Genomic DNA, 60,948 nt, shown 5'->3' on the forward strand with positions numbered 1-60,948 from the left:
AATAAATAAATGAATAAAATTTAAAATAAATAAGAATAAATTAAAAATTTAAATAAAAGTTTATAGTTGTAAATGTTCTCTGAAGCAGCACACAAGCCCTTGAAGATAGGAGTGAATGTTCAGCGGAGCGCCCCGGGCGTGCCCACCTGCAGCAGCTGTTTGAATAAAGCTTCAACAAAGTTGTGTTTGAGTAAAATGACGGCGCCCATGATGAAGAGCCCATGAGATGCTGCTCGGGGGCTACTCTCCCAAAGTGTCTCCTTTTCCCTGCCTAGTAATCTTTATTAGTACAATATTAGTAAGGATTTATCTATAAACTTGGAGGTGGCGGGGTTTAATTATAATGTGCAGAGATTCGCGCAATGCTGTTACAGCGCCAGCGACCAGGGTTAGAATTTAAATTTTGTAAGTTACAGGAATTTACCCGATTAAAGTGAACTTTACATAATTAAAGACTACAATATCGAGTTTTTTTCCAAATTATATTTACATTTTGCACTGTCTTTTATTCTTAATGCAGGTGTATTAGTTCGGCATTGTAAGAGTAAGTCTCAAGCAACTGGAAAATTTGCATATCCGGCATCTGCAATCCCTGTACCTGCCAGATACTGGGGATTTTACTGTACGTTAGTGCACTCTGATCTTGAATTAAGGAGCTCACGTCCAGGAGAGCTCTGGGTGGCACATTGAAGGTGCAATACAACAAAAAACCGGCAGAGGGAGCAGGGATTCACTCTGAGACAAGAAGGTCCAATTATTGTGACAAAGAATTGCTGGAGGATCTCAGCAGTTCAGAGCGCACCCAGACGATGGTCTGTCAATGCTATGGCATAGGGATTACTTGAAGTAGTATGTGAGTGGAAAGAAAAAAGTTGAGAACCACTGTTGTAGTGCACTCGTTCTATCAGAAGTACATCCTTTCTCAGGTAGTGAGATCAGGCTGGCAAACAATATTCCAAATGTGATCTCAAGACTATCTGGCTCTGGTGAGACCACATTTGGAATATTGTTTGCCAGCTTGAGGCACTTCTGATAGAACAAGTGCACTACAACAGTGGTTCTCAACCTTTTTCTTTCCACTCACGTACCACCTTAAGCAATCTCTTACTAATCCCAGAGCACCTAAGACATAGGGAATTCTTAAGGTGGTATGTGAGTGGAAGGAAAAAGGTTGAGAACCACTGTTTTAATTGTACCTAATTGACTCGTTATGTGCAGTTTCATAACTCCAAAGGAAATGGGCCAATGACAATTTTTCTCAAGCAAAATATTTCAGTAGCAATTGGGTCTAGAGCAGTGATTCTCAACCTTTCCTTCCCACTCACATCCCATCTTAAGCAATCCCTTACTAATCATAGAGCACCAATGGCATAGAGATTACATAAAGAGGTATGTGAGTGGAAAGAAAAAAGTTTGAAAAGCACTGATATAGCTAAATAAATATTGTTTAGTAAATATGAGACTCCTAGAGGGTCAGTTTGAGCAGATCCTTTGGTTGTTCAGCATTTTCACTGCCCGTGGGAAGAAGCTGTTCCTCATCCTGGTGGTGCTGGCTCTGATCCTCCTGGATCTCTTTCCCAACAGGAGTAGCTGAAAGATGCTATGTGCAGGGTGGGAGGGGTCCTCAACGATTTTGCCCGCACTGTTACTCTTATGGTCCTGTGGATTGACCATTTCTCTGCAGCAACCGTACTGAGACAGGGGTGATTGCATGAGAAGAAATTAAACACAATGGACCTGTACTCCCTTGAATTCTGGGAGAAGTGGAACCAGTGGTCACAATCACAGAATAACTGATAGGGTTTTCAAAGCAGATACTTAGGCATACAGCACGGTTTTAGGCCCTTTCTGCCCACGAGTCCATGCCGCCCAATTACACCCAATTAACCTACAAACCCGGTGCATTTCAAATGATGGGAGGAAACTGAAGCCCCTGGGGAAAACCCATGCAGAGACGGGGAGAACGTACAAACTCCTTAAAGAGAGCGCAGGAATCGAACCCTGGTCCCGATCGCTGGCGCTGTAACAGCGTTGCACTAATCGCTAAGCCAACCATAAATCCTTGGAATTCTTCATCCAAGAGGAGTGCAGAGGTGTTGCTGGGTATATTCAAAGCAGATCAATAGATTTCTGGATATTTGGGGATGGCACTGAGGGTTACAAGGATGATTTAGAATTGTTTTGGAAGATTGTCGACAGTTTAAGAGAATGGGCAAGAATGTGGAGTTGTTGATACAAGACTGTTGCATTGACTGTTGCATCGTTTGATTTCAATGGCAGGGAAGTCACGTGATGGAGTAGTGGCCGGACGGTGAACTCCAGCCCTCTCCAGAAAAGTCAACAAAATAAAGGAAAGCACAAAGGCACAAAAATAAAAATTAAAGTAAAGTGAACATAAAGGTGGAAAGAAGATGGCGACAAAAAAAGAAAAATCGAAACCAACGGTAAGAAGAGAGGAAGAGAAGACAACGGAAGAAGAAGGAGAAGGCCTTACCTGTTCGAAGAGGCCCGCGGTGGAGAGAGAAACCCGCTCCCTCAGGTCGGTAGAAAGTGGACTACAAAAATGGCTAGCTGAGCCGAGTAAAAGTGCGCAACCGCGCATGCGCGACTCCTCACGCATGCGCGATGCGCATGCAAAAAAACACACCGACGGGAGGGGCGACCAGCTGAGGAGTCGATCTCCGCAGCCGGCAATGACAGCTGCAGAACACCTGCAGCAAGTGGAGAACATAGAAGACAACGAAAACAAGAAAGAAGAGAAGAAAAAGACAACAAAGAAACAACAGATGGCCAACCCAGAGGAAGAAGAAGAGGAAGAGGAAGAGTACAGTGAAATAGAAGAAGAAGGGAAAGGCAAGACAAAGGATATACTTTTACTTATTAAAGAATACATGGAGTCATTTAAAGAATGGCAAGCGCAAGAATTTAGTGATTTAAGAATAAGAATAAACAGTACAGAAGAGAAAGTGAATAAAATAGATATGACCATATCAGAAATAGGAAAAAGAATGGACAAGGTGGAAGAACGAGAAGCAGCAGTAGAAATGGAGGTAGAGGACTTAAAAAAGAAATTAGAGGAATCTAATTAAAAAGTTAAAGAGACACAAGAGCTGTTAGCTCAGAAAATAGATATAATGGAAAATTATAACAGAAGAAATAACAAAGATAGTGGGCCTTAAGGAAGATGAAGAAGGCAAGAATATGAGAGAGTTTATAAAAGATTGGATCCCCAGGATCTTAGGATGTCCAGAACTACAGCAAGAAATGGAAATAGAAAGGGGACATAGAGCATTAGCCTTTAAACCACAACCACAACAAAAGCCAAGATCTATTTTAGTAAAATTCCTAAGATATACTACAAGAGAAAAGGTACTGGAGAAAACAATGGAGAAAGTAAGAGAGGACAACAAGCCACTGGAGTACAAAGGGCGAAAAATCTTTATTTATCCAGATATAAGTTTTGAACTCCTGAAGAAGAGAAAGGAGTTCAATACAGCAAAGGTGATTTTATGGAAGAAAGGGTATAAATTTATACTAAAGCATCCAGCGGTATTGAAAATACTTATTCCAGGACAGCAAAACAGACTATTCTCGGATCCAGAGGAAGCACGAAAATTTGCAGAACAATTACAAAATAGACTGAGAGATGAAGACGTGTAACGAGAGTACAAAAGACTGCGAACTAAAAAGACACATAAGTTTTGAACTCCTGAAGAAGAGGAAGGAGTTAAATACAGCGAAAACGATCTTATGGAAAAAGACTATTCTCGGATCCAGAGGAAGCAAGGAAATTTGCAGAACAACTACAAAACAAACAGAGAGATGAAGACATGTAATAAGAGTAAAAATGACCACGATCTATATGTATGTGTGTAAAGGGGTATATGTGTGTATATATAGTGTGCATACATGAATGTATCCGTATTTAGAGGAAAATATATAGAGTATAGACAAGAATTAATAAGGGAGGGAAATGGAATAGAGGGAATAAGGAGGGAATTAAAAGAGTGACCTTTGTTACATATGAAAATTGAAATCTTTTCTGGAGGGGGCTGGGTGGGGAGGAGTTACGGTCACTGCAAAATCAGCTGACGTTTGTGAGTGAATTCGCAAACCCAAATGGAGAGGGGAGATGTGGTTGTCCGACAAGGGATAAAGGACAACTCAGGAGGGGAAGGGGAGATTGGGGTTAAAGAAGTTTTAAATAGGAGAATAGGGAAAATGTTTGATGTTTTAGAAATGTTGTCTTATAAAGTGTTCAAAACAAGAAAGCAGAAATGGATAAGAAGGAAAGGTAATGATGGAGAAACGGAAAGGGAAGATAAACAAAGTATAAAATGGCTACGCTGAACTATATGACTTTAAATATTAACAGAATACATAACCAAATCAAAAGGAAGAAACCGCTAAATTTACTGAAAAAATAAAAAAATGATATAGCATTTGTGCAAGAAACACATTTAACTGAATTGGAGCACAAGAAATTAAAGAGAGATTGGGTAGGACACGTAACAGCAGCATCGTATAATTCAAAAGCAAGAGGAGTAGCTATATTAATTAGTAAAAATGTGCCATTTAAAATAGAAGAGGAAATAATAGATCCAGCAGGGAGATATGTAATGATAAAATGTCAGATATATTCGGAGTTTTGGAATCTACTCAATGTATATTCACCTAACGAAGAAGATCAAAAGTTTATGCAAGATATTTTTTTGAAAATAGCAGATACGCAAGGGAACATAGTAATAGGAGGGGAATTCAACCTGAATTTGGATTCAAATATGGACAAAACTGGGAAAAAAATTAACAGAAAGAACAAAGTAACCAAATTTATAATTATATCGATGGAAGAAATGCAACTTTTGGATATATGGAGGAAACAACACCCAAAGGAAAAGGAATATTCATATTACTCGGCTAGACATAAAACATACTCAAGAATAGACTTATTTTTGCTATCAGCTCATATGCAAGATAGAGTAAGAAAAACAGAATATAAAGCTAGAATATTATCGGACCATTAACCCTTAATATTGACAATAAAGTTAGAGGACATCCCTCCAAGAATGTATAGATGGAGATTAAACCTCATGTTACTCAAAAGGCAGGATTTTAGAGAATTTATTGAAAGACAAATTAAAATGTATTTTGAAATAAATACGAAATCAGTGAAAGATAAGTTTATACTATGGGATGCAATGAAAGCATTCATTAGAGCGCAAATAATAAGTTATGTAACCAAGATGAAAAAGGACTATAATCAGGAAACAGAGCCAGTTGGAAAAGGAAATAGTAAATATAGAAAAAGAATTAGCAATGAAGGAAGATACAACTAAAAGAAGAGAATTGGCAGATAAAAAAATAAAATATGAAACACTACAAACATATAAGGTGGAGAAGAATATAATGAAGACAAAACAGAAATATTATGAACTAGGTGAAAAAACGCACAAAATTCTAGCATGGCAGCTTAAGACAGAACAAGCTAAGAAAATGGTATTGGCATCAAGGAAAAAAGACAAACAAATCACATATAATCCAAAGGAGATCAAGGAAAACTTTAGAGAATTCTATGAACAATTATACCAAACTGAAAAGGAAGGGAAAGAAGGGAAAATAGATGAATTTCTAACTAAAATTGAACTACCAAAACTACAAATAGAGGAACAAAATAAATTAACAGAGCCATTTGGAATAGTAGAAATACAAGAGATAATAAAAAAATTACCAAATAATAAGACACCAGGAGAGGATGGATTCCCAATAGAATTCTATAAAACATTTAAAGATTTATTAATTCCGCCCCTCCTGGAAGTAATCAACCAGATTGATAAAACACAAAGCTTACCAGATTCATGTAAAACAGCAATAATTACAGTAATACTAAAGCAAGGGAAAGATCCACTCGCACCAGCATCATATAGACCAATATCTTTACTTAACACAGATTATAAGATAATAGCTAAACTATTAGCAAACAGATTAGCAGAGTATGTACCGAAAATGGTAAATCTAGACCAAACTGGATTTATTAAAAAAAGACGCACAAAAGACAATATTTGTAAATTTATTAACTTAATTCATGCAGTAGAAGGGAGTAAAGCGCCAACAGTAGCAGTTGCTTTAGACGCAGAGAAGGCCTTTGACAGAGTAGAATGGAATTATTTCTTCAAAGTATTGCAAAAATTCAGTTTACCAGAGAAGTATATTAATTGGATTAAAGCATTATATAAGGGACCATTGGCGAAAGTGACAGTAAATGGATATGTATCAAAGCAATTTAACTTAAGCAGGTCAACATGGCAGGGATGCCCACTATCACCTTTATTGTTCGCGTTAGCTATAGAACCACTAGCAGAATTGATAAGAACAGAAAATAATATAAAAGGGATAAAAATAAAAGACAAGGAATATAAAATCAGTTTATTTGCGGATGATTTTATAGTATACTTAACAGAACCAGAACTATCAATAAAAGAATTATATAAGAAATTGAAGGAATATGGAGAAGTGTCGGGTTACAAGATCAACGTAAATAAAAGTGAAGCAATGCCTATGAATAATGTGGATTTCTCAAAATTTAAGAAGGAATCACCATTTAGATGGCAAATGCAAGTAATAAGATACCTAGGTGTACAAATAAATAAAAATCTCGGCCAACTATATAAACTCAATTATTATCCACTAATGAAAAAAATTACAGGACGATTTAGAGCATTGGAAAGATTTACCACTAACACTAATAGGAAGGATAAACTGTATTAAAATGAACATTTTTCCAAGGATATTATACCTATTTCAGGCATTGCCAATACACCTGACAGAGAAATTCTTCAAGGAGTTAAAGAAAATAATAAGGAAATTTTTATGGAAAGGGGGGAAACCGAGGATAGCACTAGATAAATTAACAGAATGATATAAACAAGGAGGCTTACAACTGCCAAACTTTTAAAATTATTATAGAGCCGCACAATTAAGATACTTATCAGATTTTTATCAAACAAGGGAAAAGCCAGATTGGACCAGATTAGAATTAGATAAAATAGGGGAAAAGATACCTGAACACATATTATATAAATGGGACGAAAAATTGGTACAACATAGAAGTTCACCAGTATTACATCATCTACTCAATATTTGGAAGAAGATTCATGTAGAAAGAAATAAAACAAATTATCAATTACCAAAACTAATATTGACGCAAAACAAGTTACTCCCTTTTACAATAGATAACCTTTCCTTTAGAGAATGGGAGAAAAAAGGGATTAAAAGAATAGAAAATTGTTTTTCAGGAAATAGATTATTATCCTTTGAACAAATGAAAGATAAATACAATATAACTCAAGATACAGCGCTGGCATATTACCAATTGAGATCCTACTTGAAGGACAAATTAGGAAGCAGTCTGAGTTTACCAGAGGGAAGTAACTTTGAATATGTGATTACAGATACAATGATAATCAAAAGATTTATAACAAATATGTATATTAAACTGCAAGAAAAGGAGAATGAGGAAACAAATAGTAAAACTAAACAAAAATGGGAACAAGATTTAAATATAAAGATAAAAAAGGAAACATGGGAGAAGTTATGTTCTGGAACGATGAGAAATACAATAAATACGAGGTTACGTATGATACAATATAACTCGATACACAGGCTATACATTACACCTCAAAAGTTAAATAAATGGGACCCAACAGTATCTGATAGATGTTTTCGATGTAAAAAAGAAATGGGAACAACAATTCATGCAATCTGGACATGTGAGAAAGTAGAAAAATTTTGGGAAAATCTAAACCACATATTAAATAAAATTACAGAAAACAATATACCAAAGAATCCAGAGATCTTCCTCCTAAGTAACATAAAAAACAAAGAATTTGGAATTGATTTGGAGGATGCACAAAAAAGATTTGTTAAGATAGCTCTAGCCGTAGCAAAAAAATGTAATATGTCAACCTGGAAATTGGAAGATAATTTGAAAATACAACAATGGTATGTAGAAATGAATAAATGTATTCCATTAGAAAAAATAACATATAGTTTAAGAAATATTATTGAAATATTTGAACAAATATGGGAGCCCTACATGAAACACAATAGCGAAAACCTACTGGGGACATTCACTACCTAAATTAACGAAAGAAGGAAATGAAAAGAATTGACTTAATGGAATTTCTTGTTTATTTTTATTGAATGACAACATTGTTTGACTGGTTTAATGTATCCTAGATTTTGTACTTTAAATGGATGGGAGTGGGGAGGTAGGGAGGGTGGGATGGTGGGGGGGGGTGGGGGGGAGAAAATGGCACTGTATATGTTTGAAAAGGAAAAAGTGTGTATCATGGTTAATGTGGTTTATGGTGTGAAAAATAAAAAATTAAATTTAAAAAAAAGTTTCATTTCAGTGTAGAGGACAACAGGCACATGAGGTCAAATAGCTCACTCCTGCTCCAGTCTTCTCTATGGTCAGGATCCAGGCAAGGATAAGCAAAGTGTCGGTGAGGAAACCCATCTCTACTTTGTTCCAAGTACCTGACCCTCTACTGGGATTGCAGGCAGCGCAGAAAACACCACTCACTGCCAACAAAACCCTCCTCGAGGCCTGCTCACCTGTCGACGGACATTGTTAATTTAGTTGATTCTTGTAAAGGCTTGTAATGGAACCTTGTTCTTCCCCAGACATTTTCAACAGGGTGCGCACAGCCTTCCTCTGGGGTTAACAGCACATTTAATGGGGCCACGGACTGAAATCGTAAAATATTTTATGTGGGTAGGAGTAAACACAGAAGAAACTAACTGAACTTGACTGCTTCACAGGGAAGAGGCCCATAAATTTTGAGCAGTGCGCTAAAGGGTCAAGGCCAATATAAGATTAAGAATGGCTGTTCTATGCAACTGACATTGCCATTCCTGATTCCCCTCCTCTCCCTTTTGCTTTCAGGCCCTTTTGCATTCAGGCCAAATATTCCAGCTAAATTGAGGAGAATGTTATGCTGAAGATCTAAAAAGGCACTTAAATCATACGATGATTTGGTGAAAGGAGAAAGGTTTGGGGGAACATTATGGGGAGCTTTTTCACTCAGAGTGGTGAGAACGTGGAATGAGTTGCTGCCGTCTGATGTGGTACATGCCAGCTCACTTAACTTTTAAAAATAAACTGGATAGATACATGGATTGGAGAGGTCTGGAGGGTTATGGAATGGGTGCAGGTCAGCAGGACTAGAGGTATGATGTTTTTGGTGCAGACTAGAGGGGCCGAATGGCCTGCATTCTATGTTGTAGTGTTCTCTGGTTCTATGATGTCAAATTTGCTGGGACTCAGAATGCAGATGGGATACCTAATGCAGAATATATGTTAATGGGAGGATTCTGAGCAGTGTAGAATAACGGAGAGATCTTGGGATCAGTGCCTATGGGACACGGAAAGCTGCTGCACAGGTTGATAATGTTTTTAAGAAAGCGTGGCCTTCATTAGCCGTGGGATCGAGTTGCTAAGCCATGACATAAAGTGGCAGCTACACAAGGCCTTGGACCCTACTTGGAAAATTGCATTCAATTCTGTGGTGCAGCGGAGGTTTGCAGGGGAGGCTGCCTGGATTGGAGAGCGTCCCTTCTGAGGCTAAGGTTGAGTGAACTTGGTCTTTTCTCCTTGGAGCGACGGAGGATGAGGGGTGACCTAATTAGAGGTGGACAAGATGATGAGAGGCATTGATCGTGTGGACGGCCAGAGGGTTTTTCCCAGGGTTTGATTGGCTAATTGTGTAAGGTTATAAGGAGCTTGGATGCAAGTACATGAATGATAGAAGAGATTCGTTTTTTATGCAGGGAGTGTTGGGTGCAGCAACGGTGATGGTGGCAGATACAACAGGATCTTTTAAGGGACTATTAGATAATTAGATAGGTTAATGGAACTGAGAAAAATGGAGGGTTGAGTCGTAGGGAAATTCTAGGGAGTAGGATGGAGTAAAACATGAAAGTCTGCAGACACCGTGATTGAAGTAAAACACAAAGCTGGAGAAACTCAGCAGCACCCTTATGTAACAAAGATAAAGATACAGAACCAACATTTCAGGCTTGAGCCCTTCATCAAGGTGTGAACAAAATGTGGGAGGTGCCCAAACAAAATGGTGGGGGCTGGTGTGGGGGGGGGGAGAGGCAGGCAGAGGAGGCAGGAGGTAATAGAAACAAAGAAGATAGGAGCAGGAGTAGGTCATTCGACCCTTCGAGCCTGCTCCACCATTCAACGAGATCATGGCTGATCTTAAAGTTCAGTACCCCGTCCCCGCCTTCTCTCCGTAACCTTTAATACCCTTATACTGAAGAAATATATCTAATTCCCTCTTAAATATATTTAATGAACCTGCCTCTACTGCCCTCTGTGGCAATGAATTCCACAGATTCACCACCCTCTGGGTAAAGAAATTCCTCCTCATCTCAGTCCTAAATGGTTTGCCTATTATCCTCAAACCATGGCCCCGGGTTCTGGATTTTCCCATTATTGGAAACATCCCATCTGCATCCATTCTGTCCAGTCCTGCCAGAATTTTATATGTCTCGATGAGATCCCCTCTCAATCTTCTAAACTCCAGGGAGTACAATCCCAATTTGTGCAATCTTTCCTCATAAGTCATTCCTGCCATTCCAGGTATCAGCCTGGTGAATCGCCTCTGCACTCCCTCCATTGCAAGAACATCCTTCCTTAGATAAGGTGACCAAAACTGCACACAATACTCCAGGTGGGGTCTCACCAAGGCCCTGTACAGCTGCAGTAAGGTATCCTTGTTCCTATACTCAAACCCTCTTGATATGAAGGCCAACATACCATTTGCCTTTTTAACCGCCTGCTGTACCTGCATGCTCGCCTTCAGAGACTGATGTACAAGTACCCCTAGGTCTCTCTGCACTTCCCCATCTCTTAATCTATTGCCATTCAAATAGTAATCTGCTCTCCGGTTTGTATTACCAAAGTGGATAACCTCACATTTATCCACATTGTAGTGCATTTGCCATGTATCTGCCCAGTCCCTCAATTTATCCAAATCACACTGGAGCTTCCTGACCCCCTCTTCCGTGCACACAACCCCTCCTAGCTTAGAGTCATCTGCAAATTTAGAGATACTACATCCAATCCCCTCATCCAGATCATTAATGTAAATTGTGAACAGCTGGGGTCCCAGTACAGATCCCTGTGGCACCCCACTGGTCACCGCCTGCCACTCAGAAAACGAGCCATTTATCCCAACTCTCTGTCTTCTACCTGCCAGCCAGTTCTCAATTCACATCAATACTTTTCCCCCAATCCCATGAGCCTTGATTTTGGAAGCCAGTCATTTATGCAGGACCTTATTGAAGGCGTTTTGGAAGTCCAGGTACACCACATCCACTGGCTCTACCCCATCTATTTTACCTGTCACCATCTCAAAGAATTCCAATAGATTTGTCAAGCACGATTTACCTTTTGTAAATCCATGTTGACTCTGTCTGATCCCTTCTCTGCTAGTCATATGCTCCGCTATTACATCCTTAATAATGGATTCCATCATTTTGCCCACTACTGATGTAAGGCTCACTGGCCGATAATTCCCCGCTTTTTCTCTACCCCCCTTTTTAAATAGTGGGGTAACATTAGCTACCCTCAAATCCATGGGTACTGATCCTGAGTCTATCGAGTTCTGGAAAATAATTCTTAAAGCATCTGCTATCTGAATGGCCACTTCCTAGGATGTAGATTATCAGGCCCTTGGGATTTATCTGCCTTCAATCCCATCAATTTCCCCAAGACCATGTCCTTAGAGATACTGATTTCTTTCAGTTCCTCCCTTGCATTAGTCTCTATGTTTCCCAACATCCTTGGGAGGTTATTTGTATCCTCTCTTGTAAAAACAGAACTAAAGTAAGAATTTAATTGGTCTGCAAAGGACCTACTCTGGATTTCACCAATCTTTTCCTCTTGACATATTTATAAAAGCTTTTGCAGTCGGTTTTAATAGGTGGATAAGGGAGGGTAGGCTCACCAGCAAACAAGGGAAGGGGGATGGCTCTGTGAATGGGGAGGGAAGGGGCTGAAGAAGGAATGAAGATGGAGGGGTGGGGTGGTGGGGAAGAGAGAGATAAAATGAAGAGTGGGCAGGCAGAAACCAGAGAAGTCGAGGTTAATGCCATCAGGTTGGAGAGCGGCCAGGTGTTGCTCCTCCAATTTAAGGGTTTGACAGTACACGAGGCCACGGATGGACAGGTCAGAGCAAAAGTGGTGTGCAGAATTGAAATGGTTAGCCACTGGGAGATCCCCGACACTGGTGCGAACAGAACGGAGGCGCACGGCAAAGAGTTAGATTCTCAGGTTGGCACAACACTGTGAGCCACTGTCTATTCTAACCGGAGCCCAACAAGTATCTTAATGGCTGTAAATTTTAAAAAAAGAGAATGTCTTAGAAGAGTCGCAAAAGGCTTTTTAGAATTGGAATTGCTTTCCCAATGGTCAGTCCTTTGAAATTTGGCTGGTTTGGGGTGCAGCCCTTGAATCAGCCACTTGATGGCTCTGTGGCCTGCTTTCCATGCTCAGACGGAGAGTAAAGGTGGTGTGGCAGCGCCACCTGGGTGCACAAACTCACAGCTGCACCAAAGCAGAGAAGTGTCCGAAAATGCCAGGCAGCCCCCTCCACATCTGGAGTACACATGGGGCGAGAGAGCTAACAGCAATTGTTTGCAACAAAGGAACTGTTGTTCAATTTGGAGATAGATTCCCAGGGTTTCTTGGCTCCCTGAAAAACCAAGCAGCAATTCTTTGGTCTCGGTCCCTCCTGCTTCCCGAAAACATTGACTCACGCTGAGGGACAGATAGAAATTTCTCTGTCAAATCTACCTCTTTAAAGCCAGCTTTGGGTCATCTTAATGATCCAGTGGCTGTGTTATTAGTTTATTGCCATTGCCCCGGTAGGTACTGTTTGTGTGTCCAGGTGAGTTCTGGGTTTCAGATCCAGTTCAGCAACTTGAGCTAAGATAGTATCTGACCCTCCCACACTGAGGAGGGCTGTACTGGCAGAGGTGCTCTTCTTCAGGCAGAGAGTTATACCGAAGCCGTCAGGTTGATGAATCAATTATAGAGCTTCCCAACAAAGGATGAGTGTACTGGAGTCACCCTGATCATCCTCTGTACTTTGGGAAAGAGGAAGAAAAAAATTGACAGTGCTCAAAAGGGCAGGAGAAACTCAGCATCTATGGGCTGGAAGGGCCTGTTATTCTCTTGTATCCCTAGGTAAGTAATATATAAGTAATTTGGATTATGGAATAGATGGCTTTGTGCCTAAATTTGCAGGTGATACTTAAATAGGTGGTAGGAGAGGTGGAGTTGAGGATACTGAAAGGCTGCAGAGAGTCTTGGATGGATTAGGAGAATGTATTTCATCTGTCACTTTTACCCAATGTTGGAAAGTGTACAGTCATGCACTTTGGTGGAAGAAATAGATGACTAGAATATTATTTAGATGGAGAGAAAATTCAAAATTCCAAGGTGCAAAGGGACTTGGGAGTCCTCATGCTGAATGCCCTAAAGGTTTGCCTCCAGGTTGAGTTAGTGGTGAAGAAGGCGAATGGAATGCTGGCATTCATTTCTAGAGGGATAGCAGGGATGTAACGTTGAGACTCTGTAAAGCACTGGTGAGACTGTGTACAGTTTTCGGCACCTTATTTGAGAAAAAAAACATGCTGGCATTGGAGAGGGTTCAGAGAAGATTTACTAGAGTGATAGCAGGAATGAAAGGGTAAACATATGAAAATCAATTGTCAGTTCTTGGACTGTACTTGTTGGGAATACAGAAACATGAGGCAGAATCTCATAGAGTCATTTCGAATCCTGAAAGGCTTGGACAGAGTAGATATGGCAACGATGTTTTGCATGGTAGGAGATTCTAGAACAAGAGGGCATTATTTCAGGATAAAATGGGATCAATTTAAAACAGAGAAGTGTAAAAATTTATTTAGTCAGAGTAACTTGTTGCCACAGGTGAATATTTGATTAGTCAGGGCATTAAGGGTTAGAGGAAGAGAGCTGGGGAGTGGGGCTGAGTGGGCAGACTCAATGGGACAATTGGCCTACTTCTGCCCCTATATCTTGTGATTTCGCAAAACAAAGCTCTTACCGTATCTCAGTGCTGTTACAGAGTTCTATGTTGTGTATTGACCTATGTGTTGTGTGGTTTCATGTTTTTAAAAAAAATGACAGTTTGCCTTAGAGAGCCAAGGTGAAGGTGGACTGCTGAGAGAGTGGGAGATGGACTGAGCATGTGCAGAAAATGATCTAAAAATTTCTGGACTTGGACGATAACTTTAAGGAGGATAAAGAAGAGATGAACAGGTAAATTTTGACAGTTATTAACGAAATATTCTTTCACTTAAAAATTAAGGAACAAAAAAAAACATTTTATTCGTTGTTTTCCATGACTTCTGTGCATCTGTGGGGCTTATGCGTGCATGCATGCACAGGAAAAGCTTGCTAAATTTAAAAAGTTGGAGAGTTTTTGAGAAATCCAGATTCCCAAGTGGTCTGGATCTTTGGACCTTTACTGTATTGTGCAGACCGAGCTAAACTGTTAGAAGTATATTTTAAGCTATTTGTTTACTATTGGAAGTACATGCTATGGGTAGTTACCATTGTTTAATGTTTTAACCATCATTAATATTCATGTGGCAGGTTTACAGGAACACACAGTCATGGCTGTTATTCTCTATCTTTTAGTTGAACTTGCTGAGAATGATCCAGTCCGTCAGTAAAGTGGACCATTCCTTGATGAGAAGAATTAACTTCCACTTCCATGGGCAATAGATCTCTTGTGCTCTTACTGCTCCACCTTTGATAATTTCCAGGGATGCATCTGAAGCAGGATATGCGTCCTTGTTTACAATACCTTTATCTCTAAAAAGATGCAGAGAAGACATTAATCAGTGCAAGAATCACCGTTTGTGAAAGGTCCAAAAGCAAAATTCCCCAGATGCTGGAATTTTGAAATAAAACAGAAATTTCTAGGAGTAAAAATCAGGGCGGCACGGTTGGCGCGACAGTCAATGCAATGCTGTTACAGTGCTAGCAATCGGGACCGTGGTTCGAATCCCATGCTGTAAAGAGTTTATACATTCTCCCTGAGTCTGTGTGGATTTCCTCTGGGTGCTCCAGTTCCTCCCACCCTTCAAAATAGGTAGGTCAATTGGGTGTAACTGGGCGGCATGGCCTATTACTGTGCTGTTTGTCTAAATTTAAAACTTTTTTAAAAATTACATTTCAGTCAGTCATTTCTCTATTGACAATGAAACCAGAAAAATAGCAAAAGGGAATCAACTAGTCATGCTGACTCTATGTCTTTCTTCACAGATACTGACCTGCTCGGATACTAAGCATTTTTCATGTCTACGTTTTGTAAAGTATGTCTCTTCTTGGCCTAACAACACAACAGGCCAACAATCGAATTAATGTAGGCCATGTAAAGGCTTCGACGGGGGTGGGGGGGGGGGTTAGTAAATAACTTAACACCTACATTTTTTATTCTTTTCCTCGAGACTGAAATAATATAATGGCTGATCCTTGCTTTTTTCAACTTTCCCTCTGTAAGAAACTGAGCACCTCACACACTTCCAACCATTTTGGGCATGACTTCACTTATACAGAAATGCTGGAGGATCTCAGCCAGTCTCGCAGCATCCATCGGAGGTAAAGATATATTACCGATGTTTTGGGCCTGAGCCCTTCCTCAAGGTCAGTAATATATCGTTCCCTCCAAACGGATGCTGAGAGACTGGCTGAGTTCCTTCAGCATTTCTGTGTTTTGACTAACAATCACAGTGTATCACTGGGTCACTTATACCCCATGTAGTATTCACTTGGCAAAACAGGGGATTTAATTTTGAGGTAAAGCTATTAGCTGTAATTATAACTTTCTTTTTGATCGAACAGTAAGCTTTACATTCCCCTCCGCTCCTTTTGATCAAACAGGGATTTATTTCACTTCCTTTCTTCTGTCCATTTCCCCTGACAGCAGATGTAATTTTAACATCTCAAAAGTCATACTTTTAATTTATTTTCCAGATGTTCAAACACAATTTCAATAGTTGCATTGGGGGTACACATACAGTAGAGTTTCTCTTCAATGGATGTCCAGGTGCAAAGACACATTTGAATGGTTTGCTTGTTCCCAATGGGGGGTTTGCCTTTCAGGCGGGAAAATATAGAGTTCAAAACTTCTCTATTTGTGCCTCTATTGAACCCATTTCAGCCCAAGTTGAAATGAAATGCTGGATATGAACCAATAAGTTAGTGTGTAAACATACAATGGGTCTTCCAATTGCGTACTCCAATAGAGGACTGTCATCCAGATGTGTGCACTTCTAATCTGAAGAAGGCAGCAGGTTTGGAACTAAATTCCAAATATATCAATATAGAATTAAAAACCTTCAACGATAAAGTATTGGATTATTTAAAACCTAGCTGGCTGCCTTAACTCCCTTGAGAAGGCAATCTGATATCCTGGCCTAAGTCTGACTCCAGGTCACCAAACTGGTTGAATTTTAATTGCAATTTGAGATGGATAATACATGCTGAGCCAGTAATCATTAACATTTTTCGGCATACAGTATTGTAAGGTCTCTCTTGGACTACCCACACAATCTCAGTAGTTAAAAAGGCACAGCAACAACTCCATGCCCTGAGGATTCTTAAGAAAGTCAAACTGCTGGTGTCCTTCTATCCCTGCTCCATTGAGAGTGTGCTGGCCTACTGCATTCCGACATGGTTTGCCAGCTGCATGGCAACAAAAAAGGGGGTCCTGCAGAGGATCATCAGTTTGGCCCAGAAGATTATTGGTTGTGCACTACCCTCTCTGGAGGAGTTATACAGATCTCGCTGCCTCAGTAGAGCGGCCAAGATCCTGAAGGACCCTTACCACCCTGGTTTTCATCTGTTTGACAGACATAAAAACAGTTTTTACCCCAGAGCTGTATGTAAATTGACACTGCCAAACATTGAATATTGTATGGTTTCGTTTTATTGTGTTGCTGCTTTTCTATTTTATTGTTTGATGTATAAGTGCACCATTAGGATCTGCACTCAATTTTGTTGTACTTGGGCAATGACAATAAAGGTTATCTATCTAACAGGTCCTTTCAGCCCAATTACACTCAATTGATCTACAACCACGGTACGTTTTTGAACAGTGGGAGAAAACCGCAGCACCCAGAGGAAACCCATGCAGAACCGGGAAGAACATATAAACTCCTGACAGACCGTGCTGGATTTGAACCCCAGTCGCTGGTGCTGTAACAGCGTTGAGCTAACCGCTACACTAAATGTGCAAATTGTCCATATCAATTGCTCTCAAGATTTTTTTTCCTCCAACTCACAAACTACTTGAAGATTCCTTTTGTTATGGGACGACCCATAACAAACCCTTGGATGACTACTGAGGGGATGAGCTGGCTACCTTCAGCTACTTCCTGGCTACCTCCAGCTACTTCCCTGAACACTGATGGGACTTTAGTTTGAAAAGGTTTTTGTTCTTTTGTTGTTAAATTTACAACATCGTTTACAGAATACTTTTTTAAAATAATATCAGTCATATTTGTCTTTGCTGTGTTCCCAACAACCATCTCTAATACAGACAAGCACCTCTTGTGGGCAACCGCTTGGGCAATACTGATCTTTCCCATTCTTTCCCACAGGTTATGTCCAAATGCATTGCCACCCATTCTCTTCAACTAACTATTCTTCTATTGCTTCTCTATCACATATGTATCTAAGGTTCCCTTAACTCCATTGGTGTGTTTTGCCTCAAATATCATAAGCTCTATATCTACTCTCTGAACAGCCTCTGTTGAATTCTTTAATAACTCAACTTATGTTTATGACTTCTGATTCCATAGTTATCTAAAAATATTTTCCTCTATGTCTACCATTTTCACTATTTTTTTTGAGGAGTAAGAAAGTGTATTTATGGGGGCAGTGCAGTAGATGTGGTTATTGTGAACTTCAGTGAGGCCTTCAACAAGGTTCCACATGACAGATTGGTCTGTTGGCAAATTGAATTCAAAACTGGTTTGGCAATAAGAGACAGAAGGTAGGTGATAGAGTGTTATGTTTGTCATGAATGCTGAATCAGTGATGGGACGCTTTAATGCAGTGAATGGTTCGAGATGGGAGTGCCAAGGGAGACGGCAGATCCACCAAAAGTGAATGGACAACCTCTTGAAAAATCACAAGATATAGGAGCAGAAGTAGGCCCATTAGCCATCTAGTATGCTCCACCATTCTAATCATGAGGTGATTCACCCACTCAGCCCCACTCCCTGGCTTTCTCCCCAAAACCCTCTGACTAATCAAATACCTGTTAATTTCTGCCTAAATATACCTAACGACCTCACTTCCATGGCTGCCTGTGGCAACAAATTCCACTGACTCACAACCCTCTGACTGAAGAAATTTTTTCTGCATCTCTGTTTTAAATTAACTCCCTTTTATCCTGAAGATATGCCTCTTGTCCTAGACTCCCCTTGCCACATCTACTTTGTCCAGGCCTTTCAGCATTCAAAATTCCTCTGAGGTCCCCCCCACATCCTCTGTACTCCAATGAATACAGACCTAGGGCCAACAATCATTCCTCATACACTAACCCCTTCATTCCTTGTATCATTCTAGTAAATCTTCTCTGAACCCTCTCCAACACCAGCACATCTTTTCTCAAATAAAGCGCTGAAAACTGTACGCAGTACTCCAACTGAGTCTCACTGGTGCTTTTATAGAGTCTCAACATTACAACCCTGCTTTTATCTGCTATTCCTCTAGTCTAGATATAATTGCCATCATTGCATTTGCCTTCTTCACTACCGACTCAACCTGGAGGCTAACCTTTAGGACATCCTGCATGAGGACTCCCAAGTCCCTTTGCACCTCGGAATTTTGAATTTTCTCCCCATCTAAGTCATCACTTGCCCATCTAAAGGAAAAAAATATTCCAGGCTGTGGGGAGTGGATTGCTTTTACATGCAAGAATAACTTCCTTCCATCTTGTAACTTTGCCGCAATTCTGTGATTTCCATCTGCCTGGTCACATTAACAAACCCACCTGGTTTCCTTCATGGCCGACTCAGTATCGATCAATCCGAGGATGCACAGGGTGATCGACACGTTCTTCTTCTGTAACTTGAGCTCATAGCGCAAGGAGTTGAAGAATCCACCCAAAGCAAACTTTGTGGCTGAGTATGAGGCCGCAAAAGGAATGGCAAGCTTGCCTGTTGGAAAGTAGAACTTGGTTATGAGTGTCAAATTCATGCTATGGTTATGATTGCCCTGTCTCTAGCCAATGATCATTCATACATTGGGAACTGAGATAGTGTGTTGACTATTTACTAAGCAAAGAGAAGCCATCAAAGCTGAAGTTGCCTTTTACTTATTCACAATCTCCCAACTTCTACAGGTGTGTTATTGGCAATCCAGAAGGAGGGACATAAGCAGGAGTAAGCTTGCTCTACCATTCAATGAGATGCTGGCTGATTATTGGCTCATCTCCACCTACCTGACTTTTCCCCATATCCCTGACTATGTAAAAATCTATGCAACCTTGCCTTAAGCATATTGACTGAGGTGCTTCAATGGGCAGCAAATTCCACAGATTTACCACTTTCTGGGAAAAGCAGTTCCTCCTCAACTCCATCCTTAATCTAATACCCTGAATCTTGAGACCATGCCCCCAATTCTAGTCTTCCCCACCAATGGAAACAAGTTCCATACCTTTATTTCATCTATGCCTTTCATAATTTTATACATTTCTATAAGTTCCCTCTCATTCTTCTAAATTTCAGCAAGTACAGTCCCAGACAACCTCCTCATCTCTGTACCGCCTCCAAAGCCAAAGTAAGGAGACTAGAACTGCATGCAGTACTCCAGACGCGGCCTCACCAGTAACTTGTACATTTGCAGCATAATCTTCCTGCTTCTAAATTCAATCCCTCTAGCAATGAAGGCCAACCCTCCATTTTGCAACCTTTTGCAATTCATGCACCCAGGCTCCCAGGTGCCTCTGCATGTCAGCATGCTTCAATCGCGTGACCTTTCCTGTAAATAATAATCCTTTCAAAGTGAATAACGTCACACTTACCAACATTGTACTCCATCTGCCAGACCTTTGCCCACTTACTTAACCTATCAATATCCCTCTGAAGATCCCCTGTATCCTCTGCATTTCCACTCAATTTTGTTTTATCAGCAAACTAAGATACACTACACTCTTCCCCTCTTCCAGATCATTAATGTATATTGTGAACCCTATAACCATCCCACAAGTGAGAAATTTACCATTAGGGTGAACCATTGACTAGACACCATTTGGCCCAAAACTCGATGACAGCCAAACACAAATAAAGAGCTGAACCAATTCCTACCCTATATATTTATAGTGATCAAGAAAGGGTCTATGTCCTCATGTATTGTCAAAGGAAGACCACCCGTAAATTGGAGGAGCAATGCCTAACTAACACTTCCCAACCAGATGGGATCAACATTGACTTCTCCGATTTCTGCTAAACCACACTCCCTCTCTTCCCTATCTCTCTGTCTCCTTTCTTCCAACACTCCATCCCCTTCTGTCTCCATTCACAGGGATATTCCCCCCTCCCCTGTTTGTGGTGTGCCTCCCTCCCTTATCCACCTATTACCTTTTGTCTGTGGGACTGTACTCCTCCCCCCACCATTTTGTTTGGGCACCTACTTACATTTTGCTCATAGCTTGATGAAGGGCTCAGGACCAAAACGTTGGTCTTTATCTTTGCTATATAAAGTACATTGTATGACCTGCTGAGTTTTCCGGCGTTATGTTTTTACATCAATCACGATGCCTGCAGACATTTGTGTTTTACTGTGTTCATTGTTTACCCTTCTTTTATATAATGATTAATAGTAACTGTTCATTTTGGCCAAGACCTCCTAACTCTGACTGACTGTCCGAGACCTTTCAAATTCCAATCAACTACCCATCAGGATCTAAGGGGTAGTGAAGGCAAGAATATTATAGGGGAAGAGAGGGCTCTCAGGAGTAAAGCGCAGGGCAGGCAACAGTGAGAATGGAGTTCCAGACAAAATCCTACCGCAAATGGAAGAGATGACTATTATCGACCCGTTGGTTTTGGTTAATGAAGGTAGCGCTGCAGCTGTCATTTGGACATAGCTCAGGAAGTTCACCTGTCATGTTGAAGAAGGAATAATGTATTTAAAATGAGAAACTCTGACAACACAGGACAGGAAACACAAATTCCTCCACAATCATGTACAATTCTGCCATTAATCATTAGTGGGCATAGAACTTTTTAATGCAAAGTTCATGCCAACTTTGATATGAAACCCATAATAGAGGAGAAGGGTAATGTGGTTGGTTGGAGCCCACCAAATTGTTTAAGTCAGAAGGTAATGAATGGGTTTATGCCACATTCTTGGGCCTTAAGCCTGACTCAGACTGACAAAGATGCATACACCAGGATGTTCTTTATTGACTCCAGTTTGGCATTTTCACTCAAAATTGATCAGCGAACTCCAAGATCTGGGACACAACACCCCACTGTGTAAATGAATCCTGGATTTCCTCACCTCCAGACCACAATCAGTGAGGATGGGCAATAACATCTCCTCCACAATCTTCATTAGTACCGAACCACCACAGGCCTGCGTTCCTATCCCCCTGCACTACTCACTATACACATAAAACTTTGTGGCTCAGAACATCAAATTCGCTGATGATACCATTGTAAAGGATTGTATCAAAAGGGGCAATGATTCAGTCTACAGGAGGGAGATTGAAAACTCTGCACTTATACTGAACAAACTTCAGTTGCATGAATATATAAACCTTAAGCATTTTACTTTATTTTCAGTCACATACTTTGAAAACATTTAACCGTTGCTGCATCGGCAGATTCCTCCCCCTCCGTGGACCTGCCCTAAAGAAGAACAGTGACATTATAATGAACCCCTCCTCCCCCAAGTTTACAGATAAAGCCCCTGACTGTGGCGACTCTTACTAAGCAAATATAAGAAGGCACTCCAATAGCAAGCGGCATCAACCAGCTCTTTATCCTGGGAGACATCATTGCTGTTTTACACAAACAGCTGCTACGAGCAAAGCCCAACCAAGGCCCTCCCTCCGCTGGCTGTATATTTGCTCCCATCTTCACCAAAGGTTTATGTGTTACTTCAGAGAACATTTACTTTTTCAATTGTAAATGTATGTATTTTTTTACTTATTATTTTATTCTTATCTATTTCAAATATTTACATTTATTTTTCTTTTGCTGGTTGTTTGAGACTGCCAGTTGCTTGAATTTCAAATACCAGAGGTTTCACTGTATTCCCAAAAGCTGTTGCAGTTCAGAATATATAGGACAAAGACTGAATGTAAGTGATGTTTTACCAAGGTGCAATCTTCAGTAGTTACATCAGATACTCAAGCAGTCATGTTAATTCAACACGAAATGTATGTTTTCCTCTGTTAAAATGTGCACGGTTGATTTTTACATTTCAACCGAAAATCACATAGAAATTAAGTAATTTTCAACAGATTCGAAAACTTACTTGCATCAGCGAGCGGGTTTGTTCAGCATTCCCATTCCACATCAGTAAAGAAACATATCCAATGTGATTCAAAACCAAATAGTCCAGAGAACCTGAGGAAAGCGAGGAATAAGACTGCATTCTATTCCATCCTGGTCATTGCCCGACTGAGCCATTTCCTTCTGTATTCCAAATATAGTTACGCACACTTCCTGATTCATGCCAAATTCAAAGCTCCATCTTGAACCTTTCATTCTGATAGAGGCTGATAAGAAATACAACCCTTAATGTCCCCATCTCAAAAAGTAGCCTCAGAGCCAGGTCTGATTAGTACTGCACAAATCACACCGTGTGTGTGCATGCACTTCAATTAAAGACAGAAACTCAAAAGACCAATAGGACTCAGGGTTAGTGCTTTGGAAAGGTTCCCAGGTTTGATTGGTCACATATTATGATCAGCGAATTTGGAGATCAGTGCAATGGGTTGCCAACTCCATTACACCTCTTTAAATCTGGAGTTCAACTTGAAGGCCAAGGTTCAGATTGATAATAGCACGTGTGTCATTACCACATGTTTTGTGATAAGGTGGAAAGCTTGGTTTTGCATGTTGTCCAGGCAAGACACCCCAAACTTAAGTACACCAAGAAGTCCAATAATAACACAAAAGCGCATGGCGTAATGTTACAGTAAGTCAGAAAAGTGCAGGGTATAGTGTTACAAAATCAATGTGCTGGGTTAAGAAACAAGTACAAATAAATCAGGGCAAGGGGGTTAACTTTTGATGCTGAGACCTTGATTTGAGGGTCTGGTAGCACTGGACAACAAATATTTTCAAAAGAGTTGCTTCCTGAAAAAAAAATGGGGATTACGATGGACAACTTGAGCACAGATTTGTTGCATCATGTAGGGAGTTAGCGAAACATTAAATGATCTTTTATTGAATTTAGCATGTTTAATCGCATAATGACGCTGCTACATTGCATTAGTTCAACTGACCTAAATTTAAAAAAAAGTATTTTTATTGAGTTTACATAGATACCATACATATAGAAAACAAGAATGGAATGCACAATAATAATGTCAAATGACCATACGTATGATTCTTTGTAACTGTAATACCAAGGTAGTTAAATTGATATTACACAATCTTAAAAAGAAAATTAGAGTCCTCCGGCTCAGGTGCATTCAAAGGGAAAAGTTCACTTTTATGCAGATTTAATCTCTATCCTGAAAACTGACTAAATTGAGAATGTCTTGACAGTAAGGAAGTGTCAGGGCTTGATAAGAAAAGCAAAAGATCATCTGCATAAAGGGCAACTTGATGTTCATTTCCCTTCCTACAAATCCCTGAAATCTCAAAATGCAATCGCTAATGGATCTATGGCCAAATCAAAAAGTAATGGACTTAGAGGACACCCCTGATGGATTCCACATTGGAGATTGAAAGGTTGCGTCTGTTGAAAATTGTGAGAATTGAAGCCATAGGGCATGAACCCAATTATTTAATCCATGAAATAAAACATAGTCCAAAATTGAATTTTTCTAAGATCATAAATAAATGCATCCATTCAACTCGGTCAAATGCTTTCTCTGCATCAAGGGAAATAACACATGTACTGATGAATACAAAATATATAATATTAAAATAAGAGTAATTTTTTAAATAAAACCAGTCTAATCTTCAGAAATGATAGATTGTAAAGTATTCTCCAATCTACGGGCCTAAAATTTAGCCAGAATTTTTACATCAACATTTAATAAAGAGAGAAACTCAGTGGGATCTTTACCTTTCTTTACTATGAGAAATATACATGCTTCATTAAATGTTGCCAGGAGATTATTTTACTGCTAATTTTAATTTGCACTTAGCAACTAATGCCTTTTATGTCAGTGACAAACAAGCGATGTCACTTTTTCACAGTCACAACATCCTGGTGAAACCTTTCACCATGTTCATCATCAACTGCACCAGGATCATCAGGGAAGACGTCCAAGTTCGAATGCAGAAAATGAATTTTCAATGACAAGTTTGCACTTCATGGTTTTTGTCTGCTTGAAGTAGACTTCAAATATGACTGGAAATCACAAAAATTATATCTAAAAAAAGTATGTGATAGCAAAATGTTAAGGTGATATTTTGTGATCAGCAGTCCAAAAATCCATAAAATACACCCAAAAGTGTTCATGAAGCAAAATTTTCTTGTCCAGTGTAACAGCAGGAAAGAAAATATCCCCATTCTCCCCCACCTAACCCTCATCACATCCACTCTGGTTCTGTGTAAAAGCAACACAGCTAGTCCCGCTCCTATTCCACATTCACTGAAGAGAGTTATCTAGCACTATTTTGAAGATTGAATCCTCCTCCACTATTACCCCTGAAAGTTAATTTGCTACATTAATAAATACTTTACCAACTATTACTCGGCCAGTCAAGTAAATGGGCTGAATTTTCCCATCATACCAAAGCCATTTCTTTAGAAGAGCTATCCATTTAGGGTCAATTTCATCTTTCTTTCTTGATAACCCTATTATTAGTTTCATTTCTATGTTTGACAATTAGCATCAAACCTTGTGCCCCTTCAGCTTAAGAAATCTATTGCAGGAAAAAAATGAAATCTCCCAATTTATTTTCTCATTGATTAGAATTAAACATTTACCAAGTTTCTCCAAGGCAAACTGCACCACTCGATCTGCACCCTCTGGATCAGCCAAGTCAGCAGAGATCAAGAAGACTTTCCGAGCACCCAGTTGCAAGCATTTTTCCGCGACCTTTCAGAACAGAATGGTTAGAAATTTAGGTTTATGAGAAAATGGTGACTTTTCAACCAAAACATTTCAGGAAAGCATTAGAATGGCCTTTTGTTGTTTCCAGGAGGTACATGGAAATCACATGTGAAGAAGGAGGATATCTCAGACATCTTAGAATGGAAGCCCTCATCCTAGGAGCAGATGCAGTGGAGACAGAGGAATTGAGAGATAGGAATGTACTCTTTACAGGGATGGGGTGTTGTTGAGGTAGCTGTGAGAGTTAGTGGGTTTGTAGAAGATACCTATAGATAGTTTGTGGATAGAGATGGAGACAGAGAGAAAGAGAGAGAGAGATCAAGATATGGGCGGATATTCCCAGAGATGGACCAAGTGAATTTGAAGTCAGGGTGAAAGTTGGCAGCAAAATGGATAATGTTGACAAGTTCATCATGGGTGCTGGTCTGTGATGTCATAGAATGGAATGAAAGGATTAATCCTGGGAGTAGAATGATGTACCTGTTCCCCATCACAGTCACAGTTAGATTGTTGATCTCAGTACATCCAAGACTAGTGTGACAGTATATAGATATGTTTTTGGGAGATAAATTGAGGCAGGTTTGTTAGTGTAGGTCACATACAAACACTTTAACACAGATCTTATTTAAAATATGGAGCTCTGCTCATGCTAGACATGTCGGCCCCACTGCCTTTGCAAAAGCTTTGGAGAGTGCCCAAGAGACTTCACTCATGGATTGTTGTTTACAAAAGGCAGCATATGAAAGAACTTGTCGGAGCCGTAGATTGTCTGGAGGAGAACTTGATGTTCTAAGAGGGTCAAGTGGTTTTGCAAGCAGAGAGAGTCAAATGAGCTTTGTGTGTGTGTGTGTGTGTGTGTGTGTGTGTGTGTGTGTGTGTGTGTGTGTGTGTGGGAGAGAGAGAGTCACACACATAGAGATCGGTTCTACAGTTTTAAAGTCAGAAGCAACAGCTAGGACTGGAACTGGAAAGCTGCTGAAAAACCCCAGTTGGAAGATGGGTTGTGAATGCTTAGTTCAGCCTGGTCAAAGCCCTTGCGGTTCATGCAAGAGGAGACAACTAGATGCCTAATGTTTCACTTGAAATAAGAGAAACAAAAAGGAAATCAGTGATGACCTGAAAGAAAGAGGTTATCATCTGGAGAACCCTGAGCGGCCAAGTTTCTTCGGCAAGACACTGAAGTGGCTGATTGAAAAGGAATCAGTTGTGGGTGTCCAGCGAACAACAAATCTCTCTCTGAAAACCGACAAGAACCTTCATTTACCTTTCAAACCCCAAAGCCTGGTGAACTTTCTAAATGCTAAATTCTGTGCACAGTATAAGAATTGCCTGCAACCAGTGAACCTGGAGGAATGAGAAATGAGATTGGACTGTGAATCAAAGAACTTTTCTGAACTTGCACACACATTACCTACACGTGCGCTTCGAATTAGAAGGGGGTTAAATTAGGTTAGTTAAGTCAACAATGATAAGTTAAAGTGTGATTCTGTTTTCATGTTTAATGATAATTAAAAGCAACTTTTGTTTAAGTAACCATTTGTATTGGTGAATATCTATTGCTTCTGAGTTTTGGGATCCTCTAGGCTCGTAACGCAAGTCTCATCAAGTCAAGTCAAGATTACTGTCATCCAATGGCACAGGTACAACCCAATGAAACAGCATTTTTTTGGTCCTTGGTGCAAAACATGCAGACACACAACCAGACATACACAAGTACAGACAAACAATACATTTGCAAGACAAGTATTCATATATACAAATAAATGAATGTTTTGTAAATATGAGTCTTGGATGGTTGGTGTGAGTAGTTCCTTTGGTCGTTCAGCATTCTCACTGCCCATGGAAAGAAGCTATTTCTTAGCCTGGTCGTGCTGGCTCTGATATTCTTGCATCTCTTTCCTGATAGGAGCAGCAGGACAATCCTGTGTGCAGGATGGGAGTAAGGGATTGCTTAAGGTGGTGTATGAGTGGGAATGGAAGGTTGAGAACCACTGCTCTCGACCCAATTGTTACTGAAATATTTTGCTTGAGAAAAATGGTCATAGGCCTATTTCCTTTAGAGTTCTGAAAACATGAACATAACAAGTCAATTAGATACGATTAAAACGGTAGTTTTAAAACTTTTTCTTCTCACCCACATTAAGCAATCACTTACTAATCCCATGGATTACTTAAAGTGGTTTGTGAGTGGAAAGAAAAAGATTGAGAACCACTGAGTTAAATGGACTCCAAGGAACTTGATGCTCTCTACACCACAGTTATTGATATGTAATGGAAGGTGGCTGCTCCTGGACCTCCTGAAGTCCATGACCATCTCCATCATCCACATTGAGACTCAGATTGTTACTCTTGCACCATATCACAAGTTAGGGAATGGGCTTCCAGTGGAGTGATGGGGTGGGAGTTAGGGGAGATGGGAGGAGAGTAGAAAAATCTATAATCCTCACAGAGAACTGTTGAAAAGTAAGCACACATGTTGCTGGTGATGGCAAAATATTCATGGGAAAATTTTCCATTGTATTAACTGTGCTAACACAGGTATCCCCAAAGGTACTTTACTTTCTACTGCTATGATGGAACTAATCCAACATCTTCCACCTGCTCCTAATCCACAGTGGCTCACTTGTTCTGTGAGAGGCACCAATGGGGCAAGGGGATCTCCAGCTCAGGCACTGGAATGTACCATTCACCTGCTCCTAATCCACAGTGGCTCACTTGTTCTGTGAGAGGCACCAATGGGGCAAGGGGATCTCCAGCTCAGGCACTGGAATGTACCATTCACCTGCTCCTAATCCACAGTGGCACACTTGTTCTGTGAGAGGCACCAATGGGGCAAGGGGATCTTCAGCTCAGGCACTGGAATGTACCATTAAGATTAAATCTGATGCAAATACAGTCACCCCACCCAAATGAATGAGTGGCCTTGGCTTCAAGGAGTAAGGGTAAATAATTATATTTTAAATAAGCAATTTCAAAATTGTTTGCAAATCACTTTGTTATTTACAATTATATTTGACCCATTAATATGCTTTTTACATTGTAAATGCAAAAGTAAATATTTTTGGTCCTTGATATCAGCCAATCACGCCTATTCAATTGTACCAATCACACAGAAGCTTCAACAGTAGCTATCAAAGTCCCTCTGCTAGTGCACCAGTCGTGTGTGCTGAGATCGCCCCCATTCTATATTCAGATACGTCAAGGTGCAGGATCCCAGTGGAAGTTTACATTATTGTGAAACAGGGACAACAAAATGCCTACTCCACTGTGATTTCTCCAACAAGACACAAAGTGTACCTTGAACACAGGAGCAGCCAATAGAGAAACACAGCAGCTGCAGGGGCTGGGTGCAGGAGGAAGCAAGTCAGGGACTGGCAGTTATCTACTGCACAATGACCAAACCCTTGAAGTTTGTCCCAGTCGATTAGCACTAAAAAGACTAATGTTTACACAACTAAATCTTCCTCTGAAATTCAGAGTTAATGCTGCTAATCAGAGAAGTGCTTCAAGGCAAAATTTTAAGCTATCTTGAACCAACTTCGTAAGCAAAGGCAAAGCTTCAGACTTATTCTAATCTGTCCACTGTCCACCGGCCCATATTGAGCAATTAACTTCTGCACAGTCAAATTTTGTGCCAAAGCTTTTCCTCTTCATGTTTGACTGTTTTTAACTATCATAAATGTTGGCATACAAGCCACAAGTGCATAAGACAAACCTGTATTTCCACTTAAAATGAAGGCGTTGAACTACACCAGTGGTTCTCAACCTTTTTCTTTCCATTCACATACCTCTTTACGTAATTCCTATGTCATAAGTGCTCTGTGATTAGTAAGGGTTTGCTTAAAGTGGTATGTGAGTGGGAAGGCAAGGTTGAGAATCAGTACTCTAGACCCAATTTATACTGAAATATTTTGCTTGAGTAAAATTGTCATTGGCCCATTTCTTTTGGAATTATGAAACCATGCACATAATGAGTCAATTAGGTATGATTAAAACAAGTGGACCTTAAGATTTTGTCCAAGCTCATTGGAGTCAGGTCAGGGGCAGGTAATTCACCTGGAGTAAATCTGTGCCCTACCAGGCAGCAAAATCTCATGCTCTGTTCAGGGATACAATTCACAAAGAATATGTGCCTGCCCAATTTGACAAGGAGGATACCTTTTGCAGAATATCCCCAAATGTACATGGGATTTCCAAAATGATCTCAAGGAAGGCAATCAGGATACAACTGCTCTTCACAGATGTCAATAGCACAGTCAAAATTAGGAGGGGAAATGCAAAGCTTCCAAATCCAATTTGGAGTCAGGAAGGGTAGCCATTTCCTCTCAATATGTTCCATTGAACCATTTGCTGAATCCATCAGAAAGGACATGGGCGATTTTACTTAAATGGAAGGATGCTGCCCCGCCTACTCCTGATCACTGGTTGTGTGACATCATGTCCTGTTCCAATATGGAAAAGATTAGTTATTCAAATACAAGATTTCAGATGCTGTGGGGGTCATTTATGACTCACTTTATAATTTCATTTCAATGTAATTCATTTGTCTGATTTGTGTCTTTTCCATATTTTTTGTTATTTTCCCTTCATTTTTCTTTTGATGCTAATCGTATATAGCAGCGCTATTAGGGAAGGGTACTGAGTTTTCTCTTTTTTTACTTCGACTCTATTATTTTCCTTTTATCCCTCGCTTTCTTCTTCTATCTTTTCTTTTTTCTTTCTTTTCACTATTAGTTTCTTTTAAAAAAATACTATTGGGATGATGAATTATGGATCTGTTTTACAATTTAAATTTGTTTTTGATATACTGATTGTTTTACTAATTATGTGTAACCATTTATATCTCATTGTATATTACTATTACTGTAAGTTCTTTATCAAAATCAATAAAAATATTTTAACATGAGAAGAAGAGGTCTGATATTCCCAGTGAGCAGAGGCACCAGCTCTAAGCCATCCTTGAACATGGACAATCTCCTGCTTGGACCCACAGATGGTCTGCAGATTAATCAGCATCTGCCACTAGTCCAAATTGGCCTTGAGGATCAAAATTTAGGGCAGCTTGGTTAATGTAGTGATTAGCGCAACACAATTACATCTATCTATAAGGAGTTTTAACTTCTCCCCGTGTCTACGTGGGGTTTTACCCGGGTGCTCCAGTTTCCCCCCACCCTTCAAAACATACTGGGGTCATAGGTTAATTGGGGTATATGGGTGGCACTGGCTCCTGGGGTTGTATGTCCAAATTAAAAAAATTAAAATCAATCACAGTGAAAGGAAGAACAGGAACAGAATTCTGGGAGAACTTAGCGGGTCAAGCAGGTATCAGTGAAGGCAAAAAAGTGTATGTCGACATCCTCAGGTTGAGACCGTGCATCAGTAAATATGCTATAGCAGCATCTAAAGTCTTTATGCAGCTAAACAATGACTTGATTCTTTGTCAATCTGACTGATAAATTATTTCCTTCACCGTCATATTTGTTAATGTGAAGGTTGTGGGAGTCTGATTCAGAGAAACTTAACTGTGAATTGGATGGAGTGAGTAGCGAAGGTATTCAGAAGTAGGGAATGGCACTCCCTCTCAATGCAGGCAAAGAACCTAGCCATAAGGTACAAGCTGCTTTCAATACTACTGCCAATGGGATAGTTCCCCATGCTGACTGCCAAAATAGATCCTGTCAATAGGGATGTGATGTACAGGAAATGGTGGTGAAAAACATACCCATCCTGAGGGTGACTTTAATGCACGGCTGTTTCAAACTGGGCATAGAGCCTTAAGCCGGTGTCACTTTCATGCTAAGATCCTCCCTGCCCCTGGTGTTATGAAGGGATGCGCCTGGCTTTGTTGCTGCAGAGGATTCTGCACCACCTGTCCTTCATAGAAAAGTTTCTCAGGAGAAACATCTTGGACCAGGTAGTGGGAAATCATTTAGTGGTCCACACAAGTAGCCTTGCTGCATCTCCAGCATGCTTCTGTATTGCACTCAACTCCAGGATCTGCAATCTTTATTGTTTAACTTCTGATTGTACGAGGTTATAGTATGAATAATGTCTATTTTGGAGGAATGGAACTGTGTTTTTGAAGAAACACCAGACTGCTGTTTGTGAGAACTTGGTAGGGACCACACCACATAATACTTTGAGATATTTCACTGACTATGAACTGCTTTGAAGTGAGGTACGATGAAGATTCTGTATGACGAGTTGTTCTTTATTATTTTCTTTCTTACTTGGTTCAGTAGAGTTTTATTTCGTGCAGTTATCACAAGTTCACTTCCGAACCTGGCATAGTGATATGCCATCTGCTCCCCAATTCCTCTACTAGCTCCAGTCAATAGGACGTGGGCACCAGAGAGTAACTCTGTTCAAAAGAAAATCAACAAATTAGAAAGACATGAACCATTTTGCTTGTGAGTATTTCAGATGATGAAACCAACTTGAGTATTTGCATGTTAGATGTTCTAAATTCTGTTTAATTTTCCATTCTTGGGAACATTCATAAATCTAAAGAACATGGAATGTCCAGAGAAGCAACAGATGGCAATTGAGTCAACCATGAACAATAATCTGCAGAGACTTAACAGTCAAGTTACAAGGTTTCCAAAGATAGACATTGTATTTGGCCTCCAACTCATCTTGCTCCCTGGTCACAGATTCAAACCCTCTCCCTCGCAATTGTGTAAAACTAAACCAGACGGTTTGTAATTTTTGTCTTATATTTGACCCTGAATGAATTTCAGATCATATAACTAAGACCATCTATTTCAATCATTGATTTCTCTCATGACCTTCTCCTCTTTAGTTTATCTGCTGTTGAAAGACTCATTTGTAGTCTGCATGGATGAGTGTGTGCCCATGTGCAAATACCGCATGTCCCCCAATCAGAAGCCCTGGATGAATCAGAGAATTCGCAATCTGCTGAGGGTGAGAACAAGGGAATTTAAATTCAGGGATTGGGATCTTTACAAGAAGATACGACCTGCGTTAGGCCATCTCTGAAACAAAGTGGCAACTTCAGAGAAAGCTAGAGACAGAGACAGATATGTTAGCTGTGGCAGGGTGGCCATTACAGCCTACAAAGTGAGGGGGAACACTATAGTGGCTGTGATGCTTCCCTACCCAATGAGCTGATCAAATTCTATCCCTGCTTTGAGAAGAAGAACCGAACAGTACCTACTAGAATCTCTGAAAAGGCTGCGGACAATGTCAGAACATCATTGAAGAGGGCAAACCCTCACAAGGCATCAGGGCCTGAGAGCATATCTGGTAGGGTACTGAAAATTTGCACCAACCAACTAGCCGGAGTGTTCACGGACATTTTCAATCTCTCATTGCAGCAGTCAGAGGTTCCCACCTGCTTGAAAAAGGCATGAATCATCCTGGTACCCAAGAAGAATAGGGTGAGCTGCTTCAATGACTACCGCCCAGTAGCACTAACTTCTACTGTGATGAAATGCTTTGAGAGCTGATCATGGCCAGAATTAACACATACCTAAGCAAAGATCTGGACCCACTGCAATTCATCTATCGTCACAATCGTTCCACAGCAGATGCAATATTGCTGGCTCTATACTCAGCTCTGGATCACCTCGGAAACAAACAGCAACTCATACATACGGCTGCTTTTCATCAACTACATCTTGGCCTTCAATACCATTATTCCCTCAGGGCTGGTCAAGAAGTATAAAAACTTGAGGACTCTGTAAACACCACCACTCCCCCTCCCTGAAACTGGGTCCTTGACTCTCATCAGAAGACCAGTCAGTATGAATTGGAAATGTCTCCTCCTCACTGATCAACACAAGTGCACCCCAAGGATGCGTGCTTATCCCACTGCTCTACTCATTATACACCCATGACTGGGTGGCCAGACACAATTCCAATACCATCTGCAAGTTTGCAGAGGACACTAGAATTGTCGGCAGATTCAAAATCAGCAATGAGGGAGTGTACTGGAGGGAGTTAGATCAGCTCGTTGAATGGTGTAGCGACAACAACCTTGTGCTCAACGTCAGCAATACCAAGGAGATTGTGAACTTCAGAAGGAAGTCATGGGAACATGACTGTGTCCTCATCAAAGGTTCAGAGGTGGAGAGGGTCAAGAACTTCAAATTCCTGGGTGTCAACATCTCCAAGGATCTGTCCTCCATGTTGACGTAATAACAAAGAAGGCTCGCCAGTGGCTATACTGTGTGGGGTGTCTGAAGATATTTGGTATGTCACCGAAGATCCTCATAAACCTCCACAGGTGTAACATGGAGAGCATTCTGGCTGGTTGCATCATTGTCTGGTATGGAAATGCCAACTCTCAGGCTAAGAATAAACTCCAGAGGGTTGTTAACTCGGCCTGCGACATCATAGGCATCAGACTTCACTCCATCGAGGACATCTATATGAGGTGGTGTCTTGAAAAAATAGCCTCTATCTTCAAAACCTCCACCACCCAGGCCACACCCTCTTCATTCTGCTACCATCAGGGAAAAGGTACAGGAGCCTAAAGATGAGCACTTAACTGCACAAGGGCACCTTTTCCCCATTGCCATCAGATTCCTGAATAATAAATGACCAAAGACACTGCCTTACTTTTCGTGCACTATTATTTTTCGTAATGCTCATTGGTTCGCTAAAATGAGATCCCATCTGTGCATGTGATGCCAATTCATCTGTTTGACGGGCGGGCGCCATTTTGAGTGCTGACAAAAGGTCAAAAAAGTCGGTAAATTGCGTTTAAGATGATCTGACCAACATATGGAAGCCAAGTACTAACCCCAGGGAGGCTCTCCCTCGAAGGAGGTGAGCAAAAAGCAATCCAGGGCAGCCGGTGAGAGGTTCCCGGTTCCTGAGGTGGTGGGGGGGGTGGGGGAGGGAGCGCAGCAAAAAGGCCTGGAGCTCACAGAGCTCCTACAGCGCAATTGAAGCACCAAAGAACCCGTGGGCCTGCCGGGGAGCAGTCAAACTGCTGAGAAGCAGCAATGCCAACCTACCTCAGTTGGGGGTTGGGCCAGGTCAAGCCGATCTACCTCTGTTAGGGAGGGGAAATCAGGCGATAGTGGCCTACCCTCATTGGTAGGGCCCAAGTCTGGCTGCACTGTGCTAACTTCGCTGAAGTTGGGGTCCGACATGTTTGGCAGTGATACAGAAATGCTGCTGCAGGAGGCAAGCTTAATGAGGGCATGCCTCATCAGTTCTAGTGGCAGTGAAGAGGTGGTGCCTTCACTTGGTAAGACAAGGCCTGGCCACTCTACAACCCACTCGTCAGGCATAGTTAATCTGCCCGCTCGATGGGCGAGGATGACCACCAGCTGCACGAAAAGCCTGAGAAAAACCGGCTCCTGCTCGATCGGGGTTTGTCACAAAAGACTGCCAGAGGGAATGAGGAGATCTTGCTAAGACTGGACAAGGTGGAAAGCATGATATCAACAATCATGAGTAAACCACATGCCTTCTGAGCAGAGGGAGGAACCTTATTTCCAATATGAATGAGATGAGGTAGAGCCTGAGGGGCCAGATGTGGAAATAGAGTCCCCTAACCTCCAATTCACTACTCCCATTGGTTGGGATGAGAGAAAAGTTCCATCAATCACAGCAAAATTTGCAGTACTGAGGGGCATTGTGCAACCCCTCAATGAAGAAATTGCGGAGTCAATATCTTATCTGGTATCTAATGTCTTTGAAGAGACGGTGCTAGAGGACTCGATTAAAAAATACCCCTGCCCAGCCAATTGCCCTCTGCTGGGTGTACCAAAAGTAAACCCCGCAATTTGGGACAATTTGAACGTCTCATGAGAGCCAAGGACATGAAGCTGCAAAGATTACAGGCCTCTCTGGTTAAAGGTATCATTGCGTTTGCCCAGATTCTGTCGTCAGGTATAACAGAGACGCAACAAGATGCGCTGGGGTTGCTCTCCCATGCCATTTACTTTTTTTTTAAACTTTATTTAAGATTTTATAACATGAATAAAATAGAAGATTACATTTAAAAAGAATAAAAGTAAGATCATAAAATTACAGTACCACATCGGTAAACTAAATAAACTACCCCCCCCCAATAATTATTACACAACATTAATAACCTAACTTAAAATTAGTCTAACCCCCCCAAAATAAAGAGTGAAGAGTTAATAAAGTGAACAATATTATATATAAGAAAAAAAAGCCCACTTACAAAAAAAAGATAAAACATAATAAGTAAAGATACTAACAAAAAAAAAGTTATCAATACTAAAATATCACACTTAAAAACATATTTAAAGCAAACTTAAATGCATATATTTAACAAACGGAGTCCACTTTAACCTATAAAAAGACACCTTATCCTGAATTGAAAAAGATATCCTTTCTGAAAAAGATATCCTTTCGCCCATGCCATTTACGAACTTAATGCCTTCCAGAAGGAGCTGATAAAGCCTGATCTAAATATTCTGTATGCTCATTTGTGTAAACTGGCTAATCCTGATCTGAGTAAACAGGTGAAGGACCTGAATGAGCAGCAGAGGCAGAGCTGGAGTGGTTAGGTTCGAGAGCACAGGCAAGAGCAACGGCTATGTTTCATCCCTATTGCAGGTACGCGGGATCTTTAATAGAGGATATCCCTCTCAGGCGGCACTGTCCTCTGTAGAGAGAGCAGCAGCAGAATTTTTCCACTTAAAGCTCTTTGCAGAGGTCAAGCCAGATTGCACAGCCAGGCTGACCAAGCATGACAAAAAAATGAGCCACACCTATAGACGGCTGAGTGAATTTTCTAATTATGATGATAAAATTGTGGACAGTCGATTAACAATGTTCCTTAGCCAATGGTGTAATATTACTACTGATGCTAATGTACGGCATACAGCACACATGTCAAACTCTGGCCCGCGGGCCAAATTTGGCCCACGATATAATTATATTTGGCCCGCAAGATCATTTCAAAAATGTATTAGAGGTGGCCCGCTGGCCGCCACGCCAGTATAGCACATGCACAGCTAATACTATAAATCCCAGAATGCATTGGCGTCAGCCCGCTAATCGCCCCCACCTCCTCTGTTTACGTTGCAGGGTCTCACCGTGGACTCTGGTTTCGGGGCCTGGCCGGTGTCAGGGGAAGCCAAGGCCGCTTGCCAGCGCCTGGAACCGGAGGCCTCGGGCCTGACCTCGCCAGGACCGTTGCCCACTCCCCCTTTCTGCCGCAGGCCGACCCGCGACTCACGGTGACAGGGCCGCTGATCTGCCGAGATGCCGCCCTGCAGCGAGAGCCGATGCCCCCGCACTGTCGTTGTTCAACCCGATCGCCCGCAAACCCCGCCCTCCCGCACACAGGCCTGAGTAAGTATTATGAACTTTAATCTCAGGATAAAACGATCTTCCAATAGTTTCATGTCACAGTGATAAATATATTCCTGGTTAAAAATGGTCCTGCACCTGGATACAAGCTCATTAGGCATAAAACTTGAAAAGTGTGTAAATCAAAGGATATCTGTACCAATGGAAAAAGGGCATGGCAAATAACCCTGCTAGAGTTCATGCCCACAATCAGTCACCCATTGGATTGTTTCAGGAATCATGTTATTCTCCCACATTCTCAATAGCCCTCAGATTTTACTATTCGACAGCACACTAGCAACATTTGACAAATCCTCTATAGAGAAATATTATTTATTGAATATTTTATTTCTCATTTGTTAATGCTTCTGGAAAGAGTTTATCCAAAACTATTATTAAACATTTATTTTAATAAGAAAAAGTTTAACATTACATATGTTGAAAGAAGAGAAAACATGCAGATGTTGTTGAAAATTTTCAATAAATATTTAGTTCGGCCCTCGACTTAGTCCAAGTTTTTAATTTTGGCCCTCCGTGAATTTGAGTTTGACACCCCTGGCATACAGTGTCTGGGTATCAAATTGAGTTTGACCCACAGAAATTCCCTCCAGTTAGAAGTAAGGGCCTTATACAATTATTTACGCAGCCCCCAGCTCATGGAAGCTACACATAAAGAGATTATGGCTTTAGAACGCAAAAACGTAATAGAGGAGTCAGAAGGAAGAGAGTTACAGAACTGATTGAACAGAATCGGGAGGAAGAAAATAAGGAGGGAGGGAGCTTGAAGGCCTAGGCCTAAAATGTTGACTGCCTATTACTTTTCAAATGCGACCTGCTGAGTTTCTCCAAATCTTTTATGCATTGCCTCATTTAAAAATAGTTTTTCTATTTTTTTTTAACAACTGGATGATTTTGCATTTTCTCAGACTATTGTGGTGACATGTAATTACACCACGAGGTCACCAGGGTTCATCCCGGTGACCTTGTCTATAAAGCAGCCCAGAGCTACAGTCTAGTCTTCCAGGTTCGTCTTGCAGAGAGACAAGACCTCTTAGTGTACATATTAGTTTATTAAAGCTGTCTTATATTCACACTGCTGGTGTGGTTATTGTCAGTACAACTATATTGCCTCTGTCACATCTATGTACATTTGCTGAGATTATCTATGTGCCCATAAAGTCTCTCTGCATCTTTGTTACAACCCCATGCTACCCTAGTAGAAGTATGTAGATTCTTTCATGTCTTGGACACTCAGTAAAGGCAAATTTAAATCCAAAGTATTTTAGTGGAGAGTTATATACAGATTACATCTTCAGCAGAGGAGCTTGTGATACAGCAATCATCTTAACATTTTAAAATATCTTGTGCTATTTTGGTTCTATTCATCCAGTTCCCAATTTCTTACACAAGCTACATCATTCAACTCAAGTCAATTGGATACTAAACATGGCAGGAGGCATGCTGGTCTTCATTGGCCAGGACAGGGAGAATAAATGTGAGGAATCATGCTGCAGTTCTATTGAGCTTTTGTTAGGCTATATTTGTTGCATTTGTGCAGTTCTGGTCTCCGCACTATGGGAAGGATGTGGAGGCTTAGGAGAGGGTGCAGATAAAGTTATAGATAAAGAAGGTCTCCTTCATACCCCCTCCTGTTCACTAGTTTTGTGTATCACTGATAAGGGAAAAAAATTCCTTCAACCCTATCTATTCTCCTCACATACACCTCAATCATGTCCCCCCTTAACCTGCTCCACTTAGCCCCCTTATTCTCTCTACATATCTGAATTGTTTAATTCCAGGCAACACCCTGGTGAAGTTCCTTCGTCCTTTCTGTAGTGCTGCCACATCTTTCCTGTGGTGGCGTGACCAGAACTGCATACAGCACTCTAGTCTCTCTATTTCCATATTCACTGCTCCAACAAATGAAGCTCAGTATCCCATATCCTTCCTCAACATATTACCTAGCAATGCTGCCGCCTTCAAGGATCTGCCAATGTACTCCAAGGTCTTCCTGTGCCTCAATACCTCTAAGAACCACTATTTATGATATATGCCCTAGTCTCAGTTGTATCCCCAAAATGTATTGCCTCACTTTTGCCATTTTTCAATTCACTTCTGCAACACATTAATATCTCTGCAGAGCAGATCTTTCACATAGACATATATAATGTGGAACAGCATAAACCGGTCAGCACCTACAGCTCAGATCAAAACCCAGCAGTCTGATAAATCTTCTTTTCTTTGGCTTGGCTTCGTGGACAAAGATTTATGGAGGGGTATGTCCACGTCTGCTGCAGGCTCGTTGGTGACTGACAAGTCCGATGCAGGACAGGCAGGCACGGTCGCAGCGGTTGCAAGGGAAAATTGGTGGGTTGGGGTTGGGTGTTGGGTTTTTCCTCCTTTATATTTTGTCAGTGAGGTGGGCTCTGCGGTCTTCTTCAAAGGAGGTTGCTGCCCGCCGAACTTTGAGGCACCAAGATGCACGGTTGGAGGCGAGATCAGCCCACTGGCGGGGGTCAATGTGGCAGGCACCAAGAGATTTCTTTAAGCAGTCCTTGTACCTCGCCATATAACACGATCTTGGGAATCCCAAGATCCCAAGTCTGATTAATAGAGCCATGCAAAATGGTCCATAATTAAACTTATTTGAGAGAAAGAGACTCCATAATAGAATGCAAAAGGTGACAGCACTGAAGATTTTGCAACCATTATCAGCCAAAACTCATGACAGGATGGGCCATTTTAGCTGCCTTCTGAGATTTTCACCCTTAAAACAGATAACATGATTTACTCTGGATATAACAAAATGTCCTATGGAATGAACAACATGCTATCTGTAGTGCTGAAGACATGCTCCAAAATTAGCACTGCCTTGAGCCAGGATACTCATAATCATCGACAACACTGACAGCTGTCCAACGATATTGAAAATTGCCCAGAAATGTTCCACCCATAAATAGCATTACAAGTTCAATATAGACATTCACTTCCCCATCACTCTACTCTCCATGATCTGCAGAGTGGTACAAAGGGTAGATGATTCTACCAACTGGCACATACTCACTACTACCCAGTTAAAATTTCACCATAACCACTCATTTTCAGAACCTGTTGCAGTCTTGTTCAAAATATGTACAGAAGACCTGGATTATGGACGTGAAAAAAAATGGCAGACCTGACAGAGCTGCTGTGGGAGACTTGCAGTTGGGGGACCCACACAAGCTATGGGCTGTTGGACACTGATTCATGGGAATCATGTATCAGAGCCAGGATTCAAGAAAGTGCTGAGGGCAAGAAGGGCACCTGAAGGGCCTTGGGCACTGAAGGCTTCCTGATCCTGTCGGAGGTTTGGATCTGCAGCTTGGTTTGCCAATGAATCAAACAGGAGTCTGTGAGACTGCAGAGGCTGGAGTGCTGGAGGAGAATCCAGTCCATTGACACTCAGTGACTCCAAAGGGATTTTCTTTCTCTTGAACTGTAAGAGGCAACACCTATGATGAATCTTTGTCTGCCTTACGGCAAACAAGTTATGCTAGATTTTTAAAGTATTGTTGTGTGACAATCAAAGGAACTTTAAACCTGCAGAGTGAGTAATTGCCCTAGATGTCAACAGCAGTTGAGTGAGTGTAACATTGTGGAGCTCTGATTAAATTAAAGTTAATTTAAAAACTCATGAAGTCTAAAGGTAAATTCTGTTTTTACTTTGTTTTTGAGGCTAATTATCCCAATTCTGGCACACCAATCTGGGAGTAAAACATGAAAGTCTGCAGATACCGTAACTGAAGTAAAAAGACAAAGCTGAGGAAACAGCCAATAGTGGACTTCATGTATGTGGCCTCCATATTGCGCCTCTGGTCGTCGGTGATTTGTTGAGCAGCGTCAACTGTGGCAATTGAGGCTAATTGAGGCTAATTCTGGAATGGCAGGCTCTGCCACAGTTGCTGCACGTGTAGGGCATCGTTGAATTGTTGTCCCCTGTCTGCTGTGCTCTCCGCTCCTCAAACTGACTCAAGATCACTCTCTCGCCTTGCTCTAAGTATTGATGAAGAGTACCTCCCAGCAGTCTGTGTTGATTTTTAAGGCTTTCATATCGTGCTTGCAGAGGTCCTTGGAGCGAAGCCAGGGCCTTTTAATATTCCTCTTGCCTATTGCTAGTTCTCTGTAGAGGATGTCATTTGGCAGTCTACTATCCTTCATGCAACACATGTGGCCCAGCCAGTCCAATCTCCGATCTCTTAAAAGCATGAACATTGTGGGAAGTCCAGTGTGGGAGATGACCTCAGAATTTGGGATTTTGTCTCTCCAGGTGATGTCGAGGATGCGGCGAAGGCTGAAAACTATTGAGTTTCCTCTCCTGCTTGGAGTAAATCGTCCAAGTTTCGCTACCATACAGGAAAGTACTGATAACGCAGGCATTGTATACAGCAGTCTTGGTCTTTGTAGTGAGTTTCTAATTCTCTCATACCCGCAAGGAGAGTTGAGCAAGGATCCATGCTGCTCTGCCAATACGCCTATTGATTTCAGCATTGAGGGAGAGTGTCGTTAATGGTTGACCCCAAGTCTGTGAACTCGTAGACCGCTTCTAAACCATAGTTGTCGATTGTAATGACTGATGTCTCCATTACGTTCTGGTCAAGGACATTTGTTTTCTTTGGGCTGATTGTAAATCCAAAGTCTTTGCATGGCTTAGAGAATTGGTCCATGAGAGTCTGTAGTTACTGCTTGGTGTGCGAGGTTATAGCAGCATCATCGGCAAAGAGCATGTCATGGAGTAAGATCTTTTGGACCTTTGTACTTGCTTTCAGGAGTGCAGGGTTGAGCAGCCACCCCTCAGACCTGGTGTGCATGTAGATGCCTTCAGTTGGCATCATAAAGGTCTGCTTCAATAGCAGAGAGAAGATGCTGAATAACGTTGGAGCCAACACGCATCCTTGTTTCATGTCATCTTGGAATGACTTGATGATACTTTGTGTACTTTATCTTTGGCTTGGCTTCGCGGACGAAGATTTATGGAGGGGGTAAAAAGTCCACGTCAGCTGCAGGCTCGTTTGTGGCTGACAAGTCCGATGCGGGACAGGCAGACACGATTGCAGCGGTTGCAGGGGAAAATTGGTGGGTTGGGGTTGGGTGTTGGGTTTTTCCTCCTTTGCCTTTTGTCAGTGAGGTAGGCTCTGCGGTCTTCTTCAAAGGAGGTTGCTGCCCGCCAAACTGTGAGGCGCCAAGATGCACGGTTTGAGGCGATATCAGCCCACTGGCGGTGGTCAATGTGGCAGGCACCAAGAGATTTCTACTTTATAGACCAAAGATAAACATACATAACCAACATTTTGGACTTGAGCCCTTCATCAAGGTATATGACCTTCATTCATATCTTGATGAAGGGCTCAAGGCTGAAATGTTGGTTATGTATACAGTATTTATCTTTGCTAAATAAAGTACTCTGACCTGTTGAGTTTCCCAGCTTTATGTTTTTACATGACTTTGGGAATTCGCTGAATAGCATTCCCAAGTTCAACCATCCTGATTACAAGAATTGTTTGAACAATGTTCAGTTTCTCTTTCTTCCCCATCAAAGACAGAGTCCAAAAACATTCCCTTGATTCAATGGCATTATCAATAGTAAATCTCCTTCCATTAATTTCCTCATGGATGCGGTCTCAATTGGATAAGTAGGCTAAACAAACAAGTCAAACAAAGAGTATCTTATGGGAAAGGACTCTTGAACCTCCCCTTACCATTCTAGTCATAAATACAGCACCACAAAAAGACCAGATTATACTACTGAAATGCCACCTTTTTTTGCAATACTGTGAAAATTTCAATCATGGTGGGAAAATGAATACTTTTTCACAAGTCAAGGGGAAGTATGTTTGTTTGATTTACAAAGAATCTGTTAATTTTAATTGCCTATCTTTAATAGCCTATCTACACATTGCATTATAATCATTAAGGTGGATGTTTGGGCCATGAATTGAGAATTGTGGAAGAAAGTTGGAGACGGCCTTGCCCCTTTCTTGATCTTTTTTCCTGTTCTTATTTTGCACCCAGCTCTTTATTTGGCACTGGTTTTTGAATGAGAAATTTAAAGAATTTTATTGCATTCATTTAAATTAAAGAACAGCAGATACAGAAATGCCTACTGTAATATGAGAGAACATCAATAAACTACTGTAATGTCAAATGTTAAACTGTTCATGAGGGTCATATGGTTATTTTGATAGAAAATGAATTTTTGATTGCACCGAGGTTTTCTGGCCTAAAAACACAGTTTTTCTTCCAGTGTAACTAATGTATATTTTGGCGAATAAGTCGACCCCCTCCCTTTTTTCAGCCTCATTTTAAGGATTTTATGGTACAGTACAACTCCAATTATCCAAAATCAGATTCTCTGAAAACCTCATTTATCTGGAATTTAAAATTTTTTTGTGGATAAATGAGGATATCTGAAACAAATCAGAAATCCTCATTTATCCAAAATTTTTTTGAAGCCAAAATGACTGGGGACGTTGGGCTCGCAGCGGTGGGAGCAGGGTACCTTGGGCTCCCAATGGTGGCAGTAATGGACCTCAAGATCCTGGCAACAGTGGGAACCTCAAGCTCCCAGGTAGGAGTGGGACTCTCAGGCTCCCAGCACAAGCAGGGCCACAGTGGGGAGGTGTTGGTGATCAGCAGTGGCCAGCATATTTTTGGTCAGAACTACACATTATTTTAATGCTTAAAAAGCTGTACCTTTTTGTTTGTTTGTTGTTTAAACACTGTTACAAGTGATGACCAGTTCTCCAAAAAAACTTTTTATCCAAAACAAGTCTAGTCCCCACCATTTTGGATAATCAGATTTGTTCTGTGTTATCTGGCATGCAAGTCAACTCCAATTTTCTGGCTGCTAGAGGTGCCCTGTTGACCAGCATATGTCAAGCTCCAAAATTCTCAATGCTTGAGATGACCACATGGATTGATCTGCTGGGTGTTGGCTGGAGGTCGTTGTTATCATGGAGAGTCCGTCAACATGTCGCAGCACGTGACAAAAATATGAAGTGAGCTTTAATTTGAAAGTGACAGAAATGGCTAAGAAAACCAACAACTGAGCTGCTGCTTGAAAATGTGATGTAGATGAGAAGTTAGTAAGAGATTGGAGGGAAAAAAAGAAGAGACTTTAAGAAAAAAAACAAAAAGGAAATGTTCTTCGAGAAAAGGAAATCACTCGTTGGCCAGAGTTGGAAAATCACATTGCAGAACAGAACAGAGGCAAGATTATTAACTACATAGTCACCCGAAATAAAATAAAAACACTGGCACCCAGACCTCAGTGATCATTTTGAGGCTACAGTCGGCTGGTGTCATCATTTCATGAACAGAAAAAATCTGGTATTACGCCAAAAAGCAAAAATTGTACAGAAACTATCAAAAGATCTTGGTCCTAAAGTTGTAAGTTTTCACCAGTTTATTATACATAACTGGCAGAAACACCAGTTTGCATTGGCAAATATCGGAAACATGGATGAAACCCCCCCATGATTTTTGACACGATAGGCAATAGAACAGTGGAATGGAAAGATGTTTAAAATGTGCAAACCAGAAGTCCAGGCCACGAAAGGACCAGGTTTACCATGGTGTTATTGTGCATGACCGACAGAACAAAGTTAAGACCCATGGTAATCTTCAAATGTAAAATTAAACCAAAAATTAACATTTTTGTACATTTTCATGAAAAAAGGATGGATGGATGAAAATGGTGTAAAACTATGGATAGACAATGTGTGGAACAGGGGGCCAGGCAGTTTAAGCAAAGAATGGAGTTTGCTGGTCTGGGATATGTTTCATAGCCATTAACCGAGAACACTAAAAGTAAATTAGCACTACATAATACTTACATGGTGGTTATCCCAGGTGAGTTAATGTCTATATTGCAACCTCTTGATGTCTGCTTGAACAAGCCATTCAAAGACCACAAGCACAGGGAATGGAATCCATGGATGGCGAGTGCAGAAAAGTCATTTACAAAAGGAGGGTCAGTACGTGCTGCAATACTTGATGTGCAATACTTCGAGTTCAAGGCATGGGACAAAGTTAAAGATGAGACTGTGATAAAATCATTTAAAAAGTGCGGCATCTTGTGCAATTGATGGCATGGTAGATGATTTATTGTGGGATGACGAAGCTGAAACTGCCTCATCAGACACAGACTGGGTCCCATATGATGACTGTTTAAACAGTGAGAGTATGGATGTGTCGCTGCCATCTTTGCTTCAGACAATGACAGCGAGAGGAATCCTGAAGGGTTCTAATTGTGTTATTTTCAGACAAGGATTTTGAAGGATGCTAATTGTGTTGTGGCTTTCAATAAAAATCTCAATGAAAATCTGTCACAGTCAGGTTTTTTTAATGTTTTCAAGGATCAACATACGCTGAATTGGTGTTTCAAGGCTTGACTTATACACTGTATCAGCATGGATTGGATTAGGAGCTGAATTTAAGGTCTCAAAAATATATCTGGTGTACAAGTTGACCCCCATTTTTTGAAAATTATTTTTGGTTTCACGACTCACTTATACACCGAAATATACGGTAGTTGAAAACTGCCAGGCAAAATATTGTTTGGTTCATGACTCCTTATATTTTTCTATATGTGGCCTTGTGATAGTACAGATTCTATCACCAATGTGTATATGTATAGATTGTAGTGTGGGATGACTGTGATTGGCTGAGAGCATAGCCACGCCTACTTGCAGGTCTTAAAGGATTGCTCCTAGCCAGACCAAGTCATTCTGGACTGGTCGACCTACATGTGATACCCTCCAGTCTTCTAGTTAATAAAAGCCTTGGTTTGGATCAACAAGCCTTTGTTTCTTTCAACACGTTTTATAGGCCTACAACCAAAAAAGGTTTGGCCACCCATGATGCATATGTTCTCTCCATTGTCAGAAATACAGACAGGAGATTCTGTGAGCCAGATAGGTATGCCCGCATGGTGTGCTGCCTCCCTGGTGCAAGGGTGCGGGATATCTCAAAGCGGGTCCAGGGTATTCTAAAAGGGGAAGGCAAACAGCATGATGTCTTGGTACATGTGGGTACCAATGACATAGATAAAAAGAAGGAGGAAGTACTGAAAAAAGATTACAGAGAGCTAGGACAAAAACTAAGAAATAGGACAGCCAGGGTGGTGATCTCTGGTTTGCTACCTGTGCCAAGTGCAACTGAGGACAAAAATGGAAGGTTAAGAAAAATGAATGTGTGGCTGAGGGGCTGGTGTAAAGGACAGGGTTTTGGCTTCTTGGATCATTGGGATCTCTTTTGGGGAAGGCATGACCTCTACAAGAAGGATGGGTTACACCTAAACCCAAAAGGGGTCAATATATTGGCAGCTAGGTTTGGTACAGCCGTCGGGTGCGGTTTAAACTAATTTGGCAGGGGGGTGGGAAGCTGTATGATAGGGCAAAGGACAGAAAAGATAAAACAGGAAAAGTTAGGTTAGGCAGCAAAAGTAAAAAATCAGAAAGAGCAAAGAGGGTGAAAAAAGCAAATCTGAAGGCTTTATATCTTAATGCAAGAAGCATTCGGAACAAGGTAGATGAATTAGTTGTGGAAATTGAGATAAACAAATATGATTTGATTGGGATTACAGAAACATGGCTGCAGGGTGGGCAAGCCTGGGAACATCCCGGGGTATACGATATTTAGGAGGGATCGGCAAGAAAGAAAAGGGGGTGGGGTAGTATTGATGGTGAGAGAAGGGACCGACACGATTGACAGAAAGGATATCAACTCGGAAGATGCGGAATCTATATGGATAGAACTGAGGAATAGCAAGGGGCAGAAAACGTTAGTGGGGATGGTATATAGGCCTCCAAATAGTAGTGTAGAGGTGAGGGAAGGCATTAAAAGAGAAATTAGAAAAGCGTGCAATAAGGGAACAGCTGTCATCATGGGAGACTTTAATTTACATATAGATTGGACTAGCCAAATTAGTAAAAATACTGAGGAGGAGGAATTCCTTGAATGTTTACGGGACGGTTATCTAGACCAATATGTCGAGGAACCAACTCGGGAGCAGGCATTTTAGATTGGGTATTATGCAATGATAAGGGGCTAATCAGCAATCTTGTTGTGCGAGGCCCTTTGGGTAGGAGCGATCACAATATGATCGAATTCTCACTCGACATGGAGAGTGATGAAATTAAAACCGAGACTAAGGTCCTGAATTTAAATAAAGGGAATTATGATGGTATGAGACGGGAGTTGAGTAAGATTGATTGGGTGGTGTTTATGGGGGAGTTGACTGTGGATAGACAATGGAGAGCATTCACAGATCTAATGGAGAAATTGCAAAAATCGTTTATACCGGTTTGGCATAAAAATAAACCAAAAAAGGTGACTCAACCGTGGATAACAAGGGAAATTAGAGACAGCATTAGGTCCAAAGAGAGAGCATATCAATTGGCCAAAAAAAGTACCACAACCAAAGACTGGGAGCAGTTCAAGGTGCACCAAAGGAGGACAAAGGGATTAATCAAGAGAGCAAAAATAAATTACGAAAGTAAGCTTGCGGCAAATATAAAAACCGACTGCAAAAGCTTTTATAAATATGTCAAGAGGAAAAGATTGGTGAAATCCAGAGTAGGTCCCTTGCAGTCAGAATCAGGGGAATATATAATGGGGAATAAGGAAATGGCAGACCAATTAAATTCTTACTTTAGTTCTGTTTTTACAAGAGAGGATACAAATAACCTCCCAAGGATGTTGGGAAACATAGAGACTAATGCAAGGGAGGAACTGAAAGAAATCAGTATCTCTAAGGACATGGTCTTGGGGAAATTGATGGGATTGAAGGCAGATAAATCCCAAGGGCCTGATAATCTACATGCTAGAGTACTTAAGGAAGTGGCCATTCCGATAGCAGATGCTTTAAGAATTATTTTCCAGAACTCGATAGACTCAGGATCAGTACCCATGGATTGGAGGGTAGCTAATATTACCCCACTATTTAAAAAGGGGGGTAGAGAAAAAGTGGGGAATTATAAGCCGGTGAGCCTTACATCAGTAGTGGGCAAAATGATGGAATCCATTTTTAAGGATGCAATAGCGGAGCATATGACTAGCAGAGAAGGGATCGGACGGAGTCAACATGGATTTACAAAAGGTAAATCGTGCTTGACAAATCTATTGGAATTCTTTGAGATGGTGACAGGTAAAATAGATGGGGGAGAGCCAGTGGATGTGGTGTACCTGGACTTCCAAAAGGCCTTCGATAAGGTCCCACATAAACGACTGGCTTCCAAAATCAAGGCTCATGGACTTGGGGGCAAAGTATTGATGTGGATTGAGAACTGGCTGGCAGGTAGAAGACAGAGAGTTGGGATAAATGGCTCGTTTTCTGAGTGGCAGGCGGTGACCAGTGGGGTGCCACAGGGATCTGTACTGGGACCCCAGCTGTTCACAATTTACATTAATGATCTGGATGAGGGGATTGGATGTAATATCTCCAAATTTGCAGATGACACTAAGCTAGGAGGGGTTGTGTGCACGGAAGAGGGGGTCAGGAAGCTCCAGTGTGATTTGGATAAATTGAGGGACTGGGCAGATACATGGCAAATGCACTACAATGTGGATAAATGTGAGGTTATCCACTTTGGTAATACAAACCGGAGGGCAGATTACTATTTGAATGGCAATAGATTAAGAGATGGGGAAGTGCAGAGAGACCTGGGGGTTTTTGTACACCAGTCTCTGAAGGAGAGCATGCAGGTACAGCAGGCGGTTAAAAAGGCAAATGGTATGATGGCCTTCATATCAAGAGGGTTTGAGTATAGGAACAAGGATACCTTACTGCAGCTGTACAGGGCCTTGGTGAGACCCCACCTGGAGTATTGTGTGCAGTTTTGGTCACCTTATCTAAGGAAGGATGCTCTTGCAATGGAGGGAGTGCAGAGGCGATTCACCAGGCTGATACCTGGAATGGCAGGAATGACTTATGAGGAAAGATTGCGCAAATTGGGATTGTACTCCCTGGAGTTTAGAAGATTGAGAGGGGATCTCATAGAGACATATAAAATTCTGGCAGGACTGGACAGAATGGATGCAGAAGGGATGTTTCCAATGGTGGGGGAGTCCAGAACCTGCGGCCATGCTTCGAGGATAATAGGCAAACCATTTAGAACCGAGATGAGGAGGAATTTCTTTACCCAGAGGGTGGTGAATCTGTGGAATTCATTGCCACAGTGAGCAGTAAAGGCAGGTTCGTTGAATATATTTAAGAGGGAATTAGATATATTTCTTCAGTATAAGGGAATTAGGGGTTACGGAGAGAAGGCGGGGACGGGGGACTGAACTTTAAGATCAGTCATGATCTCTTTGAATGGTGAGCAGGCTTGAAGGGTCGAATGACCTACTCCTGCTCCTATCTTCTATGTTTCTATGGAAGAATAATCCTTTCCTTTCATAAGATTATCGAAGTCTGAGCTTACCCTGCCTGGCAGCACATTCAATACAGAAACTGCTGTACTTGGAGATAATATCTCAACATCATTGATTCATGGGATATTATAGAAATGCAATAAATATAAACAGTAAAAAAGTGCAAATTACAAGGACCCTCAATTAGCATCTCAACCAAAAAGATGCAAGAATGCTACCAAATATCATCACACCTCACAAAATACATTTAAATCAAAATATTATAAATATACTTTCCTCTGGCAGCTTGTTCTCTTACTATTGTTTTATATTAAGAGATGGCTTCTGTGAATTGATGAATCATACTTTTCACCACTGACCTTTCACACATTCAAAAATGAAGCAAAGCACACAGATCTCTTCCTTTGGTAAACTTTCTGGTTACATAAGAAGGTTTTATATCAAGCAATGTATATTCACGAACCCAATAAAAAACTGAAATAAAGATAATTTATCAACAATCAACAAAATGAATGATATGGTAACATATAAAAACTGAATATGAGTAATTTCTTCATATATCTGTTTAAGAACAAGAGTTTTTAAATATAAATATTCAAAAGAACATTGAAGATCCTTACTAGAATCAAAAGTATCTCTCCATAGCACTGACAAAATTCCCACAGAAATTGCTAAAAGAATAATTTTCGTCAGTCTTGGCATTTCCAAAGTTTCATCAAATTGTTGAGAAACAACAAAAGCTGCAAATGTTGAGCAACAGAGGGAGGAAGCAGTCTGGGCAAGGCAAGAATGGGTTGGAAATGAATGCAACCTTGCCTTATGTAATTTGATCTGAATTCTTTGGGCGGTCCTGGCCAGATTTTAATACCAACTCTGAAGGGAAGAGGTCTTATCAATGCAAATACCATGAAAACTCACATTATTTGTTTTTACGTCATCTAAGCAAATGCTGAAGGGTTTACATGTTATCAATGCTGTATTATCAAATGAAATTTAGAGAATTATAATATTTTGCCCAGCTGTAAGGTTGGAGAACAGCAAAGATGTCAAGATGCAGTATCTCGGAAAGATTTAAAAACAGGAAGCCACACTGGCAGCATTTGAACATGGAACTAGTAGGAGCATATGCTTTATTGATAGCGAGACGTAACCAGAAAGTTTACCAAACAAAGAGATCTGTGTGCTATGCTTCGTTTATGAATGTGTGAAAGGTCAGTGGTGAAAAATATGATTCATCAATTCACAGAAGCCATCTCTTAATATAAAATAATACTAAGAGAACAAGCTGCCATATTTATAATTTATAAAATATTTATAATATTTTGATTTAAAGATATAACATGGTAACATGGCCATCCATACCAGGAGCCCACACCAACCAAACACACCCATGTGGCCAATCAATCCACTAATCCTGTTGCGTATAAGTCTGCCCTCTGCTTTACATCATGATGCTGTTACGAGTCCAGAGGACCCTAAAACCCAGCAGCAAGAGATATTCACCAACACAAATGGTACTTAAACAAAAGTTGCTTTTAATTATCTTTAAACATGAAAACAGAATCACACTTTAACTTATCACTATTGACTTAACTAACCTAATTTAACTCCCTTCTAATTCGAAGCGCACGTGTATGTAATGTGTGTGTAAGTTCAGAAAAGTTCCTTGGTTCACAGTCCAATCTCACTTCTCATTCCTCCAGGTTTACTGTGCACAGAATTTAACATTTAGAAAGTTCACCTTTGGTGCTTGAAAGGTAAATGCTTACCACTCATGAAGGTTCCTGATGGTTTTCAGAGAGAGATTTGTTGTTTGCTGGACACCCACAACTGATTCCTTTTTAATCAGCCACTTTAGTGTCTTGCCGAAGAAACTTGCCCCCTCACGATTCTCCAGATGATAACCTCTTTCTTACATGTCACCACAGAGTTCCTTTTTGTTTCTCTTATTTTAAGTGAAACATTAGACAGCTAGTCTTCTCCTCTTGGATGAACCACAAGGGCTTTTACCAGGCTGAATTCAGCACTCACAACCCGTCTTCCAAAATGGGGTTTTCCACAAGCTTGCCAGCTTGTCCTGTTCTAGTCCCGGCTGTTGCTGATGACTGTAAAACTGCAGAAATGAATTCCCTCTCTCTCTCTCAGAGAAAAACCTGTTTGACTCTCTCTGCTTGTAAAACTACATGAACCTCCTAGAACAGCAAGTTCCACTCCAGACAGTCTGCGACTCTGACAAGTTCTTTCATCTGTTGCCTTTTTGTAAACAACAGTCTCTTGGGCACTCTGCAAGGCTTTTGCAAAGGTTCTTGGCTCCGATATGTCTAGCATGAGCAGAGTTCCAGTAATTCAAATAAGATCTGTTTTAAAGTGTTTGTATGTGACCCACACTAAAAAACCTTCCCCAATTTATCTCCCAAAAACATATCCATATACAATACAAACACAACTTAATCTGTCTTAACACCCATGTCATGATGTCACCCTTCCATATATATAACCCTGTGTTTCAGTAGCCAGGTTAGTCTAATAGAAGCAAAGGATAAGAAAGTATCATGTCTTCAAGTCTTAATTGTGTGATTGCATACACAACAATGTTGATAAGGAACGAAATGAACCCTACACATACTCCATGTATCACCCGTGAGAAGGAAAATAACAGAAGAACGGTAGAAAACAACTACCTAACTACCCCAACAAATTCCTGCCAAAAGATCAAGGTGAACGTGCACCAAGATGACGGAGGGAAATTTCGGGGAACTCAACAAAGTAGAAAAAAGTTGGGATAACTATGTAGAATGGTTTGACCACTAATGCATAGCCCACAATATTGTGGAAGGTCCAGTAAACCACAAACGTGCCCTCTTCCTCAGTATAATGGGCAGCAAAACATTCGACCTCCTTAAAACCTTGCTGTCCCCGTAGGATCCAGGAACAAAGACATTCCATAGCTCTAAGGAACCACTTAACCCCCAAACCACCTGTTATGGCAGAAAGGCTATGATTCTATGAAAGGAAACAAGGACCAGGAGAAACAGTAAGAGAGGGCCAGGGTTGGGTACTGGTTACGTACCCAAACTTCAGGTGCAGCTGACAGAGAGGCTAGTGATATTATGGAAAGACAGGGGAAGGTTGGAGATGCCAGGAGTAGTCACTACACCAGGTTATTTAGCAAAATGCGAGGCCAGAGATACCAGTAGGATCCAAGAGACGCGATAAAGACCATGGAAATAGTCAACACAAACACCATATATCTCAGAAATGGAAGGTTGTGGGTGACTTGACCCATAGTATCATTTTTGTCATCTCTTCCTATTCTGAACAATTGAGATTTAGGTTAAGGAAATGTTTTTAAAAAATGAGAGTGTGTGGCAATGCCATTTCCCCATGGCTGCCCTGCCACGTGGCGATACAAGTGGGGCCGGTTCACCATCAGGTTATGCACCGCCACACAACCGCCCCCCCCCCAGAACCGGCTACGTGCCCTGTCGCTTTGGCAGCCGGCCCCGGCGCTTGGGCGCGGCTGTCTGCACCGGCTGTGATAAGTCCAGATCGGCCGCTTTCAGGCGGTCCACTGTAAAAGGTTCCTCTCTCCCCCCAACGTCCAGGGTGAAGGTTCCGCCAGACCGGTGCAAGACTTTGTATGGCCCTTCGTATGGTCGCACTGGTCCGGCGGAACCTTCACCCTGGACGTTGAGGGGGAGAGAGGAACTTTTTACGGTGGACTGCCAGAAGACGGCCCATTTGGACTTATCACAGCCGGAGCAGACGGCCGCGCCCAAGCGCCGGGGCCGGCCGCCAAAGTGACAGGACGCGTAGCCGGTTCTTGGGGGGGGGTTTGTGTGGCGGCGCATATCCTCATGGGGAACCGGCCCCGCTTGTATTGCCACATGGTGGGGCAGCCATGGGGAAATTGCGTCGTCAGAGGTTTCTCTCTGATTCCACCATCCCTTCCAGTGCACACCCTGGGCAGCGATTATGATGTCACAATGCACCAGGTGACTGAGCTCATGCTGCCTTTATAGGGGCGCGCTGAATTTGAATGATAACACTCATTAATGACCCTCAACGTGGGGGCTGTCTTCCTTCCACTGCTCACACCCCCACGAGAAAAACTGTACATTTTAAAAACAAAATGCTGGAGACACTCAGCAAATCAATATCCTTTATGTAGTAAAGGTAAAAATATATATCCACATTTCGGACTAGATCCCTTCATTAAGGCATGGGAGAATGTCAGTAGGCATCTGAACAAAAAATAGGAGAGATTGGGGTGGCAAAGGCAGGTGATGTGAGGTGGAGAAGAGAAGGGTGGTCATTCCAAAAGGAGGACATGGTCATAGGTTACTACATACTGTTTTAAAAAGTATAAAATTTAAACTGTATTGCTTAAAACAATAAATGCAAACACGAAGATTTATGGAGGGGTAATGTTCACGTAAGCTGCAGGCTCGTTTGTGGCTGACAAGTCCGATGCGGACACAGTTGCAGCGGTTGCAAGGGAAAATTGGTTGGTTGGGGTTGGGTGTTGGGTTTTTCCTCCTTTGCCTTTTGTCAGTGAGGTGGGCTCTGCGGTCTTCTTCAAAGGAGGTTGCTGCCCGCCGAACTGTGAGGCGCCAAGATGCACGGTTTGAGGCGATATCAGCCCACTGGCGGTGGTCAATGTGGCAGGCACCAAGAGATTTCTTTAGGCAGTCCTTGTACCTTTTCTTTGGTCCACCTCTGTCACGGTGGCCAGTGGAGAGCTCGCCATACACGATCTTGGGAAGGCGATGGTCCTCCATTCTGGAGATATATGTGTGATATATGTGTGTGTGATATGTGTGTGGGTGTGATATATGTGTGTGCAATATATTTGTGTGACATATGTGTGGGTGTGATATATATGTGAGCTATATGTAACCTCACAAAGATAAGCGTATACAGAGCCGTTGTCATACCCACACTCCTGTTCGGCTCCGAATCATGGGTCCTCTACCGGCACCACCTACGGCTCCTAGAACGCTTCCACCAGCGTTGTCTCCACTCCATCCTCAACATCCATTGGAGCGCTTACATCCCTAACGTCGAAGTACTCGAGATGGCAGAGGTCGACAGCATCGAGTCCACGCTGCTGAAGATCCAGCTGCGCTGGATGGGTCACGTCTCCAGAATGGAGGACCATCGCCTTCCCAAGATCGTGTTATATGGCGAGCTCTCCACTGGCCACCGTGACAGAGGTGCACCAAAGAAAAGGTACAAGGACTGCCTAAAGTAATCTCTTGGTGCCTGCCACATTGACCACCGCCAGTGGGCTGATATCGCCTCAAACCGTGCATCTTGGCGCCTCACAGTTTGGCGGGCAGCAACCTCCTTTGAAGAAGACCGCAGAGCCCACCTCACTGACAAAAGACAAAGGAGGAAAAACCCAACACCCAACCCCAACCCACCAATTTTCCCTTGCAACCGCTGCAATCGTGTCTGCCTGTCCCGCATCGGACTTGTCAGCCACAAACGAGCCTGCAGCTGACGTGGACTTTTACCCCCTCCATAAATCTTCGTCCGCGAAGCCAAGCCAAAGAAGATATGTATGTATATGTGTATGTGCATGGTAACCTATGATGTCATGTCCTCCTTTAGAAAGGCCACCAGACGGCGGCGCCCTCCACGGGCCCACAGGTTCCCGCGATTTATTACTGGACGTTTGCCGATTATTTGACATTGTTGCGCTCACTGAAATTCCCAACGCCAAGCAGACAGGGAACCTCCACATCGGCGCACGCGCACTAGGTCCTGGCGTCGCGTCTGCCAGCACGAAACATGGAGGCTTACAACAGAAACGAAGGGACGAGCACGTCCAGCCGCGCTCGCCCGAACGCAATTGGAGACAGCAAGGGCACTGGGCACTCAACTTGTGCGGTTGCCGACCCACTCGGAATGACGTCAGCGCGGAAGGGTGAAAGGTGACGCCGGGGCATCTGGGAGCCGCTTCTTCTGCGCCTGCTCATGGCGACCCGGGTGCTGGCGGCTGGCAGGTGAGGTTGGCTCATGGCCGGGAGACGGGACGCGAGGGTTTCTCGCTGGGGGTGCAGGTGGACGACCTTCTCCTGTGCGCGCCTCCAAGTGAGGGCCTGGGGCGAGGGCTGCGGCTCGCCCTCGGAATAGTGTAGGTGACCTTGGACCTGCACCCCCGGTGTTTCATGGCTTGCTCCTCTCCCGACCTGCAGCATTGCAGTAAGAGAGGGGTTGGGGCAGGGGTGCAGTCTAGTTTGACAACAGGCCCGTTTAAACTGCAGCCCTTCTGGGATCTGGGTGTGATTACTGGAGCAAAGGCGCTGGAAACACCTTTCAAACTGCAGGGGGATCAACCCATTAAATCACCAACCCAGCGATTTAAGGGGGATCCTGCCCCCCATGGTGACGTGATAAGTGATGTGCCACGTATTCAGGGGAACTATAGGTAAATCTCCCCCCCCCCCCCCCCCGCACCCCACCACCAGCCGACAGTCGCTGCCCCCGGCCCACAGTTCCCTGCCGTCAGTCAGGTCCCCCAGTCAGTCACCCCCCCTCCCAGTCAGTCACCCCCCCTCCCAGTCAGTCACCCCCCCTCCCAGTCAGTCACCCCCCCTCCCAGTCAGTCACCCCCCCTCCCAGTCAGTCACCCCCCCTCCCAGTCAGTCACCCCCCTCCCAGTCAGTCACCCCCCCTCCCAGTCAGTCACCCCCCCTCCCAGTCAGTCACCCCCCCTCCCAGTCAGTCACCCCCCCTCCCAGTCAGTCACCCCCCCTCCCAGTCAGTCACCCCCCCTCCCAGTCAGTCACCCCCCCTCCCAGTCAGTCACCCCCCCTCCCAGTCAGTCACCCCCCCTCCCAGTCAGTCACCCCCCCTCCCAGTCAGTCACCCCCCCTCCCAGTCAGTCACCCCCCCTCCCAGTCAGTCACCCCCCCTCCCAGTCAGTCACCCCCCCTCCCAGTCAGTCACCCCCCCTCCCAGTCAGTCACCCCCCCCTCCCAGTCAGTCACCCCCCCTCCCAGTCAGTCACCCCCCCTCCCAGTCAGTCACCCCCCCTCCCAGTCAGTCACCCCCCCTCCCAGTCAGTCACCCCCCCTCCCAGTCAGTCACCCCCCCTCCCAGTCAGTCACCCCCCCTCCCAGTCAGTCACCCCCCCTCCCAGTCAGTCACCCCCCCTCCCAGTCAGTCACCCCCCCTCCCAGTCAGTCACCCCCCCTCCCAGTCAGTCACCCCCCCTCCCAGTCAGTCACCCCCCCTCCCAGTCAGTCACCCCCCCTCCCAGTCAGTCACCCCCCCTCCCAGTCAGTCACCCCCCCTCCCAGTCAGTCACCCCCCCTCCCAGTCAGTCACCCCCCCTCCCAGTCAGTCACCCCCCCCTCCCAGTCAGTCACCCCCCCTCCCAGTCAGTCACCCCCCCTCCCAGTCAGTCACCCCCCCTCCCAGTCAGTCACCCCCCCTCCCAGTCAGTCACCCCCCCTCCCAGTCAGTCACCCCCCCTCCCAGTCAGTCACCCCCCCTCCCAGTCAGTCACCCCCCCTCCCAGTCAGTCACATTAAATTGATGCTCAATTTGGAATTTATGCATTTTAATAATATGATGCCACAAACTGCTTGGTTAAATGTGTGGGGGAAAAATGCATGGATTCAAGAATGCACTTTTATGTTTTTGCATTAGTTTGGGTGTTTATTTGGAGGTGGGCCATCTCAGGAGATTCCAGGGGTTACCAGGAATCAACACTCACTTGCTGGTTCTGGGCTGCCTGATGAGATCAGTAGACTGGGTATTTGAATGTCCCTTTAATGAGCTGTTGACCAGAGGGTGCCATTCAATGTAGTGTCAAATTCTGCTTTGTCAGAGGCACTATCTCTCTGGCAAGGCATCCAACCAGGCTGTAATAGTCTAGTCAAGTGAATATATAGAATCCCTCCAACAATATATAGGCGAAAGGAGGAAATTGCTTTCTAAAATGTTCTTTTTGACCACAGGCTGCTGAAGATTTCCTGCATTGTTTCAATTTTCCCAGTATCTTGGCCCATCCATCACCAAAATAGCTTAAACAGGAATGCTTAAGAGGAACATTTGTCGGCTCTTGGATTGTACTTGTTGGAGTACAGAAGGATGTAAGGATGTGGGGGGGGGGGGAACCGGGACCTCATAGAACATTTAAACATTTCAAATGTGGAAAGGCTTGGACAGAGTTGATGTGGTAGTTTCCCATGGTAGGGGAGCTGAGGACAAGAGGGAACTGCTTCAGGAAAAGAGATGTAAAGATTTCTTGACTCGGCTTGTGAATCTGTGGAACTTCTTGCCACAGGCAGCTGTGGAAGCGAGGTCATTGGGTGTACTTTGGGCAGAGATTGACAGGTGTTTGATTAGTCAGGATATCAAGGGTTACGGGGAGAATGGGGCTGAGTGGGGGGGAACGGATCAGCTTGTGATAGAATGGCAGAGCAGACTCGATGGGCTGATTAGCCTACCTCTACTCCTGTATCATTTAATCTTGTGACTTGTTTCTCTTTGTATTCATATGGGTAATGATTACTATGCAAAAATTGAGACAAAGTTGGCACGAAGATATAATTCACAGCATTACACTGTTTATTGACAGCGTTTGGCTTATTTAGGAAAATGAGGAGGGATCTTATTGAACATTTTGAATCTTGAAAGGCATGGACAGAGTAGATGTAGGAAGGTTTTTCCCATGGTGGGAGAGTTTCTTGGGCAAGAGGGAACAACTTTGGGATTGAAGGGCGTCTGCTTAGAACAGATATGTGGAGGAATCTGGAATTGTTTCCCACAGGAAGTTGTGGAGGCCAAGTCATTGGGTATATTTAAGTCTGAGATTGACAGGTTTTTGATTAGCCAGGGCATCAAAAATTTGTGGAGAAGGTTGGAGTTGTGGGAAAATGGATCAGCTCATGATTGGTGGGGCAGGCTTCATGGGCTGAATCTTTTGTTGCTGATTTGTTTATATTTGTTGTGGGGTATGGACAACACTAAGCCAACATTTTTTGCCCTTCGTGATTTTCTTTGAACTTGGGGATTTTTGTAGGAAGGTCAAGAGGCAATGTCTTAATACTGCAGAAACCCAAGTACAAAAATCCAGATGGATATTCCAGTGCAAGACAGTGGGAGATGAGACAGCAGCTGCATTCTCAGATGAGACGGCTGCCCTCTTGAATGAAGAAAAATATAGCAGTAATTCCAGAGGAGTTTCTCCGCTCCTGCACAAATAACTATCCTACATTTATCATTACCCACCTTTTCATGTACACTGTTTTACGGTAATTTAACTATCTTTGAATTTGTTGGATGAAATGAAACTAAACTATTATTTGTTTCTAATGGTTTTGTTTTCAAGGTTCATTACAAAGACTGGGATAATTGGAGGTAGTATCTACCTTGCTTATGACCAAGGTTTATTGGCAAATGGCGAGCAAAGTTGCCAGGTATTGAACAAGGTCTCGATTGCAGTGCCAAAGGCTGTGGATGAGTGGTCAAAGTATTTTGGAGTGAAGGTACAGTACACGAGTGGAGGAAATGACTTGTTCTCTGCCCCTCCTTGGCTGAGGGGGTAGCAATTTTACGGATTCAAGCCCCAGCATAGGTGCTCTTTTGTTTATATTTGTTGTGGGGATATGGATACCACTGTCTAAGCCAACATTTTTTGCCCTTCGTGATTTTCTTTGAACTTGGGGATATTTTTAGGAAGGCCAAGAGGCAAAAGGCAAGTACATTGAAGAGGGTACAGAGTCCCAGATGAGACGCACTGAGGGAGGACTCCAAATTTCCCTTGGTGAAGGACTGGAGTGAACCTGATGGGTTTTCAAGGTAAAACCCTTTAGTGACTGAAACATGACTACATTCCAGATTTGTTTCATTACTTTAAACTTCCCAGTTGTTAATTTGGGAATCAAACTTGTGTCAGTGAATCAATAGAACAGGTCCCTGGATCCTATGCTATCATTTTAACCATGCGGCTACTGTACCCCTGTTGCTCAAAGCAAGTTTTTCCATTAAGGTCAAGCCAATAATGACCACGTAATCTTCCAAGGATGTTGGTTAAAGGATTGTCCACTGTCATGCGTTCAATAGAATGTACAGCATCTCAGTTTAATGTATCTGCTGATTTGGCTCTTCAGGGAGTGAAGGCTTTCATATTGCACTCTAAATTTGGACAAGTGTTATGTGGTCAAATCCTTTTACTGACTGGAACCAGGACTTGCTTACTGTGCAGGAATTATTTTGCATCAAAGATTTTCTGAAGCTAGCTGTGGAATAAAGAATACTGTCTAATGCTTTGTATTCTTTTTTCAGCTACCAGATCTTCCCAAACTAAATGTCCCCATATCTGAATACTGGAATACAGGTAAAAAAGTCCATAAATCGACTTTGATTCACTATTGAAGGCAAAATGTTGAACTCCTCTTCTGGTGTGACTCTTGTCCTGCCTCCAGCATAACTTTTATGTTCTCACCTTTGCTGTCCAATCCCTCCATGATCATCGAATTGCTTCTAGGCTTGAAATGTCCTGAGATATCTAGCCTCCTGCTGTTCTGGCCCTGTGCTGAATTTAATCACTCTGTTCATCCCCTTTCCTAGGAGCCCATGTTTATCATTGGGAATCCTAAGAGTTCCTATTAACCAGAATTAAAGCAACCAACAAAAAAATTGCGGAAAATAAATACAGGCACAAAATCCTTTATCCGGACATCTAAAATCCGGAAAGCTCCAAAATCCGGCAAGTGGGGAGAGAGATGGCAGCGCGAGTCGGGTGGCTGAGGTGGGAGGGTCTGGCAGTGCGAGTTGGGCAGGCGAGGGGGGGGGGAAGGGAATCGCCAGCGCGAGTCAGGCGGGTGAGTTGGGTGGGGGAGAACGGCAGCGCGAGTTGGGCGGGCGAGGGGGGTTGACCAGCAGCGTGGGTTGGGCGGGGCAGCGTGGGACAGGGACTGGGGGGTTGGAGAACAGCAGTGTGACTGAAAGGGGGTGGGGGTGGATACAGCAGCACAGTTCGGGTGGGCTTAAATCCGGCTTTCCGAAATCTGGAAAAATCCGAAATTCGGAACACACTGTCCCCCAAGGGTTCCGGATAAAGGATTGTGTACTCGTAGGTAAAAAAAAACAAGTTTAAAATTGGCGAATCTTACTGTTAGTTCGCCAATCACGCAGTACACAATCTCAAGCAACTGGAAAATTCACTTATCCGGCATCTACCATTCCCCATAGGTGCTGGATACCAGGAGTTTTACTATGTATTAATCAAACGAGATTGCAGTTTGTTCTGGAGGTAATCACAGACTGAACTAGCTTTTATTTGAATGATTTTCAGGCATTGAAATGACTGTATCTTTCCTGTCATCTGCACCAACAAAATTCAGTGAATACACGGAGAAGGGATGGCAGTACATGAAGAAGATGACAAGCAGCACAGTGTGAAAACTGCCATCATTATCTTGACACTTTGTTTATGATTTGATTGTAACAAAATGTAAATATTATATGATGGTAATAAAGTATATTTGATTTTTGGTTTCCTTGAGCCCCATGACTGAGTCAGTAAAGAAGATGGAGTTTATTACAGGAGAAAACAAGAGAAAATTACCTTTTTATCTATTGTAAACCTTGGTCAATGTGAATTTTAGTTGTTTTCAAAGTGATGGGGAAGGATAAATTTTGATTTTTATTTTGCTATCCTAGCTCCTAAAATTTCCAATTACGCAAGACCAAATGTGTTGATGCGCTTCCTGTAGGTTAATACTATGGTCCTTCATGAATGGGATTCAAAGGTTTCAGATGATAAAATTGAATTTTGGCAGACAGGGATATGACCTTTCGGAGGTGGAAGTAACTGGAGTCCACCATTATGCCTTCTACCAATGTT

The 60,948-nt window shown here is 42.3% G+C and overlaps 2 protein-coding genes across 4 annotated transcripts; one reads left to right on the forward strand and one right to left on the reverse strand.

Annotated features, from left to right (window-relative positions):
• Positions 1 to 14,403: 14,403 nt before the first annotated feature.
• On the reverse strand, positions 14,404 to 54,906 carry LOC138758734 (hydroxysteroid 11-beta-dehydrogenase 1-like protein). 3 transcript variants are annotated; one of them, XM_069928070.1, is made up of 7 exons: positions 54,888 to 54,906; positions 31,598 to 31,728; positions 25,241 to 25,352; positions 22,604 to 22,695; positions 21,127 to 21,220; positions 19,110 to 19,275; positions 14,404 to 14,917 (listed from the first exon to the last, which is right to left on the reverse strand). In XM_069928070.1, exons 2-7 carry the CDS (start codon positions 31,667 to 31,669, stop codon positions 14,737 to 14,739), a joined length of 717 nt encoding a protein of 238 aa, XP_069784171.1. In that variant the 5' UTR covers positions 31,670 to 31,728; positions 54,888 to 54,906; the 3' UTR covers positions 14,404 to 14,736. The 3 variants fall into 3 exon arrangements, with proteins under 3 accessions (XP_069784171.1, XP_069784170.1, XP_069784169.1); XM_069928069.1 differs by lacking the exon at positions 54,888 to 54,906 and adding an exon at positions 54,790 to 54,853; XM_069928068.1 differs by lacking the exon at positions 54,888 to 54,906 and adding an exon at positions 49,700 to 49,888.
• Positions 54,890 to 60,607, forward strand: micos13 (mitochondrial contact site and cristae organizing system subunit 13). The gene is made up of 4 exons (XM_069928071.1): positions 54,890 to 55,090; positions 58,429 to 58,585; positions 59,385 to 59,436; positions 60,397 to 60,607. Exons 1-4 carry the CDS (start codon positions 55,062 to 55,064, stop codon positions 60,501 to 60,503), a joined length of 345 nt encoding a protein of 114 aa, XP_069784172.1. The 5' UTR covers positions 54,890 to 55,061; the 3' UTR covers positions 60,504 to 60,607.
• The last annotated feature ends 341 nt before the right edge of the window (positions 60,608 to 60,948 follow it).

This window comes from Narcine bancroftii, chromosome 3 (assembly GCF_036971445.1).
Source record: "Narcine bancroftii isolate sNarBan1 chromosome 3, sNarBan1.hap1, whole genome shotgun sequence".
In the NCBI taxonomy this organism is placed as follows: Eukaryota; Metazoa; Chordata; class Chondrichthyes; order Torpediniformes; family Narcinidae; genus Narcine; species Narcine bancroftii.

Bases quoted from the DNA above. Each gene is read 5' to 3' on its own strand.
- LOC138758734 (XM_069928068.1), bottom strand. From the start codon at position 49,781: ATGCCAAGACTGACGAAAATTATTCTTTTAGCAATTTCTGTGGGAATT. The intron at 22,696-25,240 runs GTAAATGTTTAA...CGCTTTCCTCAG, and splicing joins GTTTGCCTTGGAGAAACTTG to GTTCTCTGGACTATTTGGTT. The intron at 21,221-22,603 runs GTAAGTTTTCGA...TCAACATGACAG, and splicing joins AAACCCGCTCGCTGATGCAA to GTGAACTTCCTGAGCTATGT.
- micos13 (XM_069928071.1), top strand. From the start codon at position 55,062: ATGGCGACCCGGGTGCTGGCGGCTGGCAG. The intron at 58,586-59,384 runs GTACAGTACACG...TTCTTTTTTCAG, and splicing joins CAAAGTATTTTGGAGTGAAG to CTACCAGATCTTCCCAAACT. The intron at 59,437-60,396 runs GTAAAAAAGTCC...AATGATTTTCAG, and splicing joins ATCTGAATACTGGAATACAG to GCATTGAAATGACTGTATCT.